The sequence below is a fragment of the Stegostoma tigrinum genome, chromosome 18 (assembly GCF_030684315.1).
Source record: "Stegostoma tigrinum isolate sSteTig4 chromosome 18, sSteTig4.hap1, whole genome shotgun sequence".
Classification (NCBI taxonomy): Eukaryota; Metazoa; Chordata; class Chondrichthyes; order Orectolobiformes; family Stegostomatidae; genus Stegostoma; species Stegostoma tigrinum.
This window is the reverse complement of record NC_081371.1, coordinates 7,682,651-7,754,739: the sequence shown is the minus strand read 5'-3', so window position 1 is coordinate 7,754,739 and position 72,089 is coordinate 7,682,651. Positions and strand designations below refer to the sequence as shown.

At 42.6% G+C, this 72,089-nt stretch overlaps 1 protein-coding gene across 1 annotated transcript; it reads left to right on the top strand.

Moving 5' to 3' along the window:
* The first annotated feature begins 29,963 nt into the window (after positions 1-29,963).
* LOC125460921 (vasopressin V2 receptor-like) lies at positions 29,964-46,993 on the top strand. The gene is made up of 2 exons (XM_048549133.2): positions 29,964-30,951; positions 43,168-46,993. Exons 1-2 carry the CDS (start codon positions 29,964-29,966, stop codon positions 43,248-43,250), a joined length of 1,071 nt encoding a protein of 356 aa, XP_048405090.1. The 3' UTR covers positions 43,251-46,993.
* Positions 46,994-72,089: the final 25,096 nt, after the last annotated feature.

The following is a 72,089-nucleotide window of genomic DNA, read 5'->3' as shown; positions in this document are numbered from 1 at the left end:
ATTTGCACACGTCGCTGCTAGATCTTCAGTGTCCTTAATTGTCGATGTCTCCTCATCTTAATTTCACCGGGAAGAATCTGAACAATCCCAGGAAATCCATGGAGCCAAGGATAAAGTGAAAAACCTACGTTATTATCATCCTAACTGAGCAATTAACATGCTAAAATTGGCAAACCGAGGGACTTGTGTGAACTTGGAATATTGTGTACAGTTCTGGTCACCGCATTATAAGAAGGATGTGGAAGCTTTGGAAAGGGTGCAGAGGAGATTTACTAGGATGTTGCCTGGTATGGAGGGAAGGGCTTACGAGGAAAGGCTGAGGGACTTGAGGCTGTTTTCATTAGAGAGAAGAAGGTTGAGAGGTGACTTAATTGAAACATATAAAATAATCAGAGGGTTAGATAGGGTGGGATAGGGAGAGCCTTTTTCCTAGGATGGTGATGGCAAGCACGGGGTGGGGGGGGGGCGTAGCTTTAAATTGAAGGGTGAAAGATATAGGACAGATGTCAGGGGTAGTTTCTTGACTCAGAGTAGTAAGGGAATGGAACGCTTTGCCTGCAACGGTGGTAGATTCGCCAACTTTAGGTACATTTAAGTCATCATTGGATAAGCATATGGACGTACATGGAATAGTGTAGGTTAGATGGGCTTGAGATCGGTATGACAGGTTGGCACAACATCGAGGGCCGAAGGGCCTGTACTGTGCTGTAATGTTCTATGTTCTATTCTTTAACATAGTGGAGTGGCATGTGCAAGATGACAGATTGTAATACATGACAATAGTCCAGTAACATCAGCCGTAATGGGCTGGAGGCTGAGAAGCGTGCATACCAGAGACAAGATGTGCTGACCTTAAAGCTTGCAATGTAGGGCAGTGCAAATTAAAGAGTTTTACCAGAACCATATCTATCATGATCACAGAACAGATTGCCAAATTTACTTTATGATTTAGTAATTCTTTTTCTAAAATAGACAAAATGTGAGATCGAGTCAAGGCCACAGACTGATGATTCAGTTGCCGCCAGAGAGACAGCAGAATGGTATGTTGCGTCCCTGGTGCCAGGGTCAAGGATATATCGGAGACAGCGCAGAATATTCTCAAAGGGGAGACTGGCCAGCAGGAGGTTGTTGCACACATTGATATCAATGACATAGGCAGAGAAAGGGATGAGGTTCTGCAGAGAGAATATAGGAAATTAGGCAGAAGGCTAAGAAGTAGATCCTTAAGGGTTGTAATATCTGGATTACGCCCAGTGCTATGTGCCTGTGACGGCAGGAATAGGAGGACAAGATAAATGAATACGTGGCTAAGCAGATGCTTTAAGAGGCAAGGATTTAAATTTTTGGATCATTGGGATCCCTTCTGGGGTAGAAAGGATCTGTATAAGGATGGGTCGCACCAATATTGTAAGGGGACAAATATCTTGAAGGGGAGATTTGCTAGCGCTGCTTGGGAGGCTGTCAATTAGTTAGGGAGGATGTAGTTTCGGTGGATTGGGTGGATGCTGGGACACAAAGTCATAGTGAGAAAAGAGATAAGTCAGAGGTTGGTACAGCAGATTTGGGGAGCAAGTTAAATAGCCAAGGCAGGCAAAAGCGTGGCAGAGAACAAGGGAAGACTGATAAATTAAACTCCATTTATTTCAATGAAAGAGTCCTGACAGGGAAGACAGATGAACTGAGGGCATGGTTGAGTACACGTGACTGGGATGTCTGTTACTGAAATGTGGCTCAGGAAGGACAGGAGTCGCAGCTTAATGTTCCGAGGTATAGGTACTATAGGAAGAATAGAAAGCGGGCAAGAGAGGAGGGGGAGTGGTGTTTTCAGTTCGGGATAACATTATAGTTGCACCTTGGGAAGATATTCCTGGCGTATATCCAGTAAATTATTTGGGTGGAAATAGGAAAGGGATGATTGTCTTATTGGGATTGTACTATAGGAACCCCAATAGTCAGTGGGAAATTGAGAAGCAAATATAAAAGGAGATCTCAGATATCTGTAAGAATACTAGCGTGGTACTGATAGAGGATCTTAGCTTTCCAAACATAGACTGCCATTGTGTTAAGGGCTCCGATGGAGATGAATTTATTAAGGCTGGGGCTATTTTCCCTGGAGCATCTGAGGCAGAGGGGTGACCTTATAGAGGTTTATAAAATCACGAGGGTCGTGGGTAGGGTGAATAGTCAAGGTGTTTTCCCTAGGGAAGTGAGTCTAAAACTAGAGGGCATAGGTTTAAGGTGAGAGGGTAAAGATTTGAAGGGGACCTTTCTCTCGCAGAGGGTGGTGCGTGTATGGAATGAGCTGCCAGAGGAAGAGGTAGAGGCTGGTACAGTTACAGCATTGAAAAGGCATCTAGATGGGTATATGAATAGGAAGGGTTTAGTGGGATAAGGGCCAAACACTGGCAGATGGGACTGGATAAATTTAGGTTATTTGGTCGGCATGGACAAGTTGGACCAAAAAATCTGTTTCCGTGCTATATGTCTCTATGGCTCAATGATTCTAAATGTGTTCAAGAAAATTTTCTAAGTCAGTATACGGATGTATCTATTAGAAAAAAAGTGACCTTCTCCCTTGGGTGGAGAAGGGCAAGTGACTGACCTGTCAGTGGGGGAAGTCCTTTTTGTGCCAGTGATCATAATTGTATTTATTTTAAAATAGCTATGGAAAAGGATAGACCTGATCTAAAAGTGAAAGTTCTAAATTGGAGTAAGGCCAATTTTGATGGTATTACGCAGGAGCATTCAAAAGTTGATTGGGGTTGTGGTTTGCAGCTAAGGGGATGGTTAGAATGGTGGAAGCCTTCAAAAATGAGATAACAAGAGTTCGGAGACAGCTCCTGTTATTGTGAATGGGAAGGTAGGTAGGTGCTAGGAAAGCTAGAGAAATTGAGGGTCTGGTCAAGAAAAAGAGGGAAGCACATATCAGGTATTGACATTTGGGATCAGGTAAACCCTACAGGGTGTAAGGGCAGGAGGTACAGACTGAAGAGGGAAATCAGGAGGGCAAAAAGGGGACATGAGATGGCTTTGACAAATAGGGTTAAGGAAAATCCAAAGAGATTCTGCAAATGTTTTAATAGTAAAAGAGTAATGAGGGAGAGAATAGAGTCCCTTAAAGATCAGCAAGGCCACCTGTGTAGACCTACTTAAAATGGGTGCGATACTAAACAAATATTTCATGTCAGTATTTACTTTGGGGAAGGACATGGAAGCTAGAGAATTTAGGAAATAAATAGTGCTGTCTTGAAAAGTGTCCACATTACAGAAGAGGAGGTGCTGGAGGTCTTAAAATGTACTAAGGGACCTGTTCATGTGTACTCTAGAATTGTATGGGAAGCCAGGGAAGAGAGTGCTGGGCCCCTTGCAGAGATAGTTTTATCATTGACCACCAAGGGTAAGGTGCCAGAAGACCGGAGGTTAGTTAATGTGATGCTGTTATTTAAGACAGTTAATGAGGAAAAGCCAGGGAACTGTAGACCATTGAGCCTGACAGCAATGGTGGGTAAGTTGTTGGAAGGGATTCTGAGGGAAAGGATTTACATGCATTTGGAAAGGCAAGCACTGATTAGGGATAGTCAACACGGCTTTGTCCATGGTAAATCATGTCTCACGAACTTGACTGAGTTTTTTGAAGAGGTGACAAAGAAAATTGATGAAGACAGAGCAGTAGACGTTATCCATATGGACTTCAGCAAAGCGTTCGACAAGTTTCCGTATGGTAGCCTGGTTAGCAAGGTTAGATCACAGGGAATCCAGGAGGAGCTAGCTAATCGGATTCAAAATTGCCTTGAGGGGAGGAGACAGAGGATGGTGATAGAGAATGGTTTTTCAGACTGGAGGCCTGTGACCGGTAGTGTGCCTCAGGGATTGGTGCTGGGTCCGCTGCTTTTTGTCATTTATGTAAATAATTTGGATATGAATATCGGAGATATGGTTAGTATGTTTGCAGAAGACACCAAAATTAGTGGTGTAGTGAACAGTGAAGGTTATCTCCAAATACAACAGGACCTTGATCAGATGGACTAATGGGCCGAGGAGTGGCTGATGGAGTTTAATTTAGATAAATGTGAGGTGTTGCATTTTGATAAGTGCCTTGGATCACAAAGTGTGTCCAAGCGGTTCTTTTCAGATTTGGTTAAATGTAGTTAAGAGAAGACATGACAACAGCAATTTGCTTAAATGTGAACATTTATTGAGTAGTAATAAAAGGATGATAAAAGAAAGGAACACTTATTCAGTAAATAAAAAGAATGAAAAAGGGAATAAAAACAAGAAACCTCGCCCTTCTGCCCGTCAGGGAACCCTCGATCGATGGCTGGTCTGGAGGCTGAGGTTGTTCCTGGCACCGTTCACGATCCCAGTCTGAGGTGAAGCCCAGCAACCTGGAACAAAACTATCTCTCTTATACGGAGTGAGAAACAGCAAGGCACAGAAGTGCCAGCTTCAGCATGTATAGGAATGTTCACAGGACTCATTCAAGGCCATGCAGCTGTCGAATATCTTCAACAAGTTTAGCCCTATAGCCCATCCTATACAATAAGGCAGACCAGGGCAGGATTTACACAGTTAATGGTAGGGCCTTGGGAAGTGTTGTGTAAGAAAGATATCTACGGGTGCAGATGCATGGTTCTTTGAAAGTGGAGCCACAGGTAGACAGGGTGGTGAAGAAGGTGTTTGGCACACTTGCCTTCATTTGTCAATGCATTGAGTATAAGAGTTGAGACATCATGTTGTGGCTGTACAGGACAAGGGTTAGAGCACTTTTAGAATATTGCTGCAGGAAGGAGTTGTTAAACTTGAAAGGATTCAGAAAACACTTACATGGATGTTGCCAGGATTGAATGGTTTAAACTGGGAGAGGCTGAACATGCTGGGGCATTTCTTCTCCTGGAGTGTTGGTCTCTGAGGAGTGACCTTATAGAGTTTTATAAAATGACGAGGGGCATGGAAAAAGGCGAATAACCAAAGTCTTTTTCCTAGGACAGGGTTGTCCCAAACTGAAAGGTATAGGTTTAAGGTGAGAGGGGCAAGATTGAAAAGGGGCCTAAGGGGCAACATTTTCAAGCAGAGGGCGGTGCGTGTATGGAATGAGTCGCCAGAGTGAGTGGTGGAGGTTGGTACATTTGCAGCATTCAAAAGGCATCAGGATGGGTGTGAATAGGAAGGGTTTAGAGGGATATGGACCAAATGCTGGCAAATGAGACTAGGTCAGATTAGGATATTTCGTTGGTGCAGATGTGTTCGACCAAAGTGTCCATTTCTGAAATGTATGACTCCTTAAGAGGAAGCTTTGAAAAAAAGTAGCAAATCTTACCATATGAAGTTAGTGAAGTAAAACAACCGATTGTCCATACAAATTATATTCTAACGTTGAAGTCAAAAGAGGTAACAGACACACTGTGGCCACAATCTCCACATAGCACAAAAAAATAACAAATAAGGTTAAGACAGATCTTATAGATTTCTTGGCAACAACTCTGCAACATCCCCTCCCGACCTCTATCCCCAAACAATTATGGCACTGTGGGTTATCATTAAACTTTTCAAAGAATTCCAATTTCTTCTCTCTCTGGTTTTGAAATTCCCTCAAAACCTGTTCCCCTGTGGACTACCTCAGTCATAGCTCAAGTTCTGGTAGTTCACTTTTCCAATCCAGACTGAGCTTCCCTCAATTCTGGATGTTGCACTCTCACATAATCACAAGTCCAATTTCAGATCTTCACAGGTAGCTAGCTTCACCAAGCTAGTACCGCGCCTGCATTTTTCTGAGCTCTAATTTTGTTTAGGCGGTCCAAAACTGCTTGAGAGCCTACCTTTACTCTCAGCTGCGCTGAGAGGTGGCAAATTACTTACCTCAGACTTCCCAGGGATTTTCCTGAGCTCTAATTCCAATATCTGGAAGCACTTTCTGTCTCCTTGGGTTTCACATGAGCACTATGGACCCTACTACAGTAAAACCTTCACAGGTTGCAGGTTCTTTTACGTGTGCCTATGTATCTTATTGACTTGATGTCTCAAAGTAGCAACCTTCTCCTCTGACTGTCTTTATTGAAATTATCAAAATTGACTGCTCATTTACCCCTGAACTGTTCTGATCGAACACCCTTGATCTTAGGCAATATTGCTAGGATAAATATTTTGGAACAGTCAAATATAGCAACCTCACAGAATCATAGAGAGCTATTGTGCAGAATGAGGCCCTTCAGCCCATTAAACCTGTGCTGGTTCTAAAATTAAACATCATGACCTGGTGCCATTCTCTTTCCTGCACATTGTTTATAACTAAAACATTAAAACATGATGTACGAGCAGAAATAAGCCATTCAGCCCATCAGCTCTGCTCCACCATTCAATGAGGTCATAGCTGATCTGCTCATCCTCACATCTGCTTTCCTGCTTTCTCCCCATGAGCCTTGATTACGTTACTGATTAAAAATCTGCCTATGTCAGCCTCAAAAAGAAAGAAAGACAGCAAGAAAGAAAGAAAGCAAGAAAGAAACAAACAATCTCGCAGCAGAGCAAGAGCTCAAGTGTTTTGCTGTAGCAGAGACAATGCTGTATTTATCAGCTTCAACAGGCAACTCCAGACCCCAAGTGAAAGCAAAACTAAACCCTGGGTCTGTTTGAGCTTGACTCCACCCAATCATGCTACTTTTATCTCATTTAAGAAAAACACTCAAGTTGCTCACATTTGTTTACCCACTACTTCTCAAGCAGACTTTGGCGACATGTCTCTGCAAGAGAACCAACACAGAACGAAACTCTCTTAAAGGCACAGTACCTTCATGTCTCATGCAGTAAAGAATTTCAGAAAATTCTTCCTCACCTCTGTCTTAAATAGGTGATCCCATTTTTCATATTTATACACAGCAATCTATGCGTGAAATTTTGCAATTTTATTGACTATCCTTCTTGGATTCAAATGCATGCACAGTAACCATGGTTTTAGATTAGATTAGATTAGATTCCCTACAGTGTGGAAACAGGCCCTTCGGCCCAACAAGTCCACACCGCCCCTTGAAATTTAATTAGGTCTTTCAACAAAAGCATTGCTGAGGACAAAAAAAATTAAATATGCTCAATAGTATAATCATTAGTATTTTGTTACACAAGGAAAAACAGTATCTTCTGTAACTCAATATCTGCCTGTCATTGCACAATTTCTACTCAAGCTTCTGTAGATTCTCTTAATCCTAAAAGCACACCTTCATTAAAAGGCTGAGTTCATTATGCTCTCTGAAGTACTTGTAATTATATTGACTGCAATACTGTTTTGCTCACTACCTCTTCTCAATGTTTGGATTTCCAAGAATCTATTATTCAGAATGTCTTAGGGTGCTGCATTAGAAGCCCTATATCTGGGCCAGAAGATATGCACTCAAGTCTCATGTGTTCTGGAGATGTGTTATAAAAGTATTTTATAATAGTCAGATAATGTCAAAAATTTTAGTGTGCTTATGCTGGTGTAGTTTTTGGTTTCAACACAAGGCATTCAAAAGAATGCTGGATGGATTAAACTTCATTACTTTCTGCCTCACTCCGGCCCTGCCTATCAACTTACTATTCTTGACAATGGGAACTGCAGATGCTGGAGAATCCAAGATAACGAAGTGTGAAGCTGGATGAACACAGCAGGCCAAGCAGCATCCCTGAAGAGTCTAGGCCCGAAACGTCAGCTTTTGTGCTCTTGAGATGCTGCTTGGCCTGCTGTGTTCATCCAGCTTCACACTTTGTTAACTTACTATTCTTTATGTTTTTGCCATATGCTCTCCCAAATAATTTGTGAACCCTGGTATTCTTATCTAATATTCCCTCTTGCTTCCCAAACACCTGCTATGTTAGCTTAAAGTCCTACTAACAGAACCAACAAAATGTACTGAAAGACCTCTATCCCAGCTCTGTTCAGGTGCAACCCATTCAACATGCTTGGCCAGGTACCATTTCTCCAGAGGTGGTCCCAGTGCCCCAGGAATCTAAAGCTAATTTTCTTGCATCAATTTTCCAGCCACCGACTCATCTGCCTCACTTCCTTGCGAAACTGGGAGTAATCCAGGGATTACAGCATTTGAAAACCTGCTTGCCACTTTTTTTCCGAGATAACAAAGTGTAGAGCTGGATGAACACAGCAGCCGAGCAGCATCAGAGGCGCAGGAAAGCTGATGTTTCGGGTCGAGACCCTACTATCTCTGCTACTTTTCTTCCATTGGCTTTCTAAATTCTGACATCACAAAATGATAATAAAATAAGCATATATTAAGCCATCAAATGTGCACATTTCTATAGATGACTCTGAAATAAAGGGCACTAAACTGACAAGGACAGTGGATTAGTTGAATGAAATGAACAACAAACTTGAAAAGGAATTGGAAAATAAGACAGAAAACTGATCTGTGAGAAATCTGTGAAAGGAGTGGAAATGAAGTCTCCACTTTTAAAATGTCAGTGGGAAGAAAATGAATGTGTGTAGAAGGTTGGGGCACATCTCTCAGATCGACTACAACACTGCTCAAGGAAAGAAATAACATCTCCCTGGTGCAGCTTTATTTATCTGATGATAATCAAAACAATGAAACAACAAAATATGTTCTGGAAGCAGAGATACATTGAGATAATTTTGAAGCTGGTTGTTAATCAGATTTACATATTTACCATGGGAAACTGAAAGGAACTACAGAAAGCATTTGTCTACCAATAAAAATGTACCAAAAAATGTGTGGTTCGTGAATTGTGCAGAAAGCTGAAATGTTTAATGTGGAAGTCTAATATGAGGAAGTTATTGATGTTGCTTGGAATGAATTTCATAGGATATATTAGCAATAGGGTCAGGAGAGTGTGAATGATCTCAAAGTCTGTAGAGATCTAAGTCAACTGGAATACAGCATACTTCCATTGTAACATTAAAAGAAAAGCTCAATAACATTCTCGAAAGAGTAAAGAGCAGTTTCAGTTGGAGAAGAGATCATAGAATCATAGAAACCCTACAGTGTGGAAGCAAGCCATTCAGCCCATTGAATCCAAAATGAGCATCCCACCCAGACTCACCCCCCCCCCCACCCTATCCCTGTAACCCTGCATTTCCCAGGTGAATTGTTAGCATGCAAAGGAGCCATTTTGACCAAAAATAATAACCTGTCACATTTAGAACATGAATATCAAGATGAAATTGCATCTGGAGCTGTTGAGAAGAGCAATAATTTGCCTGCGGACCAAATTGAAATGCTTGTTGCAACAATACAGAAGGATGTGAAGGGCAGGGGTGAGAAGAAAATCAAAGAGAAGGTGTGTGGCAGCATACAGAAGGCAGGAGAGATTAAATAACAATAAGGCTTATGGTGCAAAGTCAAAGGGATTAGGAATAGGAGAAATAAAGACTCCGTCCCTCACCCACCACTTGCTCAGAGCCTTTTCAGAAAATAAAGGTCGCTGACCTGAAACGTTAGCTCTCTTGTTCTCCTCTCAAATACTATCAGGACATCTGAGAATTTTCAGCATTTTTGCTTTTTTAATTTCGGAGTTCCAGCATCTGCAGTGTTTTGCTTTGGCACAGTTTCTGAAACATTTACCGGTTGAATCAGGAAAAAATACGGGACAAGTGACCAATGGGAGGTGGGATCTCTAATCAATGCAATGAATCATCAATTTAGCTCATAAAAATGATGAACCAGAGTGACTTAACTTTGCTTCCTCGTCACTAGGACAAATATGGATGCTAAAAAACTGCAATGCCAAGACAAATAGTTCAATAAATAGCTGTTCAAAGGAGGACACCAAGAATGAGTGAAAAATGTTTGAATCTGACAAAACTAATCTTGCCAGAAAGAAAGGGTACCACAACAGATCTGTCTTTTGGAAAGAGAATCCGTAACATTTTAATAGGCATGCTTAAATTCTGAAATTGAGGTGCTTTTGGCACAACAGTAGTGTCCCTACCTCTGAACCAGTAGTCATGGGGTTCAAGTCCCATCTGGCCCGGATGTGTGTCATAACATGTCTGAACAGATTAATTAAAGTAACTTAAAAAAACTGGTATCCAGAGAGCTGCAATCAATTACATGAAGACTGAATTACAGACCATTCAATAATTTCTTTTTAAAAACTCATGATCGAAGGGGCATTGATAGGCTGGTGGTATTATCATTAGAATATAAATTCAGAAACTCAGTTAATGCTCTGGAGGCCTGGTTTCGAATCCTGCTACAGCAGATGGTTAAAATTTGAACTCAATAATAATCTGGAATTAAAAATCAACTGATGACCATGAAATCATTGAATAAAAACTGAAAAAATGCTGTAAATCAGGAACGAAAACAAATTGCTGGAAAAGCTCAGCAGGTCTGCCAGCATCTGTGAAGGAAAAAACAGAGTTAACATTTCAGGTCCAGTGACTAGTTCTGAGGAAGGGTCACCAGACTCAAAACATTAACTCTGTTTTTTACCTTCACAGATGCTGGCAGATTTGCTGAGCTTTTCCAGCAATTTGTTTTTGACCATGAAATCATTGTTGATGGTTGGAGAAATCCATCTCATTCACTAATATCCTTCAGGGAAGGAAATCTACCATCCCAACCTGGTCTGGCCTACATGTGACTCTAGACCCACAGCAATATGTTTGACTCTGAACTGCCTTCTGAAATGGCCTGGCAAGCCACTCAGTTCAAAAATAACTTAGCCTGGGGAATTAATGCTGGCCATCCAGCAACGAGTGAATATAAACTAAATCTAATTAGAATTTCAACTGGTGGAATTTCAACTAAATGATAATAGAATGGAGTACTCTGTGAATGAAGGATTCTTGAAGCGAAATGCTAACAGCACCACACACAGGATGGTGCAGTAGAAAACAATAAGATGTGGAGACATATATATAGTTGAGCAATTGAGGAGCAGTTGCTCTTTGACAGATGCAACTAAGGCATCTCACTGTCGTATCAATGGGAAATGAGGAGATTCTGCTAGCAAGTGTGGAAGAATAAAGCCAGACCCTTTAAAGACATGAGCTTGCATTCACAGTACACATTTTTAAAAAAAGAGGCAATGGAGTGTATATCATGAATTGATGAGTCACAGCCTGGAAAGCAACTATATCACAGGGGTGCGTAGACTGAGTTTTATCTCATGCTTCCTGTTTTCAGTATATCATGACAGGCCTCCATCAAATTGGTGAATGACTTGCTGATCAAGAAAGAGCCTGATCCTGGAAGGACACACACATTGTATTGAAAGCTGGCGAGGATGGAAAGATGTGTCACCTGTCACATTGTTTACCCAATCTCACAGTCTCAAATTCGGTCAAAACAAACCAATATTTCCCCAGCATTGGGTTTAATACTGCAAGATTTTAAGATAGGCTTTGTGGTACCTTTACAACATTTCATTTGCTGGCAGCTGTGGCTTGCTCCGAAGGAGGAAGGTATCTTGGATCATAGAGTATAGCCAAGTGGTTCTTTTTGTATTCAGTCAAATGTAGTTAAGAGCAGACTCGACAACAGCAATTTTCTTAAATATGAGCATTTATTAGGTAATAATTAAAAACTGGGAATAAAAGGGTAAGGGCTGAAATATGAACATCTAGTAAACAATATAAGATGTGAAAAAGGAAGAAAAGAAGGCGATGAACCTCATGCTCTTTTGCTCGTCAGCAACCCCTCGATCGATGGCTGGTCTGGAGGTTTAGGTTCATTCCTAGCACTGCTCACAATCTGATTGAGGTGAAGTTCAATAACTTGGAACAAAACTCTCCCTCTTACACATTTTAACAAACGGCAAGTACAGAAAAACAAGTACAGATTGTGCCAGCTTTGGCACGTACAGGAGTATTCACAGAACTCATTCAAATGTCAAATATCATCCACATGCTTAGCCCTTCAGCCCATCCTGTATAGAAGGTTATGAGTTCAAGTCCCACTCCAGGACAGGAACATAACAGTCTATGCTGCCAAACCAATGCGGTAGTGACGGTATGCAACAATGTCGAAACTGTGATCTGGCAGGTGTGAAGGCAAAACCCTATCTGTTCTCTCAGGTTGAATAAAAAAAAGTAAGACTCCAAGGTACCATTTCAATGACAAGCAGAGACCTTTTCCTGGTGCCCAAAACAATATTCATCCCTCAATTAGCATATCAAAACAAGCTACCTAATAAATATCAATTGCTGTCTGTGGAATCTTACTGTGTGCAAATAGGCTGTCGTGTTTCCCATATTGTAACAGTACACTTCAAAGCTCTCTAATTGGCCATCATGTGCTTTGGGATGGCCTGATGTCATGAAAGGCACTATATAAATGCAATCTTTTCTCTACTCTTTGGCTCTGTTGTAACATTGTGAGTCAAAGTTCACCCTTACTAAGTATCATTCTAGTGCCTCACTTAAATAAAGTGGCTATTGACATTTTCAGGCAATAGGTATGACATTTGCTGAAGATCACTTCACCCAAGGGACGTAAATCAAATCCAGAGACATCCTGGCAGTTTCAGTGTTCAAGTGCAGCAAGGCAACTCAAACTGGTAAATTCTATCATTTCATCAGAAACAAGAGGAAAGACAAAATATTAAACATACGGACTGATGACAGACAAACATCGCAGCGATAGCCAAGTAAAGACGAGCTGATCCAACAAATGTGTGCCACACAATTGTGGCTAAATCATTCTCCCACCCTCTCTCACAGATACAGAATTTGCAAGCAGATGGAAAAATAAGCACCAGGGCCAATAAAGGGTGTAAATAAAAACTGGTGCAGCAGATTTCATGAATCAAGCATTTTCTACAGACACTTAATTCAATACAATCGAGAAAACAAGGCGGTTGTCTGCATTCTGCTAACTCAAAATAATCTAACAGTGGCATTGCACAGTTAGAACATAGAACATAGAACAGTACGGCACAGAACAGGCCCTTCAGCCCACAATGTTGTGCCGACCATTGATCCTCATGTATGCACCCTCAAATTTCTGTGACCATATGCATGTCCAGTAGTCTCTTAAATGACCCCAATGACCTTGCTTCCACAACTGCTGCTGGCAACGCATTCCATGCTCTCACAACTCTCTGTGTAAAGAACCTGCCTCTGACATCCCCTCAGTACTTTCCTCCAACCAGCTTAAAACTATGACCCCTCGTGCTAGCCATTTCTGCCCTGGGAAATAGTCTCTGGCTATCAACTCTATCTATGCCTCTCGTATCTGAGGTCAGGTATAATGAGACGCGCGGTGACCTCCGCACCTTTACATCGTGGGTTCGATTCTCCGATGGGTCCTACCTTCTGCTGTTGTCTTCATGGACGTGAGATCGAGAAATTGCCTGAAATCCATTGGCCTTCAACATCAAGTGGGGAATCAGCAAAGCAGATGGGAGGATGGGGCATCATCTGTTGCCCCAATTCCACCTCCAGTTACCCCATTCCCCCTCAGTTACCCCCACTCTCCCTCAGTTACCCCATTCCCCCTCAGTTACCCCCACTCTCCCTCAGTTACCCCATTCCCCCTCAGTTACCCCCACTCCCCCTCAGTTATCCCCACAACCCCTCAGTTACCCCCACAACCCCTCAGTTACCCCATTTCTGCCTGTTACCCCCACAACCCCTCAGTTACCCCATTTCCCCCTCAGTTACCCCCACTCTCCCTCAGTTACCCCATTCCCCCTCAGTTACCCCACAACCCGTTACCCCATTCCCCCTACTACCCCCACAACCCCTGTTACCCCATTCCTCCTCAGTTACCCCCACAACCCCTCAGTTACCCCATTTCCCCCTCAGTTACCCCATTCCTCCTCAGTTACCCCATTCCTCCTCAGTTACCCCCATAACCCCTGTTACCTCATTCCCCCTCAGTTAGCCCCTACAACCCCTCAGTTACCCCATTTCCCCCTCAGTTACCCCACTGCCCCTCAGTTACCCCCATAACCCCTCAGTTACCCCCATTCTCCCTCAGTTACCCCACTCCCCCTCAGTTACCCCCACAACCCCTCAGTTACCCCATTCCTCCTCAGTGACACCCACAACCCCTCAGTTACCCCATTCCCCCTCAGTTACCCCCACTCCCCCTCAGTTACCCCATTCCCCCTCAGTTACCCCACTCCCCCTCAGTTACCCCCACTCTCCCTCAGTTACCCCCACTCTCCCTCAGTTACCCCATTCCCCCTCAGTTACCCCACAACCCGTTACCCCATTCCCCCTACTACCCCCACAACCCCTGTTACCCCATTCCTCCTCAGTTACCCCCACAACCCCTCAGTTACCCCACTCCCCCTCAGTTACCCCCATAACCGCTCAGTTACCCCCACAACCCCTGTTACCCCCATTCCCCCTCAGTTACCCCACTCCCCCTCAGTTACCCCCATAACCGCTCAGTTACCCCCACAACCCCTGTTACCCCCATTCCCCCTCAGTTACCCCCCACAACCCCTCAGTTACCCCATTCCCCCTCAGTTACCCCACTCCCCCTCAGTTACCCCCATAACCGCTCAGTTACCCCCACAACCCCTGTTACCCCCATTCTCCCTCAGTTACCCCACTCCCCCTCAATTACAACCCCTCAGTTACCCCCACAACCCGTCAGTTACCCCCATTCTCCCTCAGTTACACCCACAACCCCTCAGTTACCCCATTCCTCCTCAGTTACACCCACAATCCCTCAGTTACCCCATTTCCCCCTCAGTTACCCCCACTACTCCGCAATTGTCCCATTCCCCCTCTGCTACCCCTGTTCCCCTCGGTTACCCCCAAATCAACAATGGATTCATGGACATCATTAGACTCTTAATTCCAGATTTTGTTGAATTCAAATTCCACCATCTGCCATGACAGGATTCAAACGTGGGTTCCCAGGACATTAACTGGATCTCTGGATTAATAGTCCAGTGGTACACCATTAGGCCACTGCCCCCCGATATTCTGGCAACATCCGTCTGGCTCTGCTGCCACCCTGTATATCCTTGATTCAAGATAGATTGGATCTTCCAAGGACAACTCCAATGGAGAACTACAGGAATGATTCTGAGATTAAAGATCCTTAGATAGACCAAGGGCCTTTGGCCTATTCACTTCAGAGCAAAATAGACCTGGAGTTGTTAAGGTATTGCTGAGAAACTAGACAGCTGCATCTCATGCATCAGAACAGGGTGCACTCACTGCTGAGAGCACTGACTCACTGCGAACTTACTTTCACACTTATAGAGCCTCTGAGTTGCCTTGGTCTTGAGTGCAGACAGAACATGGGACAGCATGGCATGTTGCAAGAAATAGACACTAGAGGAGAGATGTTGTGATGCAACACTATACTACATCAATACCAGCACATAGCGTCATACACTCATGGAGCATGGAAACAGACCCTTCGGTTCAACCAGCCCATGCCAACCATAATCCCAAGATAAACTAGGCCCACCAGACTGCAATTGGCTCATATCCCTCCAAACATTTCGCATTCATGTACTTACCTGTACTGTTGTAACTACACCTGCATCCACCACTTCCTCTGGAAGTTCATTCCACACACAAATGATTCAATATGTAAAAAAAGAAGTTGACCCTCATGTCTTTTTTAAATCCTTCTCTTCTCGCCATGAAAATATGTCCTCCATTCCAGGGAATAGACCCTTGCTATTCACCTTATCTATACCCCCGTGATTTTAGAAACCTCTATAAGGTTACCCTTAACTGACTATGCTCCAGCGAAATAAAGTCCCAGGTTATCCACCTTCTCCTTATTACTCAAACCCTCTCATTCCCAGCAATGTGCTGGCACCTTAACTGGAAAATGCATTGTGTATGCTTCAATCAATTGGCTGTGTCTGAAAGTCTAAGGGGAGTAGTCACTAGTCAGTAGAGGGACTATGGTCAGTCAATGGTAAGAGCAACAGGAAATGTTTCAACAGGAATTGAAAGGTGCAAACCAAACCAGAGCAAGAAAAGATGGTTTGCACCATTGGGTCAAATTCAAGAAGATCTGTGTGCTAATTGTAATGAGGTCAGCCAGCTGGACTTCATAGAATGTGAGTTCTCTTTTTGGGACTGTTACCCTGATCAGTCAGGGAGCCCTGGCTGACAAGATAAAAAGGATATGTCTCAGAGATACTGACAATCTGGTGCCTGACTCTGTCTGAGGCAGTACTAAACCAAGAATTGCTCTTGTGTAAATAAAGGGTGACTTGGTGACGGGATACTAACCTCTGTGGAGTTACTTAACCTGTATTTAGATCATTTTCACAACTCCAGCATGTTCTAAGTTCTCTTACATCCAATGAAGTAGATATGATGCAAGAACTGGAAAAGGCTGGAGAAAATCAGCCAGATCAAGCAGCATCTATGAAGAGAAACTGAGTTAACATTTCAGTCTGTCAACCTTTCATCAAAATTGATGTCATAATGAAATGTAAGCATTTTCAAACTAGTTGAAATGGACAAAAGAAAAGGTCTCTGAAAGGCAGAAGGCTGGGGGAGATTAAATAACAAAAGATTTCATGAGGTAATGCCAAAAAAGAGTGGTAATGGATACAGTAAAGAAACGGGGGCATAATCATTACTGAAATAGATTATGCGTTTAAAGGCATTGCACATTGTTCTGCATATGAATAATTTTTTATTTACTTAGCACCAAAATAATTTGGATTTAGTGACGGAAGGCATAACATGAACTTGGTTACTGAAGAGATGATGTTGAAGTTCGCTGATAAGTCAAAGCAGCAATTTATGACCAGATCAATGAGGAATTGTGAGGACAAGTGAAGTTAGCATCAAGGCATGATAAATGGCAGATGCAGCTCAATGTGGAAATAATTCATTGTGAAAGTGAAAAAGAAAGGAAATTGTTAAATTCTCACTTTATCTCTTAAATGTCTTTGGATTTTTGAAAAGTATTTTAAGGTGTACGACATTAGGTTGCTTCTAATGGACAGTTGGACATTTCAGGAGCTGGCACAAATTAAGGGAAGGCCAAGAAAGAATTCTTGGCACAGAAAAGGCGGTTAAAATGCAGAGCTTAGTTCCAGCTTGCTATTAGACCAGATACTGTAAATACTTTAAGAAAGAAATCAGGTAGTGCTCGATGAGAATGATTGAAGGGCACAGGTAATGAATGGGATTAACCTAGGGTGAGGGCAACAGAAAGGAAGATTGACTGGAGTCTGTAACAGGTTTTCAAATTGGAACCATCAGTTTAGAATCCATGCTCAAAATGAAAAATAAACCTTAATAAGTTTCACGTGAGTTCTGCGACAATGGTTAATGAGCATTAAGTAAAAGTAATGCTGTGAACAGTTAGAAAATCTGGAAGCTGACAAAAAAGAATGAAAGCAAACTAAACAATTGTGAGTTCCAAGCCAAATATATTTATAATTATGTTACCAATTCTGCAGATAGATCAACGTCACTTAAAACTCACTCACATACCAACCAGTTTGGACCTGGTAAGAATCAATAAGAATTTAATAATGTTGCATCAAAGTCTAACGGGAAATTAAAGCTCTCATGAGGGAAGAAGTCACTAATGAAATGGCAATAACAGACCCTGAATATCGACTAAAGGTTGTTTTGCATTAAAATTACTGTTTGTAACAAGGAGAATTGGAATCATTTGCTGCAGTTCAATTCCCTTGCTTCAGTTCAGTTTTTAAAAATGTGACCAATTATATTTGGAATTAATATCTTTCAAAGGAATTAATTAAAAGCACTTTTAGTTATTTGCTGTCAAAATAGATTAAAAGGAGTGAAGACAGTGAAGAGGACCAACAGTCAGTGTGTGTATTAAAATAACACTGCTTTAATGAAGATTACATTTCATCAATGTACAATTTTGAATGAAAATGTGTCTTAAATCCTGCGAAGACCATGATTAACCATAATCTTCTTGTAATGTTTTCTAATTCACATAAAATAGAAGTCCGTAACACATATGCACTAACTGTATTTTTATTCAATCAATCCACCTTAAACAAGCGTAAATGGCTAGTTTTGTTACATTGCAACATCTGGGAAAATGTGAGGAACTGTAAGTACTTCTCACAATTTATTTTGATTTGCACTGTCAAGAAATGGTTAATGCTGTAAAATGGAAGAAACAGTCAATCAGAGCACGATACTTCACGCAAAATTCTACTCCTCAGGAAATGCTCATCACAACAAGGTGAATCTAGAGGGGATTTAGCTTGCTGGATTATGTGGTTTAATAACTTGACTTAATTTTGCAAATATTAGGTTTATACAGAAAAAAAGCACTTCTCTGAATAATGCTGTGAGTATAAAGTGTCATTTGTATGAATCATAAAAAGGCACCTTGGTTCAAGGATTGACACATTATGTGAGATTATGCTACATTCCCTAAAAGGGCATTCTGATTTTACTCATTTTATCTCATTCTCTCGAGAAGAGCATTGAAATTTCCAAAGATACAATTCAATTGTCATAACCATGGTTGTACTGATAATTAGCAAGTAACATTAAGGCACACAAGTGGCAGGCAATAGCTATCTTGCACAAGAAAGAATATAATCATCTCCCCTTGGCATTCAATGACATCGCTGAAATATCTCCATGACAGCCGGTATCCTGTCACCAAGTTACCCTTTACTTACACACGTGTGGTACGTGACACTGACCCAGCTATCTCATAGCGACTCTGAGAGTGAACAGGATGTCTGACACAGCCAGGGCTCCCTGATCGGACCAGGTTAACAGTCCCAGTTGGGGAACTCATATTCTATGAAGTCCACTGGGCTGACCTCGTTCACATCACGACATCCTTCCCCTCTAAATCCAGAGGCATAGACCTGTTACTTTTTCTTGTTGCCTCCCCTGGGAGATTCTCGCACCGAGTCCAATTCCTCCAACTTGCCTCGGATACTGACAGCATGTACCAGTATGCCTCTTGCACCTGTAGTGTCTTGGAAGAAATTTGTCTTCTTTAGACAGTAACAGCATTGATGCTGCAACATCTGCTGTGCAGAGATGGTGAATGCACAGGTTCTGACAGCCTCGCTGGACACTCTGAGGGACCGGGTATGTTTTGGTCCTGTTAGTGAGGGTTGCTGCTTTCATGCGGTCAAGAAGCTCGTTCAGGGCTGCCACTCCTACCTGAACTTTGTATGCCATGGGACCCAACATCACGTTGACAATGCCGCTTACCAACGTAGGGCCATTCCTGTGGTTCCTACATCAAACTTCATTCCCTGAAGTAAACTGCCTCCCTTGCCGAGGGGAGTCTTGTGTCCAGCACTGGCATTCCTGATGCCTTTTCACCCTCTCCCTCCAGGTGCGGGAAGATTAGGTTTAACCTGGTGTAGAGTCTTCTGTTCTGCTGGAGCTATCCCTGTCACTGCATGAAGGGTGTTTGTATAAGTAAACAGGAAACAGGATATCAGTTTGGTGTCAAGTGAAGCTGCAAACAGTTTCTTTAAGCCTGCCTTCAAAGTTTGGACTGTTCTTTCCATCAGACTGTTAGATGATAGATGGTGTGGATCTGTCCTTTTATGCCGAATGCCACTCCACTTTAGGAAATGTTTGAATTCCCTGCCAGTAAATGATGGCCCATTGTCTGTGACCAGCACCTCCGGGAGTTCTTGTATTGCAAAAGATGCAGGCAGCTTTTCAATCATTGTCCACATGTTCAATGAATGAACTCTATGCACGTCCAACCACTTTGAATGGGCGTCCACAATGATGAAGAACACAGAGCCCAGGAAGCAGCCAGCATTGTCAACATGACAACATAACTGAGTCCAAGATTTACACAGCCGTTCCCACAAATTTCGGGGAGCTGCTGGCTTTTTTTCCTTGTTGGCACTCTGGGCACTTCCCCATCAACACATCTATTTCTGCATCTAATCCTGCCTATGAGACATAATGTCTTGCAAACATCTTGATTTTGGAAACCCCTGGATGACCCTGGTAGTGTTCAGCCAATATTTGGGGTCAACCTTTGCTCAGGACAATCATTCATGTTCCTCATAATAATATGCCATCCTCTGTGGTGATCTGGTCATGCCAGATCCAGGAAAGTTTCAATTCTGGCTGCAATGGCTCTTTTGTTTCCCCCATCACTCCAGCTGTTTTAGTTTGACCTGGACAGGATCTTTGTGTGTCCACAGTCTGATATTGTCAGCAGTGACCCGAAGGTTTAAAACCAGAATGGACTCTTCCGTGGCAGTGCCACTGGTGGTGTATCCACCAGTGAGAGGCAGCTCAAGGCATCCACATTTTACAGCTTGGCCTCCCAGACAGGGTTTCAACTTGGAATTGTATGCACTCAGAACAAGAGCCCACCGCCGAATTCAACCTGAAGCCATAGGTGGCGTGGCTCTGTCCTCTTTAAGTAACCTTAGCAGGGGTTTTGAGGTCTGTTACCATCCCAAATTTATGAGGTAAAGACATTGGTGGAATTTTCCCACACCAAAGATAACTGCCAAACCTTTCTTCTCTACCTGGGCTTCGTTCAGTTAGCATCAGCTAAGTCTGGGAAGCATACACTATTGGACATTACTCTCCGCTGGGCCACCAGTGAGCCAACACTACTCCGATAACATACAGGGAGCCATCGCATGTCAGCACCTCCTCTCGCTTTGGGTTGTAGTGGGCCAGCGACTCAGACAACGATACCTGCTTCTTCACTTCTCCAAAGCCTACACTTTGGTTAAGTGGCCATTTCCAAGGCTGAACCCTTTTCAATACTAGGCGTAAGAATACCAGGCTTGGGGCAAGGTTACCTGTGAATTTCCTGCAATAATTCACCAACCCAAGGGGAAGGCCGAAGCTCTGACACTGACGTGGGAGCTGGGGCACCTTTGATCACCCTCACTTTATCTTCCAGTGGGTGTCACCCAGTCTTTTCAACTCTGTAGCCAAAGTAGGTCACTTGGGGTGTGTGGCACACACATTTTTCCCTTCTATGGCATACCCCACCTTGGAGAGCATTTAAACACTGTGTCAAAGTTCTCTGACTGCTCTTCATTGGTCTTCCCCATTATTAGCACACCATCTAGATAGATAGTGACCTGGGGTAGATCTTGTAAAATGTTCCCCATTGTCCATTAGAAAATGGCACAGGCTGATGATACTCTAAAAGGCAGTCTCATGCTTTATGGGTATTAATTGTAGTAAACTTCTGGAAATCCTCATCTAACCGCAATTTTAGGTACACATGGTTCATGTCCAGCTTCATGAAGGGCAGTTCCCCTGCCAGCTTTGTGTACAAGTTCTTGATGTGAAGGATCGGTTATTTATCCAGCTGCAGAAAGCATTTTACCATTTGTTTGAAATCCCGACAAAGGCGAGCTGACACAACAGGCTACACAGCCAGCACGACCAGTGCTGCCCATTCCACAAACTGTACTGATTTGATGGCTCCTTCGCTTTCCAGCTTCCTGATTTCGGTCTCTCCTTTTTCCCGATAGGCAAATGGCAAATTAGGGGGAGGCAATGTCTTTGTGGTATTATCGCTGGATTGCTAATCCAGAGGCCCAGATAGCATTCTGGGGACACAGGTTCAAATCCCACCATGACAGATGGTGGAATTTGAATTCAATAAAATATGTGGAATTAAGAATTTAATGATGAACATGAATCCATTGTCGATTGTCGGAAAAACCCATCTGGTTCACCAATGCCCTTTAGGGAAGGAAACTGCTATCCCTACCTGGTCTGGCCTATGTATGACTCCAGACCCACAACAATGTAGTTGACTTTGAACTGCCCTCTGAGCAATTCGGGATGGGCAATAATGCTGCTGAGTCAGTGACACCTTCATTCCATTAATGAATATAAAAAAACCTTTCAGCATTTCACTTAGGGTTAAACCAAAAATTAACTTAATCAAAAATCCTGAAACAGATTTCCCTGGTTCTTGAATTGTCGAGTAAAACCAATCACATCTAAGAACTAGAGGTGGCTTGGGATGTAATATTCTTTAGCTAAATACATCAAAGGATTGAAAGATTCTAGTATCTCGTGCCACCAGGAATGTTTGGCTCCTAACAACTGAAAAGCATTGGGTCCACATGCTTTCAGAAGAATTATTCATTGCTTTTTATCTGCCCCAATGTCATTTGCCCAGAAAAAAAAATTACATTCTTGCTATATACTGGGCCCAGTCTTTGACAGCAGGCTTGGATGAGCCAGGTTTCCCAAATAGTGGCAAGATGTCAGAAATGCTTACCCCAACTCAAAGATGACTGTTGCTAGAAAATCTCTTCAGGAGTTTGTTGTTCCCTCATTGCCACTGAAATAACTCTATGAAAGCCAGTATCCCATTAACCATGTTACTCTATACTTACACATGAACAGTAAATGACACTGACCCAGCTAAGTCAGAGCCAGCTCCTAGAGAGAACAGACTCCTGTCACTCCTGCTTATATCTGTCAGCCAGGACTCCCTGACAGGGCAAGATTAGCAGCCCAACTCAGGGAACTCATGTTCTAGGTGGCCCACTTGGCTGACCATATTTCAATTACAACAACTACCACTGTTGAATATCCCACAATCAACATCCCAGTCTTTAACAGTTTCCAGACAACTGGACCAGCCATATTTGTGCTGGTTACAAGATCATGTCAGAGCCTAGGAATTTGGTAGCAAGTAATTCACCTTCTAACTTTCCAAAGTGTACCTAACTTCTACTAATCATAAGTCAGGAGTTTGAGAGAATATTCTCCACTTATCTGGATGGGTTCAGTTCAAACAATACCCAAGAAGCTTGACACTATCTAGGACAAAGCCACTCACCTAATTCACACCCTAAATGGCAGCTTTCTCATCTACCGCCCTCCCCGTTGATGCGTAGTAGCAGCAGTGCGTACCACTGACAAGAGGCAGTGCAGGAGCTCACCCAGGCTTCTTAGCACCTTCCAAACCCATGACCTCTACCATCTATGAGAACAAGGGAGACAGTCCTCTCCAACCGCAAACCAACAAGAAGCAAATGTTTGAAAACAGGTACCAACAGATTCAGAGTAATAAAGTGTGAAGCTGGATAAACACAGCAGGCCAAGCAGCATCTCAGGAGCACAAAAGCTGACGTTTCGGGCCTAGACCCTTCATCAGAGAGCCTGACGTTTCAGGCCTACACCCTTCATCAGAGAGCTCCTGTTTGTGCTCCTGAAATGCTGCTTGGCCTGCTGTGTTCATCTAGCTTCACACTTTATTATCTTGGATTCTCCAGCATCTGCAGTTCCCATTATCTCTCACCAACAGATTCAGAAACAGCTTCTTTCCTGCTGTTATCATACTTTTGAATGGACGTCTCATATATTACAGTTTCCCTGCAGCTTCTCTGTAGCTATAACACTATATCTGCATTTTGTTGTACTTGCTGTACCCTGATGTGCTTATGTAAGACATGATTTGTATGGATAGTACACAACACAATACTTTTATTATATCTCAGTACAAATGACAATAATAAATCAAATCAGTTCAAATCAAAATCAAATCAAATCTTGATTTGGAAATATATCACAATTCCTTCAGAATTACTGGTTCAAAATCCTTCTTCTCAAGGGCAATTAGGGATGGGCAATAAATGTTGGCCTAGCCAGTGTTTCCCTATCCCTTGGATGAGTATTAAAAATAAAGTCTGTTCGATTGGTACCCCATCCACTATGTTCCACATTCAGTCCCCAAACCATTGATGCACTGTGGCAGTAGCATGTACCATCTATGACAAGTTTGTCCAATATGTACATGTGAGGAAAGGGAAGGGGCAGGTGCACACTTCAATTTTTCTGTCAGTCGGAGGTACCAGTGAGTAAATTTCAAAGACAAGATTGGAATGACATCAAATCAGAATTTCACAAAAGAAACCTCCAAAGCAATGAATGAATAATTTAAATTCATGATTTATTAAATTACCTTAAAAATGCGAGGCACTGGACCTCAGTAATTTCTTGGCCAGCACAGTTAAAGCAAATAGCTAGAGAGAGGCAGACTCGGCTCCAAGCCTTGTTTACAAGGAACATAAGTGTAGACCAGACTGAGCTAACAATTTAAGTGTCATTAACATTAACATTGTTTCACATCTGGTGAGACAGCCTCAGAGGAATTCAGAAGAAAATGGCTCAGAAGAGCGTGCATCTCAGCCTGAGTATTTCTCTTACCCTGACTATTTTGTGGAAATCATTTTTTCAAATCAAGGAGGGGAAGGGTGGGTGTGTGTCTGACGCACTCAGTTGCAGGATTTACAAATCTCTCTCACACTCTTGAACACACACACACACACACACACACACACACACACACACAAACACACACACACACACACAAAACACACGTGTGTGTAAAACACACACACATACACACGCATGTGTGCACAAGTGGGGAAATAAACAGTGCAGGTGGAATATAATGTCAAAAAATGTGAGGTTATGCACTTTGGTAGGAAATGTAGAGGAGCTGTACATTATTTAAACGGGAAAAGTCTGAAGTCCATGTTCAAATGCGTCAAGATCTGAGCAATATTCAGGCTTGCGCAAACAAGTGGCAAGTATGCCTCATAAATACCAGGCAATAACTATCTCATATAAGCGACAATCTAAACACTGCCCTTTGACATTCAGTGGCTTTATCAACCAATATCAACATCCTGAGGGCTGCCATTGATCAGAAACTCATCTGGTCTTGCCATATAAATATACCGGCAAAAAGAGCAGGATCAGATGCTAGGAATACCGCAGCAAGTAACTCTCCTGTTGACTCCAGAAAGCCTGTGAACCCCACTTGCCTGGATGAGTGCAGCTCCAACAACACTCAAGAAGCTTGACACCATCCAGAACAAAGCAGTTTACTTTATTGGCTCTACTCACTCCACCACACGCTCAGCAGTAGTAGAAAGAGAGAGAGAGAGAGAGAGAGAGAGAAAGAAGAAAGAGAGGGAAAGAAGAAACAGAGAGAAAGAAGAAAGGGAAAGAAAGAGATTGTAAAAAGAGAGAGAAGGAAGAGAAAGAGAGAGTGAAAGAAGAAAGAGAAAAAAAAGAAATTGAAAGAAAGGGAGAGAGATAGAAGAAAGAGAGATCTACAAGATGCACAGTGGAAATTCACCAAACATCTTTACACAGCTCCTTCCAAACTCACCACTTCCATCTAGGAGGATCAGGGTAGCAAATACATGGGATAACCACCATCCGCAAGTTCCCCTCCGACCCATTCTTCCACTGTCACTGGGTCAAAATCCTGGAATTCCTTCTATAATGGCATTATGGGACAACCTATAGCATATGGACTGCATCGGTTCAAGAAGGCAGTTCCCCCAGTGCCTGTTTAAGGGCATCTAGGACAGGCAATAAATGATGCCCAGTGACATCCATATCTCATGACAAAATAGGTAAAAAAGAAATCTGCAGCAGGAATGAATTGGGAGTGTGGAAGCAGGCCATTCAGCCCATCAAATCCACACTGACCCTCTGAAGAACATCCCAACCAGGCCCACCACCCTCCCTATCCTTGTATCCCTGCATTTCCCATGGCTAATCCCTAGTCTCTCCATCCCTGGACACAATGGGCAATTTAGCATGGCCAATCCACCTAACCTGCACATTTTTGGACTATAGGAGGAAACCAGAGCACCTGGAGGAAACACTGCCAGACACAGGTCGAATGTGCAAACTGCGCACAGAAAGTCTCCCAAAAGTGGAATTGAACCCAGGTCCCTGGCACTGTGAGGCAACAGTGATATCCCATCGTGATGGTTACACATAATATCTCTCCCTACAAAATGGAAAAGTTTGATAAAGAGGATGTGATCTCATGCAATATCTGCACAGAGACAATGCCACGTGACCTCACCCAGTTAATGAAATATTTTCCTTTAGTTTGATATCTTAGTTGCTTACTAAACAAAACTCAGTTAAGTTTGACTTTAATTTGTTTGTTATGTTAGAAGTTTTAAAATGTGAAATCTTGCAGTGTGATCTCTTGCATCAATTACTGGGAAATTACATTTTTTGAAACAGCGATCGGTCTTGACGGGGACTTTAACAGGAGCTATGGCATAGAATCAATTGGCCAAAAGACCTCTGAGCCATAATGAATTGATAACTCCCGAGGCCAATCTCTCATACTTTTCAATTCCAAGGCATTCCCATCTTTATTCCACATCCTTCAATCAAATTAAGTGTTCATTTGTCTCAACTTCTCTGTCCTCTGATAACCTGCCTAATGCATGTGAGACGGCATGAATAATTTTGCGTCTCATTTGTTTTCTTTTCTGGTAGTATAAGGACATTTTATGACTTAAGTCAGTTGCATCTTCACTTACAAATCTTTTACTACAATTCTGATGTTATTATGTGCTAGGAAAGGATGTCAAAACTGTTTTTAATGCATTAAGCTTTGCATGAGCTCATTCCAATTAGTCACCTTTTTTGGAGCCGAAGGTTACTAATTGTCGCAATTTCATTCCCCCTTTCCAATTCTGAAGAGAGTTATGTTGGATTTTTGAGGCATGAGCAATTATTTCTACATTGTAATCAACAATTACTTTCAGAGATTTAACGTTTGCACTCCTTATGGCAAAGCACTCATTCACATTGCTTGGAAGGTTCACCACCATGTGGGAGAATGCGACATTCAAGAATATAGCCATTAGCAGTTCAACTTACATCTGCATGCACTGTGCCCACACACACTTAACTGCACTACAGTGTAAGTGGTATGGAGAGTAATGGCTGATGCCTTGTTGCCATTGTATTTACTTAGAGTGTTGACGCGGGCTCGAATAATATATATATATTCCCTATAAATAATGTGTAGAGTCAAAATACCCACAGTTCCTATACTTAGTGCATATTGGTCAAAATACTTCATCAATCCACTCTCCTGAACTGTCTCACAATAAAAATTGTTGAGATTTTAAATACTTAAAATATAAAATTCTAAATTATGCTTAGAAAGATGTCATCGCCTGTCCAGTTTTGTTTCATGGTCAATCTCATTTTTCAACACATGAATCAGTAAATGCTCATTTTTCAACACATGAATCAGTAAATGAGAGAGCAAAATATGATTCTAGAAATTTGGCAACACTTGGAACATGCCACAGAATATAGTATTGTGTTAGAATTTTTTTTTGCCTTAAGAAATCTAGGTAATGTGACTTTGCAATGCATACTTGCCAGCTCACATTCTTAGACATAACAGTACATACCTGAATATATAGAATTCCACATCTCCTCCAAATAAGCTAGCAAAGTTCTGGAGTAAATATTAGTCAGGGACGCAAATGGTATGGTAGTGAAGACCAGACCTAGAATGCGTTCATCTGTGGCTTTGGACTCCTTACCTAAGGAAAGGTACATCTGACTTCGAGGCAGGGAGGGAGCGGTATGAGGCAGACTGCGGTATGCTGCTGTGATTACTGTTAAATGAAATCTCTTGTTACACAATAACAAGTAGGGAAATTATTTTTTAAAGCGATCCCAATATTCAACACACATGCTGAGACATATTGCCTATAGACCTGTGGTAACAGTGACACTTCTTCCAGCAATACTGTGATTGGGACCTTGTTTTGTATTCAATGCAGATATTTGCAAAATGAAAACAGAAAATGCTGGAGAAATCCAGATGCTGTGCCGCATCTGTGGAGTAGGAGAAGTTTCGAGCCCAATATGGCTCTTCTTTGAAACAGCATTGTGTAACACCAGTTGGAGCGACATTTGAAGGCTGCTGCGATCATGCTTGTTACTTATCTGAACCAACAAAACCAAAGGTTCTAATGCAGATCACTTCCTCTCTAGTTCTGACCACAGGCTGTCGGCGAAAGAAACCCACATTTGTCTAAAAACAATCTGGTTAATGTTAGAGCCTGTGAGAGGATTTAAAGGCTGCTGATCATTTTACATGTGACAGCTGACTGACTGGTTAGAGCCCTGCAGATCAGACTCCACTTGCAAGGTAACAAAATGTGGGGCTGGATGAACTCAGGAGGCCAAGCAGCATCTCAGGAGCACAAAAGCTGACGTTTCGGGCCTAGGCCCTTCATCAGAAAAGCTAGGCCCGAAACGTCAGTTTCTGCGCTCCTAAAATGCTGCTGGGCCTGCTGTGTTCATCCAGCTCCACACTTAGTTATCTTGGATTCTCCAGCATCTGCAGTTCCCATTATCCCTCTCCACTTGCACCCTTTACAGCTCGTGTGGAGCTGTCCAAGGAGGTAGTGCTGAACTCACGTTCCAAGAGATCCGCCTCACTTGTAATTGAACCACTTGACGCATTCAACTCCTGGCCAAACAAATATCGTTATCACTTTCCAGAACCGGAACTGCAAGTCAGTGCGTTATCTGGAGGTCCGCTCTGATTTGAAAACCCAGTATTAAATGATCGCGGGTAGTGCCGGATCGGGGAAGATATAACATTAATTCCCAGGGAGAAAAATGCAGTTTACAGTTTTAATTGCCAGAATGCGTTGTTGTCTCTGGCAGGGCTCGGCCAGCTCCTGGTTGGGTGGGGGGAACAGTGATTGTGAGGGGAAGTCTCAGTTTCAAACCTCGGGCGGAGAGATGGCCTCCAACGCAGAGGCGATTCCAGCAAGTTCTTTTCTATTCTGTGTAACCACACAGCGTTCATAACCAGAGCCATCCTGAGATGCTGCTTGGCCTGCTGTGTTCATCCAGCCTCACATTTTATTATCTTGCCATCTCCATTAGACACAGGAGTGGAAGTAAGGCCATTCGGCCCATCAAGTCCACTCCGCCATTTAAATCATAGCTGATGGGCATTTCAACTCCACTTCCCTGCGCTCTTCCCGTAGCCCTTGATTCCTTTTGAGATCAAGAATTTGTTGATCTCTGCCTTGAAGGCATCCAACGTCCCGGCCTCCACTGCACTCCGTGGCAATGAATTCCACAAGCCCACCACTCTCTGGCTGAAGAAATGTCATCTCATTTCAGTTTTAAATTTACCCCCTCTAATTCTAAGGCTGTGCCCACGGATCCTAGTCTCCCCGCCTAACGGAAACAACTTCCTAGCGCCCACCCCTTCTAAACCATACATTATCTTGTAAGTTTCTATTAGATCTCCCCTCGACCTTCTAAACTCTAATGAGTACAATCCCATGGGACATCCTCACACACTGCTCTGCTTCTTGCAAGTTCTTCCAGGTTATAATGCCATTTTCGAGTCTCTGGCGGCTGGACAATTCATTAACAAGCATTGTTCAATAATATAAGGAATACCTAGTGGATGAATGGTTGTGGGGGGGGGGGCGGAACCACCTCACACAAGTCGCTTTGGCATCAGAAGGTGTGTTGCTGTTGGACCTAAAATCGACCCACATTTATTTAAAATAAGGCACATTGTCCAGAACGGGTTATTATCTCGTGGTTATCAAACTATTCAAAGTTTGGAACAGGACAGGAAAACAGCAAATGCTTTCGAGTCTTGTGCCACAGTGAGAGTGTTTCTTTGTCCCGCGCGTTCAGGTCCCACCTTGGTGGCGTACATTGATGTTAGAATGACTGTTCCAGCATTGTCCAAAGCAGCATTCTCCTCCTCCGCCTCGAGTTCACCCCCGCCAGTGGTGCTGAAATTGACAGTTCCGTTGTTAGCACAACTTTTGCGGTCCGAATTTGAGAAGATCGTATGCCTGTCCCAAATCACAATGTTTCGAAACTGGAAAATCCGTGGAATAAACGACAACAGAGCGGCGCCACGTCAATGAATATCTCTCGGCGCATAGTCGCATCGCCGAGCGCCTCGGCACTTTTGGCAGTCTCTTTGATTTGTAATCACAGATCTTGGTTTTGCTTTCCCCGGCACTGAGAATGTTTCGCGTTTTGCGCCGTGCCCTGCTGAGCATACAAACATATGTGAACATTGAGAATGCCTAATAGCGCGGGCAGTGGGTGAAATTGAGTTAATATTAGAGCAACAAGCTCGCATCGAAAGCAGTGCGGTATTCCAGTTGGCCACGTCAGTTGTAATTGATTTAATTGTCTGCTTTTCACTGGGAATGATGTGGCTGCACCGTTCACAAGATGCTGCTTCATGAGACTGCGAGCAGCAACAGGCGTTTCAAAATTCTCGGTTCTGCTGCTCGCTGCACAGAACCTGAGAAGAAACGTGGCGCACATTTTCTGCCGGCTGTGCTTTGATGCAGAAAGACACACCGCTGGACTGAAAATGAGGGGCGAATTCAATCGGGGCTGCACCCAGCGCGGGAGCAGTTCGGCGAATGGAACTCTCCCCGCTGGGAACAGGCCAGTGGCGGCCAAAATAGCTGTGCTCAGCTTCGTCTTCGTCCTGGCAACTCTGGGCAATTACATCTTCCTCTACACCCTGTGGCGTCAGCGCCGGAATAGCAGCCGCACCCGCCTCTTCCTCTTGCACTTGTGCACCGCTGACCTGGCGGTCGCTTTCTTCCAGGTGCTGCCCCAGCTCTTGTGGGAGGTGACCGACGCGGTTTGCAAAGCCGTCAAGTACCTGCAGGTCGTCGGGATGTTTGCTTCCACCTCCCTGCTGGTGGCGATGACCCTGGATCGCCACCAAGCCATTTGCCAGCCCATGACTGCCATCACCAAGGCCTCCTGGCAGATATACCTAACTGTGGTCATGGCCTGGAGATTCTCGCTGCTCTTCAGCCTCCCTCAGGTTTTCATCTTCTCCATTGAAGAGGTGCAGCCGCGGGTGTTCGAGTGCTGGGCCACCTTTGTCAAACCTTGGGGCCGGAAGACCTACATCACCCGGACAGCTTTGGTCATCTTCATGATCCCTGCGGTCATCCTGATTGTCTGCCAAGTCAAAATATGCAGAACCATTTACTTGACTGGGCAAACCAACAGGCTCAAAAGGATCGCATTGACAGAAGCCAATGTGCAGGGGGCACAAGCGAGCGCTGCCAAGCGGATACCCAGCTCCTTACTAAAGACACTGAAGATGATGTTTTTAGTCGTGATGCTGTACATTCTGTGTTGGGCACCATTCTTCATTGTGCAGCTCTGGTCTGTTTGGGACCCAGCCGGAGGACCTATTGAGGGTAAGTAAGATCCCATTTTCTCTGCCAAATGAAAGAAGGCAGGTGTAGCTGAAACCTACAGTGCAGGGCGCCTCCACTTTCAACTATGGTTCACACTCAGCTGGGTGCTCTCTACTATGGGAGAAAGAAGGGAATACACATTCGGATTTTTCATTCCTGATTGCTATAAAGAAGAAGGTGAAATGTGAAAATGCAGGGCAAAAGGTCACAACTGAACTTAGGTTGACACCCGACCACTAACAAGAGTACTTAGTCTGACAGTAAACATTGAGGGCATCTGTACAAAGTAGCAAAATATAAAAAAAAACTTTTCAGCAGCAGACATGAAGAGTATTTACATGCCCATTTGCAGCAACTTGGGTTGAAACTTAACACAACTTTGATCTGATGAAAACAGGGTGAGATTTAAACAGAAGTGGCAAGGACAAATCCCACAACTGACAATTGCTGCAGGAAACTGCACACAGGAGGGTTTCTGCATGTACGCTCCACTTTGTAAGGTTGACACCAGAACTGAAAGGATTCACTTGCCAGAAATGACTGAAGAGACTGGGCTGTTTTAGCTAGCTATCACAACATTGAATGGTGACATAAGAATTTTCGTGAACATTACGAATGAGTTTCACAGGCTAGGAGATACTTCATTTGTGGGTCAAAACCTAGGAACTAGAAATATGATGGTCAATACTAAATTCTGGAAAGTGGTCAGACATAGCATGGGGAGTCTTGTGCCCTCCCATGCATCAGGTTCAGTAGCTGACTGGCACTGAATGAAGTTAGAGTGTAGAGAAACCATCCTTTATCCATCTCGACTAAGTTTGCCTGTGGACAGCCTTCCTACCTCACCACCAATTGACAGTTTATAGTTGGACTGTATTTATGGCCAATGATACCCCTATATCAATCACCATGCAAGTATGTATGCAATTAGTGTGTTTTATGAGAATGTAATAACAAGGGTTCTTATGGAGTGATAGCAGCCCTACCTCAAAGCCAGGAGTGGAATATTTGGAGTGTAACACAGATACAGTGCAGGACAGGGGAAGGGGACGAGGACAGGGAATCAGTTCAGTCACACAGAGTATTTTGTTGGCCAGCAATACTTAAACCACTGGCTTCAAAGTTCAGAATCCACTCCGAGTTAGAAACCAAGAATGTGAAAATAATATTTCTGAAGAAGGATCCCGACCCAAAATGCCAGCTTTCCTGCTCCTCTGGTGTTGCCTGGCCTGCTGTCTTCCTCCGGATCCACACTGTTTTATACCAGACATCTGTACTGTTTCATAACAAAGGTTATGAACTGTTTCAGCTGCATATATTAAAATATCCCACAAAGAACAGATGAGATGCAATTAGCCAAATCTGACCAATAATGGTAATCAGTATGAATTTAATTTCTCAACAATTATGTAATGACATTTTTAGTCAAAATTGGTACTAATCAGAAAAGGTTCATCTTTTGAATTAAGACAAATGCATCAAATATTCAACTGATAACCAAATAAACAAGTCAACCAAAACAGGAATGAGGAAAAATGCATGCACACAGCCTGTCCTGTAAGTAACCTGTAAATCTAGGACATCAGTACAAATACAGCTTAATCCAATTCTAAATATATAAGTCAGATGTTATCAAGTCTTCACTATGAGCAAATTTTTGCCAAGGCCCAGTATCTTCATTTCCTAATGTAAATATGTATGGATGCCAACTCGCACATTAATAAAATATTCCTTTAAACTTTAGACAAAGCTCCAGAGATGCTGTGTAATTTGGCTATCTGGGTAAACATCTGCAGGAAGTGCATTTTACGTAGTTCTAGGGAAGCTCGGGGCCAGAAGAAATTAGGGAAGACAAATTTGTGAAAATAATTCTCACAAACTGGGAGGGTGGGAGGTGCAGGGAGCAGGAGGAAGTTATTCTTTCACATGGTAGGGATGTGCCAAAGTACTTCTCAGTCAATGAATTGCTTGAATGAATGATTCAATTAGCAACTTATTTCCTGTTGTTTCTCAGGTAATATGGCAGTCAATTTAACCATCATACTGTCGCATGATGAAGAAAATGCCCAAATAATCTATCTTTGTTGGGTCAGTTAGGGATCACCAGGAGAACTTGAATAGTGTGCTGAATTTTTTTATCAGTAAATTGTATGTAGAGGAAAAACATTTTAAAAAAGCATTTGATGGTCCAAGTTGCTCTCTTTTTGTTTTCCTTCTAGCTTCTGGAGTACCATAATCATTCTAAATAAAGTTTTGTTAAACTTTACACCCAAAAAACTTAATATTTTGGCTTTTCAATAATCAGTTGACATCCAACACTTCAAATTCATTTTTTTCAGAACACAGATGTTAAAATATTAATCCTTTGCAGGGGTGCAGATATCATATCAATTAATGAGCACTTTATGGTTCAATTAAAGAAATACCACTTTTGAATCCATAGTGTTTAGGCTTCTTTATTTCAAAGGAAACACAATTTGTCCCTATTGTAGCTTCCAATAAAATTTAAGCTACCAAGGACAACAGTTCTCTAATTCAAGGTTCTAGGTCTATGCTAAGTGCTGCTTGTATGCACAGAATGTGAAACCACGGGATCAGCAAGTAATGGAGTTCAGAGAAGAGGGAACTATGAATTAATTAAGAAAAATAAATAAATTTAATTAACACAAAGGTGACCAGATAGGTGATGCATCACAGCTGCAGTATGTGGGAGCTTCTGGATCCCATGCCATACTTCCACACCTGTCTGCAGTTTGAGATGCTTCACTCAGTTATTTTTTGTTATGGAGGCCAAACAATGGACATTATAATCAGGTGGGAGTAAAGTTCGCTGCATGTTTTACCCCAGGCACCTGTCATCAAGGTAGTGTCACCTGATTTTGCCAGGGACAACAGGTGTTACTGCAAGTCCAGCTGGAAATGGATCTAAGAGAGTGAGAGTGGAGGGGCCTCATCACTTCCAATTGAGTAATAGATTCTTGCGGTTTGTATGGACAAGAATGTAAGTGGAATTGTGGATTACCAGACCGATCAAGGCTTTCTAACACAGGAAAGCATTCAGTTGTGGGGAACTAACTGGAATATAGGGGTAACATAGGAAAGTATAGCCAGGAGACAGAGACTTCGTTGCAGGCCAGAGTCAGAATACAGTGGCTGTGTTACCTGCATATCTGGGCTCAGGGCTCAAACTCTGCTCAGAGCTGAAAAGGAACTTTCAGTGGAAAGGTAGAATCCAGTTCCTATGGTCCATGAATGCTAAGATTACAAAGAGGTTTTGCATGGGGAGTACAAGAAGCTCGGCACTAAATTAGAAAGCAGAGCCTCAAATGTGGTAATCTGTGGAACATTATCTGAGCCGTGTGCAGTTTGGTATCTGATAAATTAGACTTGAAAGATAAATGCAGGGTTCCAGGTATAGTAAATTCTGATTCGTGGTGCACTGGTATCATGATTAAGGAAAGTGACGACTGTACTATTGGGTTGGATATCATCTGAACCATGCTGGAGTCCATGTTCTAGCAAATCAAATAAGCAGGGAAATAAAGAGGGATTTAAAGAAAATAGAGGGGGAAAGTACATTTAGGGGAGATTTGAGCAAGTTAAAGTGAAATGATAAGGCAATAGATCAAGGCGACAATAAAGGTAATGATAATCAGAGTATTGCAGGATGTGACAATGGTTGCAAATCTCAGTGCGTCAGGAGATAAATCAATAGGGCTTTTGCGCATTTGCTCATGAGTCACTGAATGTTGAGGAAAGCCAGCATTTTAAGAAGGCAAATTGCAATTAGGTCTTTCATTCCAAGAGGATTTGTGTAGAAGTAAAGAAGCAAATCATATAGGCCTTGCTGTGACCACATATATGGAATATGGTTTCCTTACCTATATGTATATATTTGTCATAGGAGGGCAATGAATGTTCAAAAACTAATTCCTGGGATGGGGGGATATTTTTGAATGGAATAAAGTTGAAAAGACTGCATGTACTTTCTCTGGAATTTTAAGAAAACGAGAGAAATCTCATTCAGACAGAAAATTTCTCCAGGGTAGATAGAGGAAGATTCATGGTCATCATTAGATCCTTAATTCCAGATATTTTATGGAACCTGGGTCCCCAGAATACTATCCAGATCTCTGGATTAACAGTTCAGCAATAATACCATGGGGCCATTGTCTCCCTTAGGAGGATGTAATACAAAGAGTCACATTCAGACTCAGTGGCAGGCCATTTAGGACTGAGATAAGGAGGAATTTTTTCAAATAGTGCTGAATCTTTGGCATTTTGAGCATTGAGAGGGCAGTGTGTAGATTCCAGGTTGAGATTGATAGATTTCTGCACATTAAGAACATAAAGAGATTTGGGAATAGTGGGGATAGGAAAATGGTGTTGGCATTGTAGTAGTAGATTATCCATGATCTTATTGAATGGTGGAGTGAGGCTGATGGGCTGGATAGGCTATGCCTGTTCTTGTTTCTATTGCTCTTAAGTTCTTATGTTTGTATGTTACAGCATTACTTTGTCATTGTACAGCAATAGGAAAACCAGGGGGGTAAGTTAGCAAATACAGATGGTACAAAATCAATGCAAATCTGATTACTGTGAGAATACCCTTTGGATGCCCTCATTTTAACTAAATAAATGCAAGTCATTCACTTCTAAGTGCTGTTGGCAATCTCTCAAGAAAGACCACACTACAACTTGTAGCTGACATTTCACATATATTTATATCAAAATTAGAAATGACGACCTTTCTAAATCCAGCCTTCGTCAGTTAAATTGCAACTTACTCCTAAAATATACTCGTTCATCATCCCTCACACATAAGTGAATGTAAATTTAGTCATTTCCTTGGGTTGATTTCACACTCAGAATATATCTTGCATTAGAAGCAATGTTATTTTCATAAGTAGTAGGTTTTAGAGTTGCAGAAAAAGAAATACACAGGAAAAAAATAACTTGCTGATATAAAAAGGTATGAGCAAATGGAGCTCATCTATACTCCTTGTATTCATGTTCCTACAATTTGTATCAAAAGCTAGTGTTATACCTAAGCCCTGTCCTGCTCGTCATTCCACATCCGACCAAACACTGAACAACTGCATACGCACAGAATTTGTGAATTAATGTCCATTCAGTTTAGGAAAGGATCACACATGCCAGCAAAGGAAGAACTAACCAATATGTTAGGGTACAAATGTAAACAGAATATTAATTTTAACACAAGTGTCATGAATATAATTCCTTGCACACCCAGTGAAATTATCTCACAAGGAAAGTTTCAGTGTAAGTAATAACGATTTGAAAGTAATGTGTGTTCTGCACCGATGTGCATTGAAATCTGTTTTAAATTGATGCAAGACTTGGAGCCAAGTCGGTAAACTATCTAGAGGCATAATTTGGAAAAAGATGGATGTCAACAAATTTTTTTCTTCATTCATTCATGTGATTGTGGGAATTGCTGCCTCGGTCAGCCTTTATGGCCCATTCTAATTGCCCAGAGGCCAGCTGAGATTAACATTGCTGTGGATCTGGAGTCAGGTAAGGATGATGATTTCCTTCCTAATAGGACACTCACGAACAAGATAGGTTCTTCACAGCAACTGACAATGGTTTCATGAAGTTCTGAATTCTAGCTTTATTACATGGATTTCAATTTCCAATACCTTCCAAGGTGGGATTATGAACCTGCCTTCCCAGAACATTACCTGGGTATACTGGATTAGCAGTTTAGTGATGATATCACCAGGCCAGCACCTCTTCGGAAGTATTTGCTTTGCCCGATTACCCCAATAAAATTACAAAGAGTCAGACAGATGTCTCAGCAGAAGATTGTTCGACTGATTTACAAAATGGAAATTATGCTTCACAACTCTACTGGAATATTTTCATGAAATAGCTATACAGTTGACAATGGGAGTCAGCGGATGTGGTTTACTTGGATTTCCAGAAGACTTTCATTAACGTCCTACATATTAGCATGCAAGCTGAAAGCACACAGGATTTGAGGTCGTACTGATGTGGATAAGTGGCAGACAGGAAACAAAATGCTGGAAAAAAACAGGCATTTTTCCAAGTGGCTGGTGGTGACTGGTGGAGTATTGTAAGGATCAATGCTTGTAGCCCAGCTATTTGCAATATATATGAATGATTTAGGTAGGGAAATGAAATGTAATATCTCCAAATTTGCAGATGGCACAATGCTGGATGGGAAGGTGAGCTGTGAGGAGGATATGCTTCAGTATGATTTGAATATGTTGAGTGATTTGGCATATAAACATAGCAGATGAAGAATGTGGATAAATGTGAGGTTATTGACTTTGGTAGCAGAAACAAGAATGCAGATTATTATCTGAATGGCAATAAATTGGGAAAGGAGGAGGAGCAATAAAACCTGGGTGTCCTTGCATATCATTCGCTGAAAGTAAGCAGGCAGGTACAGCAAACAATGTAGAAGGCAAACAGTGTGTCGGCTTTCAAAGCTAGAGGATTCGAGTACAAGAGAAGGGACGTCTTGCTCCTATTATACAGAACCTTGTTAAGACCGTACCTTGTGTGCTGGGTGCAGTTTTGGTTTTCTTGTCCAAGAAAGGATGTTATGCTATGGAGGCAATACAACCAAAGATTGCCAGACTGATTTCCGGAAAGATCTAACTGATGTGTGAAGAGAGACTGGATTGGTTAGGATTGTATTCATTGGAGTTTAGAAGAATGGGGGATGGGAAGGATCTCATAAGAAACTGATTAAATTCTAGCAGGACTAGTCAAGATAAAAACTAATGGCCTTACCCCCTACCCTACCTATCATAAACACAAACAGCACAAAGCATCTTTCTAGTGAAACTGCAGGCATCTGCAGTCACCTGTTTTGTGGCAAGTTCTGATCTAGTCACTGTTCTGGAAGGATTGTCTGACACTCGTTCACAGAAGATAACCCTTCACAGAGATAACCAATGCCCTCTGTCTCTATTCCAAAACCAAATTCAAAAAATAAAATTGTACACCTTTCATCACAAGTAATGGACCAGATGATTTAAAAAGAGATATTTTCAGAATATCTGGATGCATTTGTTGAAAGCATAGCCACAAAACAGAGGTGTGCAAGAGCCTTGAATTTGAAATGAAGAGTGCGGGTGAAAGTAGTCAATATTGCCAGAAAAGTTGAGAGATAGAAAGTGTCAGGTCATAGAGGAAGTCAAATCAAGAAGAAAGTCATGGATACTGATAGAAACATTGATCTGCTGGCTCCACATTGCAACAAAGAAATGCAATGGACAAAGATAAGAAGAAGAATGAGAGCCAGCTTTACCTCTGGAAAAAAGTCATTATCCTAACCCATCCCAAAATTCCACTTTGCATGCTTCCCAAAACTTGGCTGCCTTCAAAGCCTCCCCAGTCCATAAGCACTGCTAAAGATTTCAGCTAATTATTTCAGTGCTCTATCCTCACATGTACAAGGCTAATACCAAGAAAATTGTTTTTTTGTGTGTTTTTGCTCCAGATTTCAGAACATTGAAGAGTTTACCTCAGCCAGAAAGTAGTGTCATTTAAATGCGATCAAGAGGAAAGCTAAGCGTCATCACAGAAACGTGGGAAGCCCCACAATAAGTAGTTACTTACAACTTCAGCTTCATTTTTTTAAGTCAGCCAGTGAAGAGATTATTTTCTCTGATTACATAGACTATTGCCAAAATCATTGCTTAAAATATCAAATTTCAATCCTAAACTGCAGCAAAGATAGAAAGACAAATGTCAAATTATGCATTCAGCAGACTTTAAATAGCTCCTTTGTGAATCCTATAATCAAAGTGAGCTTAGGCTGATTACAAATTATGATAAAATTATATAGTTCTACCTTAACTAAATGATTCCATTGAAAATATGGCTGTGATTCCAACATTGTCTGAAACTGTTCAGAGGTACTGGTTATTACTATGTAGGGTTGATTGACCAGGCATTCAGTATAGCACTCAGCAATGTTATACATTTAAAGAAAAGCTCCACTTTGTAAATTTCCTCCTCATATGGAGTGGAGCATTCTTCTGTTTCAGCTGGAACACATTGCAGCTACAATTCCTGTCACTGTGGGCTGAGATGTTATGGCTGAGAACAGCCATAGCTCTTTGGGCAATTCGGGATCAGCAATAAAGTAGTGGCCAAGCCAGCGAAGCCCACAGCTCATGAATGAACAAAAAAAAGGTTAACTTTGCAGAAACACATCAAGTTTTAAACACATCCACCCATTTCTTAGATTTATATATCCCAAACTGAAAGCAATTTCTCTTGTTCTGACACAGATCAATAAAAGGGCAACCACTCATTGAAATATTTTTAACAAAATGCATGGCAGTTTTAAAGCTTTTCACATTTTGTCTCACCACTGATGATTATGTTGTCACTTAGGACCTGTTCAATCTATTTCAGACAGTATGTGTACAATTGCCTTGGGTAACTAGCCAGATATATAGCATAAGATAATAAAGTGTGGAGCTAGATGAACACAGCAGGCCAAGCAGCATCTCAGGAGCACAAAAGCTGACGTTTCGGGCCTAGACCCTTCACCAGAGATATATAGCATGCTCAGAATGCTTGTGGCACAGTGGTAATGTCTCTCTCTCTCTGAGCTAGGAGACCTGGGTTGAAGTCCCATCTGCTCCAGAGGTTTAGGGTAGCAACTCTGAACAGGTTGATTCAAAAATATTCATGGCATGCTCAGAGATTGATCAGTTTGATCAGCACCCTTCAGTTTTCTTGTGCCATCCTTCAGGTCTTATGGTGGTAGCACATACCATTATGGTGCTGAAAGGGCGCTGTATTGTCAGAGATACTGTCTTTTGGATGAGCCTTTAAACCAAGCTATTGCCTCTACTCTGAAATGAATGTAAAGGATTCTGAGGCATTACTCAAAGAAGCCCAAGGAAATTCTCCCCTGCATCCTGATTTGCATTTAACCCTCAACTAATGTCCCAAGAACTGACTTTCTGTTTGTTTTTTTTTGCCCATATTGCTGCTATGGGTTTGGCTGCGTACAGTATAATAACTAGGTTTCCTGATATAACAACAGTGGTCATCCTTCAAAAGTATTTACAACCATAGAATCTCTACAGCGTGGAAGCAGGCCGTTCTGCCCATTGAGCCTGCGCCAACCCACCAAACAGCATCTCACCAAGAAACAACAACCCCCACCATCTTACTACTGTTTCGCTAAATTTTTTAAGCTTTTACTGTTTCATAACTTTGCATGACAATAGAAAAACATACTATCAGTACTTTATACTTTAAGTGGCTCTTAACCATAGTTAGGCTTGTCTGTGGTAGAAAATAATGTGTCACACCTTATCGCAATGATAAAATTATTATTCTAACACGATGGTTTTATGTTTTAGAATTTAACCTTGGGCTATCTAACATGGTTTGATACCAATAACTCTCTGACGAGTTGTGCCGACAAATTCAGTTGGCCAATGTGTGCTTTTATCTACCTAGCGTCTGTATAAATATAGCAGATTCTGCACTTTTAATCCTTGTTACTGTTCTTCACCAAAAAACCCTTTATTAGTTAATGAAATTGCACTTTTCCCAACTGAAACATAGGTTATACAACCTGACAAACAAATATATTTCTCTCTTAATAAGTAATTGAACATTATACTGTACAAATAGAATTGCCAAGAATTTACAGCATATGCTAATCCCCTCAAAATGATAAATTTGCACTTACAACATTGTATTGTTATTTAAATCATGGGCACTCATGCCTTAACAAATCAAATCACCATCAACAACAAGATCCAGCATGCTTTTTCTACTGATGTAAAACTCTGACTGAAACATTTATTCCAAGAGTCAGATATAAAGTTTACTTTTCAGCTCCTGAAGAACTGTCAGAGATGATTATTGTCCTGCTCTTCTTAGAGATCCAATTCATGTCTTCATCCAGACACAACAATCCATCATTGATCCAGCATGCCAGCTCTCCCACGATACTTGTCTCAGCTATTTTATGATTATTGCAAAAATGAACACATTGACATGTCACCCACTGAGAATGCTGCTGAACATCATAGCTGCAGTGACATGACAACAGATGGTCAACGGACGTTAACATATTGAAGACTATTTAGATGAACAGGCACCAGATCTCTGAAGTTAACAAATTTTGCTCACAGGCAGTGTGCAGAAATAGCTTGATGAAGCTATTAAAACACGTTACCTGTATTGAGATCAGCAGTAAGGAAGCTCAGAGATCTTGTAACACAAATCAGAGATGCTTTCCCTTTTACCAAAGAAGCTCTGACCCAATTCTGACCCAGCTCTGACTCTTACCTAATTAACATTGCTTAAAGGCATCAAATCAATTCATTAATTGGAAAAAGACATGAACAGTCACAAGCACATCTAACAAATGGTTTATCTCAATCAGACGTTGTCAAACATGTTGGAACAAACTCAGCAGGTTTGGCAGTATCTGTGGAGAGAAAATGGAGTTTCTCCAGCAATTTCTGTGTTTCTTTCAGATTTTTCTGGAATCCGTGGTTCTTTGTTCAATCACATGGGAACAAATTCCACTCAAATGCATTTCAGTTACTTGGCCTGGCCTCACTTTCAAGTGCCTTGAAACAATAGTATCAAAATGAGCACCGATAGAATTTCTACTTCAATGCCTTCAATAAAAATCAATGCATTGCCAAAAAATCAGACAGAAATGCTTTGTTTCTCTCAGACATTTTATTTTGAAGATAAGTAGCCCCATATGGAACAAAAACGGAAGATGCCAGAAAAGCTCAGCAGGTCTGGCAGCATCTGTCAAAAAAAAATCAGAGTGAACGTTTCTGGTCTGGTGACCTTTCCTCAGAACTCCCGAGGAACCTTCATGGTGTACCATAGCTTAATAAGGTTTTTTTTTTGAAATTCAGTCATGTAATGAAGGTTAGGCCTGCATTTATTGCCCATCCCTAACTGCGTAGAGGGCACTTAAGAGTCAACCACATTGCTGTGGCTCAGGAGTCGCATGTAAGCCAGACCAAGTAAGGATGGCAGTTTCCTTCCCTCAGGAACATTTTGAACCAGATGTGTTTTTCCAACAATTGGCAATGGACTAACGGTCATCATTAGACTCTTGATTCTGGAATTTTTTACTGAATTCAAATTCTACCACCGGCCATGGCAGGATTTGAACTGGGGTCCCCAGAACTTTACCTGGACCTCTGGATTAACAGTAAAGCGATAATAGCAGTAGATCATCACCTCCCCATTGTTTATTGTCCCTTCTCAGGGTAAGTAGAGATGAGCATTAAAAACAAAATAAATCCAGGAAGCTCCCACATCTGAAGAATTAATAAATTTGTGTTGTTACTCCAAATAAAATGGAACTTAAAATAACTAAATTTCATAACCCTGATAAGTTAGAATATTGCCTTTCTGGTTTTTCAAATTAATCAAACATCCAAGAACAAGTGAACAATCTTTTTGAACTCAAATTAATCTCACAATCGTATCAAGATAACTTCAGCATCAAAGATACCACTCCCATATGTAAAGTCATAGTCACTATTATCCCACAGTGCTGCTCACTTATTAAAGAGAGATGATCCTGGTGGTGGTTTAACCTGAGGGTCACCACTCATCAGGTGAGGGATGAAGTTGAGAAGGAGAATCCTTCATAGTAACCTCAGCTAGTACTGGAATTGAACCCATGCTGGCATCAGTCTGCTTCATAAACCAGCCATCCAAGCAATTGAGCTAACCAAACCCTGTGTGTAACAGCAATATATATACAATATATATAATCACAATATATATAAACATAAAATCTTGGAGTACAACAAAAAAGTAATTATTTCAGAGCGAGATCGAAATTATTTTGATATTTTATTGCAAACCCAATTAATAAGTCTTTTGAATTTTCAACCTTCAGTGTTTAAACCAGGTAGTATCAGTTGAAATGTATAAATTAATGCAAAATAATGTACAGAGAGCAAAACAGAGATGAAAGAGAGATGACAAAACAGAGAAAGGAATAAAAGCAAAAAAAAATCTTTCTTTAAAAAGAATTCTTCAACAACAACACAAAGCTGAAAAAAATTCTATGCTTTCAGAGAAACTCATTTGCCAACAATTTCAACTTACCACAGTATTAAACATTTATTTTGATCAACATGTTTATTATTTACACTCACATTGTTAGTATGATAGTAACATCTCTTTCTCTATTTCAAGGTACACCATTTATCATCATAATGCTCCTCGCAAGCCTCAACAGTTGCACAAACCCGTGGATCTACATGGCCTTCTATCAGTAGGTTTGGTGACACTGTACTGCATCCCACTCTGAAAACCGGTGTTCATGAGAAACACCAGAGACGAAAGCCTGGACTGTGTGATCAGCAGTGAATGAATGGCACTTGCAATTCAGTCCAAGTACATTTGCCTGTGCTACTGTCTCTCAACACCTGCAATAAGATTTGAGGCTGAAACAGCATGGTACCTTTGGCTGGAGATTTGGAACTAAGTGAAGAAGACATGCAAATTTGAGCCAGCTTAATCATCGGACTGAGGAATCCTTACTGAGGAACACACAGCCACCAAGTTCAGTTCTGTATTACCACTAATGTTATGGTAACCCAGAGTTCCAACATGGGTAGCCAATATGCTTCTGTCCTAGCAGAAGCTTACAGGAAGGATAGCTCAGAACATTGCTCAGGGCTTAATACTGAGTTGACACTACAGCTGCTACTTTGGACCATTCAGGTCCTGTTAACACCATCATTTGAATATTCACAGCCAAAATGCATATTCATCTGGGGTTAGAGTTTAACATTGACCAGAAATATATTTTTTTTAAAATCATTGGACCAGCCACATAAATGCTGTGGCTACACAGTGGGTTAGGTGCTGGGAATTCTGCAGCAAGTAACTCAGCTCCTGACTGCTGGAAGCCTGCTCACCTTCTTTCAGGCTGGGACCTTTCTTCACTGGAGTGGAGGAGGTTGAGGGGTGACCTTATAGAAGTTTATAAAATCATGTGGGGTATAGATATGGTGAATGGCAGGTGTCTTTTCCCTAGGTTGGGGGATTTCAAGACAAGTGGCCATATTTTTAAAGGAGAGAGGAGAAAGATTTCAAAAACACATGAAGGGCGATTTGTTTTACACACAGAGTGATTTGTGTGTAGAATGAACTTTCGGAGCAAGTGGTGAATGTGGGTATAGTTACAACATTTAAGACATTTGGGTAAGTACATCAACAGTGTAAGTTTGGAGTGATATGAGCCAAGCACCGGCTTTGGGATTATGGTCAGCATGGACTGGTTGGACCGAAGGGTCTGTTTCTGAGCTGTACGACTCTGTAACTCTAACTTCTCTCCACAGATGCTGCCAGAGCTGTTGAGTTTTTCCAGAAATTTCTTCGAACAGAGGGTGATTGGTAAGTGGAATGAACTACCCGAGGGAGTAGTAGCTGCAAGCACATTTACAATATTTAAAAGACATTTGGACAGGTGCATGAATAAGAAAGATTTAGAGGCATATGTGCCTAACACAGTCAAGTGGGACTTGAGAAACTTGGTCAGCACGGACGAGTTGGACTGAAGGGTGTGTTCCCATGCTGTATAACTCCACGCCTCTAAGTTTTCACTATCCAAGGCAAAGCATCCTGCTTTATTGGCCCCCTATCCAACAACTTCAACATTCACTCTCTTCATCAGGAATCTATATTAGCAGAAGGGATAAAAGGACAGGAACGATAAACACATGAGAATATCACCACTCCTTAGTTTGCTTCCAAGCCACACACCATCCTGGCTTAGAAATATATCACAGTTGCTTCATGTTGTTGGATCAAATTCTTCAAACTCCTTCCGCATAACATCACTGTGGAGATACTGAGATGGGTGGCAAGGGTTCAAAAAGTGGCTCACTACCACTTTCTCAGGGGCAATTGGGGATGGGCAACAGGTATCTCCTTAGTGTTGCTTATATCCCCGGAACAAGTAAAAACTGAGCAGACAGTACTGAGTTTGCTAACTGTCTTTATCACTTCAATTGGGCATAGGGTAATCATGTATTGCAAACCCGATTAATAAGTCCTGTGAATTTTCAACCTCCAGCGTTTAAACCAGGTAGTATTAGTTGAAATGTTTAAATTAATGCAAAATAATGTACAGAGAGCAAAACAGAGATGAAAGAGAGATGACAAAACAGAGAAAGGAATAAAAGCAAAAAAAAATTACTTCTTTTAAAACAATTCTCCAACAACAACAAAAACCTGAGAAAAAAACTTCCACGCTTTCAAAGAAACTCATCTGCCAACAATTTCAACTTCCCACAGTATTAAAAATTTATTTCCACTGGAATGATTGGAACCCTCTTCTTTCTGGCACAGTTAGAGAGTAATTAAGTAGATCATCAGACAACAGATAAAGACACAAGTCAGGGCATTACTATCTGAGTTGCTCTGCACCTCCTCAGTTTTGCTTTACTTCCATCATGCTAAGTAACTCGACATTCTGATGTGTCGGATTGGATTTTTTTCTTTTTGGGGTTAGGAAAACAGAAACCACCCCACCTCCCTCTCCCACCCCCACCATCCACTGGAGAGTGAGGCACAGAGAGAATGTAATCACTGGCTTGGGATTTCCATAGAAGTGCATCCTTAATTGGTATGGTGTTATGGTGCTTGGTATAATGCTGAAGACTGATCACCTCACTATTATTCCTCCAGTAAGATCAGAAGATAAACAAAAAATAACAGTGTTTGGTTCAGAATTGTTGCCCTACAAATATATTGTTAGAAATTTGAGTTTCCACACAAACTATCCACACACTGTGTCGTTTTTGCTTGACAAACTCTGCAACCCGAAGTCAGCTTCATTGATAGATTTAGGTTTGAGTTGGAATGGAAGATCCTGGGGCAGACTGTAGAACCTACTATGTCTAAACTGTCACTCAGAGGTGGAATTCCGATCGTCAGCATAATGAGGAGACTAGGGAGCTGTGGCTCTTTGGAATCTCAGCACACAAGGGTAGCTCTGATAGAGTAGAGATAGGTGTTGATGGGTCTTGCTTTGTAACTTCCTACTCCTCCTGGCCCACAAGCAGAACTGTAAAGGCACTTTCAACTTGTTTTCATGTTACTTCAACTTCTGGGTTTCCAAAAGCCCGGCTGACCACTCAGAAACAAGCAGGACAGGTAACATCGAAGGCTGGGCAGCCTTATTTAAACAAACTAAACTGGCAACCTGCCTCTTGTGAGCAGATTGACTGCCTGTCCTTGTATTGCCACTCTTAAACCCAAAGGTGGAAGCCCTGAAAGCAGGTTTTAGACTTAAAAGTTTTTTTTAAATAATTTTTAGGTGTTAAAAGTCACTAGATTATGTTCAATTTAAAGTCAGTTGAACAACATGGGTCACTTAGAGGCAACTGCTATAGTATCACCAAAATGGAAACCATCTGGCTGTTTAATGGTGCGTGTCATTTATTGCAGTAGATTCATTGCAATGTGGATCACAATCTAATGCTGGGAGGAAAGAATGTGTGTTTATCTTAAATATCTGTGTGCATTCCAAAGCATAGTTTGATGGTGACCCTGAGATAATAGTCATCTCAGAGGATTGTTTTTTATTTCATGTTTTGGGTGGGGAGGGTTTTGTTCAGGGAAAATTTGTAACCAACCGTGAGCCAAGTTCCACTGAAAGCTGGGATCCTGCCCAATAAGGTCACAGTTGACAATGAGTGCTGCCTGTGAGCGAACGGATCTTGTGGAGTGACAGCGTTGGCTGAAATGTATGGATCATAGAATATCTGTTTAAACAAGGGTGACTCAATGACCTCTCAGCTCAAAGATTTGGCGAGATGGCATTGTTTCCCAAGGCCCTGGCAGAGTCCAAAATTATAATGTTGGGCCCACACAATGAGAGGAATTTTAACAAAGCTTGTTTTTGAACGGAAGGTTAGAATAAAGAAGGATCAAGTGGTAACTTAATGAAATGTGAGGCTGGATGAACACAGCAGGCCCAGCAGCATCTCAGGAGCACAAAAGCTGACGTTTCGGGCCTAGACCCTTCATCAGAGAGGGGGTGGGGTGAGGGTTCTGGAATAAATAGGGAGAGAGGGGGAGGCGGACCGAAGATGGAGAGAAAAGAAGATAGGTGGAGAGGAGAGTATAGGTGGGGAGGTAGGGAGGGGAGAGGTCAGTCCAGGGAAGACGGACAGGTCAAGGAGGTGGGATGAGGTTAGTAGGTAGGAGATGGAGGTGCGGCTTGGGGTGGGAGGAAGGGATGGGTGGGAGGAAGAACAGGTTAGGGAGGCAGAGACAGGTTGGACTGGTTTTGGGATGCAGTGGGTGGAGGGGAAGAGCTGGGCTGGTTGTGTGATGCAGTGGGGGGAGGGGACGAACTGGGCTGGTTTTGGGATGCGGTGGGGGAAGGGGAGATTTTGAGTTCCCATTACCACTGATACAATTTTAACCTCAAGTGGTAACTTTCTTGCTTCAGTTAAAAATCACTGCTTAGAAGAGTGAATGGGCCCTTTGAGACTGAATAAAAGGCAGTGCATATCTGTAAAGCTGGGTACCTTGTATTAAAGAAATCATTCGTAATATCTTCTTGAAATGTACCTTTCAGTACTTCAGACAACAGATGCGTAAGTAAGGTTAGAGTATATAAGGAACAGTGGAGCAACTGAGTAATGTGAAACAGAGAGTAATGGTCAATCATCCCACCCCCTTGACCAGTCGTCCTCCCTGGATTGACCTATCTCCTCCCTACCTCCCCAACTACAATCACCTTTACTGGCTCCATCCCCACCTTTTTTACCTATCTGTCTCCTCTCCACCTATCTTCTCCTCTATCCATCTTCTATCCGCCTCCCCCTCTCTCCCTATTTATTTCAGATCCCCCTTCCCCTCCCCCATTTCTGAAAAAGTGTCTTGGCCCAAAATGTCAGCCTTCCTGCTCTTCTGATGCTGCTTGGCCTGCTGTGTTCATCCAGCTCATCACCTTGTTATCTCAGTAAATGGTCAATGGATGTTTTTCAGGCTTGTGGAAGGTTTGTAGCGGTGCTTCCCAGAACACAGTGGTCGAACCTTGTTTTTCCTGACAATAAGATCTTGATGCACAGGGGACAATGTCAGAATCTCCAGTTATACAAGACTTTAAAGCATTGAAAATTGTGAGGAGGCCCCCAGACGACTTGGTGGAGTGAGCAAATAGCTGAGACATGAAATTCAATGTAGAGAAGTGTGAAGTGATACTTCTTTGTAGTAAGTAATAGGTGAGAAAATATAAAATAAGCATCGTACTTCTAAAGGGTAATTGGTAGCAGACAGACCTTGGTGTGTTCACATCATTAAAAGTCCAAGACAGATGACAAAAACACTATGTGATGACTAGGCATGTTTCCCCCAGCTTATTATGGTTTCTGATGGGATATCCCAAATTGTCAAGCTCCTGGATGAGGCCAGACAAACTGTCTCCCCTTCTTTATTCAGTGCATCTTTAGTTGGTCACAAAAATGAGTTTCATTTTAATAGGATTCCCCTAGGGCAATCTTCCTCTCAGACGAAATGAATTTATGCTTTAAAAGGGATCAGTCTATCCTGGTTTTCTTAAGTTAATGATTGAGTAAATGCATTTATTCCTAAACACAGAAAGAAATAATAATACACAGACTAGAAATGAGAGGTCCGTCCAGAAAAAAAAGTTTGAAAATATACATAGATACATCTGAGTTGCATGAGGACACAGGATGGTACGATGAGGACGTTACGTTGGGTGATACTGGTGGAACGATTTTGGGAGAAGAGCATGGGAACTTGAGATGCTTGACTTTTCAGTTTTGCTGAAAGGCTTTTGTCCTGTTTCTCTTCTACTCTGGCTTCACTTTTTTGTTGCTGGAATTCACAAAGCAAAAGAGAAAGACAGAGAGAAAAGAGAGAAGGAAAAAGAGACTTCCTTTCTTTTATCCTGCAGTGCAGGGATGGCGAGGGATTTTTTTCAGCATTAACTCTCACAGCACAAAACATCACCCATGGGTGCAGACAAAGCTTTTAAGCTTTTAACAGAATACAAACTTGTCTCATCCGGAATGTGGTTTTTGTTTTTCGCTTTGAAGTCCCTCACTTGCACTCCTCTTTGACACCTATCAGGTTTGAGATTCCAGGGTCTTCCTTGAGGTAAGCGATAAATCATAGAGGTCTGAAAAACATTGATCAGAATTTACAATCTCAGTCATGTGCATTTTTTAAAATGAGGACAATGCATGCTGCGTTTAAAAGTTTACTGTGTCCAAAGATGTTACAGTGTTCCAATAAGCAGAAATGACACTTGCCCCACAGAATGAGTAAGTTGAAATTCATTCTTATTTAATCACAGAAAGGAGAAAGAACAAACAAAAAGACAAAATAAAACAACAAGTATGATTACACCTACATTCTTTTCCTACAGCCTTTGTCAGATCTAACTACATCTTTCCAGGTTCTGGATAGGACATCTGTAACCATACTGGATTTCCTGATGATGTGAGGGACATATGGTTGATGGTGGTACAGTTGAAGAAAGATACTTCAACTTGATGATTTGGCATAGTGAATCTTAAACATTTTGACAAAATTGAAACTGGGGCTTGGGGTCAATGCAGTCTGTGGACTCTCTCTATCCACGTCAGACATATATCCCGAAGTGTTTGAGAGCCAGCAACATGTTTTCTCTACTATGGAGTGCCATGTCTGAAGCTTGTTTAGATTTGTTTGGAGGACTGTCCAATTGGTCTCTGTCCTGGAGAGTCTCTGTTCCTACGTCACTTCCATCGATGGCTACTTTAAATGCTGGGTTAAAGTTTAGAGCTGCACGTTTATTGGTTATTAAAGTGGCCTTCAGTCTTTCACAACCTGACTGGCATTTCTCAGTGTGTACTATCTTTTGCTTTATCATGTAATACATTTCTCTCTTAATCAGTAGTTGAACATTATACTGCATAAATAGAATCGTTAAGAATTTACATGCCAAAGCTTGGGACAAACCATTTGTAGAACACTCCCAAGAACCTTAAGATTTGAGGTTGTTGACTTGCTCGCCGAGCTGGCTGGTTATCGTTCATCATTTTGTCACCATGCTAGGTAAAATCATCAGTGTGGCCACTGGAGGCTCCACTGATGATATTACTTAGCATGGTGTCGAAACGTCTGAATGATAACCAGCCAGCTCGGCGAGCAAGTCAACAACAGCATCCCCAACCCAAGCTACAAATCTTCACAAGAACCTTAAACCTTAAAATTTCTCACTTTAGGAATGGAGAATTGTGCTACTAATATGCATCATTGGGCATAACTCATCCCTGACCCACTACACATCCTAGATTTGTCACTTGGACCTCAGCAAACCTGCTTTTTGTGACATTGACCACTAGGTCAGTGGAGGGTATTTTCTAGAGAAGGATGTCTAGTTGCTCGAAGTGCATTTCTGAGGTGTTGCTGTGCAATGGAACTTATCTAGGTACATTACCCAATTAGATGACTCTGCCACTATTGAGTTCAGCTTTGATTGGTGCCAGGGGACTTTTGGAGCCTGACTCGTATGATTTGACACTGATATAACCTGTCCCGAGTTACAAAAAGTGAAGATTTCCTTCATGCAGACAGTCAATGGAACCTGCCAGCACTCTGAGTACACCAGCTTCATAGAATCCCCACACAGTGTGGAAACAGGCCATTCAACCCAACAAATCCACACCGACTCTCCGAACAGCATCCCACCCAGACCCGTAACCCCACATTACCCGGGGCTAATGCATCTAACCTACACAACCCTGAACACTGTGTGAAAATCCACTTAACCTGCACATCTTTGAACTGTGGGAGGAAACTGGAGCACCTGGTGAAAACCCACATTTACACGGGGAGAATGTGCAAACTCCACACAGACATTAGCCCAAGGGTAGAATCGAACTTCGGTGCCTGGTGCTGTGAGGCAGCAATACCGACAACTGAGCTACCGTGCCTTCCCCTTGCCAATGTAAACTTCTATCCCCAGTGTCTCTCTATGATCTTCCAGCCAGGGTACTGGGCAGCTCTGGTCACTGCATTAACTCCATGGAAGTCAACACAGTGTCTTGTGGAACCCCTCTGGCGTGGGCACAACTGGGAAGCACAAGCTACTGCTTATAATTTGGTGCTCTAGTAGAGAGTTAACCTCTGCTTCAGGGCCAGCCTTTCCAAGCCTGGCAGATACAGATATTGCCTTATATCATGGCTTCTCCCACTGCCTCACCATGTAGAGTGAGGGTGGTGTACCTAGTGTGCCTCTTCTTTAAATGCAGAGAGGAGCCTAGTAATGTCTACTCACTGTTCTGCACTGAGGTAGGTGAATAAGAATTTGCTTGTATTACTGTACTGGATAGTCAGGTACCAAAGAGTTCAATATGGAATTTACCCACAGCTTCCTCTAACTCATTCCTGCTACTACCCATGTCCTGTAGGTCAGTGGTAATGGGACAGACCATTACTTGCCTGGGAACAATCATTTTGCTTATTGTGCTGGCATGGCTCAGCCTTTGCTTTCTGCCTCAAACAGAGAAAGAGGCCGCTGAACTTGGCTTTCAAGGGTTTATCTGATGTTGGTCAATGCCTGGTTGAAAGGTTCAGACCCTGATATATTTGCCTGACTTTCTGGCCTCACTATCTGGGAGATGTTCAAGTGTTCTCCAACCATGTTGCGAGAATTGCTTTTGGAACTCTGTCATGTAGTCTTCCTCATTGTGGTCGAAAATCCTCTCCTTGAGTAGAATCGCAGAATCCCTGTGATGTTTAAGCGGGGCATCTGCCCATTGAGTCCACACTGACACTCCAAAGAGCATCTCACCAAGACCACTCCATATCCTTCATTTCCCATAGGTAATCCACCTCACCTGCACATTCCTGGACACGATAAACAATTTAGCATGGCCAATCCACCTAACCTGCACATCTTTGGACTGAGGGAGAAAATCCATGCAGACACTGGGTACAGACTCCATATAGACAGTCACCTGAGGCTGGAATCGAACCCAGGTCCCTGGCACTGTGAGCCACCTAGTAGTTTCAGTCATCTTCTCATTTAATGCTCATAAATTAATTCACACCTAGTAATACCAGTAGAGTCATCAGGTGAGTTGCTGGTAACGTACAGAAGAAAATCTAGTCCTCATACACATGGAGGTATTCATTGCTATATATCTAGATTATTGTGTTTTGGGGCTGGTGGCACTGGTATTGTCTCTGACGGTGAATGATCCACTAAACACTTCCACTGGGTCATGCCTAGGTTACCCATGACTTCCTGGCATATTTTGAACATGGAATTGGAGCTCTGATCAGACTGGATCTCAATGGGCAGACGAATGGGCATGAAGAATTGGGTCAGTTCCCTCACCACTGTTTTGGCGGCTACAGCTGTCAAGGGAACAGTGTCTGGGAAATGGACAGCCTTAATATTATGGTAACCCCCTTTAGTTTTGGGCAGGGTCCTCACACAGTGCATTAACCGAATGATTTTGAAAAAGCTGGAATGGGAATCAAAGGTGCACATCACATTGCAAGTCAGGGATTTCCCACAACCTGGACAAAGCCTAAGTACAACCCAATGACATTGGGGGAGTAAAATTGCTGAGTGTGTAGACTTGTGCGCAGAGCCAGTGTGTTTGATTTCAGGCATTCCGTCACCCTGCTAGGTAACATCGTCAGTGTGCCCCTGGTGAAGCGTCAGTGTTCTGTCGCGCTTGTTATTTCTATGCCTTGGTTTGCTGGGACCGATGAGCTCTTGCATTTTGCCAACTTGTCCAAATCATTGGAATGGCAGCATTTTACTTAATGAGAAACAATGTGTCTTGGCAGCAGCCACATAGAAAATGGATATCGCTGCAGACAGACTCATCAGACTGATGTTGGTTACACACTACAGGGACCATTCTCAAGAGCCCTACGGATGTTTCAGAACTCATGTATTAGTGCAGATTGGATCTGCTATTTGTGATAATTCATTTGGTATTCATGAAACTTGGCAAATTACCATAGAAATTTATAATATGGAAGAGGTCATATGGCCCACCGTGCTCCTGTGCTCTCCAAAATATAACTTCTCAGCCTCATCTCACACTGCAACAATTGTATTGTGACCATTTAGTATATCAAGCGCATATCCAATTTGTGGCGTGATTTTGCTTTGAAAGGAAAACAATTTGGTGAAAGATATATGCCTGTATCAAGTATCCTCAAATTTGTGTTAAAAATCTGTGACGTAACAGACATTGAAATATTTGGATATGACAGCATTTCTTTTTAAATAATCAAGGGACAGTCCAGTTTGTGACATAATTGGCTGTATTTGGGAAACTCTAGTTTTGTTTTTACTTTGGCCTCATTTTGTCAAGTCGAATGGCTGTGATACACACACAGAGCTAACAGCAGCAGGCACACTATTAATCACAGCTATAAACAACGGGTGCATAATGTTGTATATTTCATTCTCAGAAGCATGGGGCAAGTACACACTGCAGTGTTACAAGTACAGTTCTTCCCTGAAGGTGAAATGCCATAATACAAGCACAGCTCCCAAATTATAACTCTTGGATCCTGCCTAATTTGCACTGTTTTTTTGAACTTCTTGTGAACAAACTTTCAGTAAACTGAATACAATGAAAAATCTGTTCTCAAGCTTTTCGTTGGGATATCTTTGTATAAATTTGATGAACTGTAGTGATGGAATATTTGCTTGTAATTCCTGACCCACATTATATGTTACATAAAAATGCAAAGAATCTACAAGGCATTGGCTATATACTTGAAGATTCAAATTGCTGTACTATGGCAATGGAATAAAGGCAATGGTCCAATTGGATAGTGCTGGTGTTCATTGGTTTGTTATATCTTGTATATCTGACCCTTTCAGAGTAATATTGAGATAACTCTAATAGTAACTCAAACAGATTTATTTACAATACTTTAAAATATTAATCACTTCTTAACTTTGCCATAACCCAGTTCCTCTCAGGAAGTTTCCCCATTTTAATGAGCTATCTCCGTCCACTGACAGATTTAAGTGCTGTTATGTAGATCAAGAGCTGACTAATGCAATCAAACAGGGATCTATTAGACAGCAGGGATAGCTCTGTCAAGTACAGCTCGCAGATGCGTCCAACAGTAGCCTCATTACTCACAAATACCAAGTCATGTGCCATCTTTAATTAGGATGTGTTGTTTGGTTTGCCCTTACTACGGAACATATTCTACAAAATTCACTGAGCTGAATCCACAGTGCCAGGTGGAAACTGATGGTGATGTCACTGATTCTAGAGGCACAGGCAAATGCTCTGGGACTGCCCTTAAAACCCCACTATGAGAACTTCTATGAGTTCTTCATTGAATCCAGTATTGAAACCTGTGCCAATAATGGTGACTGTGACACTATCAATAGAAAAAATCTGGGGGTTTGTGCCAAAACTAGGAGGGTTATCTTTAGACTAGTAAACCTGACAAACCCGTTCATGATCACATCTGCCATACTCACAGAATCATAGCAGATTATCACTGTCACCATCCCTGGGTGTGCCCTGACACAGCAGCAGTAGAGAGGTCCCAGAGGTATCTCTAGACTGGTATGCCAATAAAGTACCCACAGTCCCAGAGGGCATTACAGAGAGACAACTGGTGCTGAGTTTAATCTGAGGGTCACCACATCTCAAGCGGGGTGAGAAGTTGAGAAGGAAGGTCCTTTATGGTAACCTCAGCTGGTGCAGGAATTGAAGCCGCACTGTTGGCATCACTCTGCATCGCAAACCAGCTGTCCAGCCAAATCAGCTAACTGACCCCATTTTGGTATACTATCAGGACGGAGAAGGCCTGGGATTATTTAACATTGCCTTCAGACCGAATAAAGGTTTCACAGCACCAGATCTAACATGGGCAAGGAAATCACCTATAGATTTTCCAGGTGCCAGCCTCCCTGAGCTGAATGAAATACCACGGGTGAGAAGCATTGAGGAGGGTAGAGCCCAGAAGGCATTCTAGATGGAGGACTTCAGTATCCATCACCGAGAGGGGCTCAGAGTCGCCAACACCGAGAGAGTCCCAAAGGACATATTTGCCACTCTGGGTCTGCAGTACACAATGAGGGAACTAACAAGAAGGAAGATGGTTGTTGAAGATCAGTCATCTCTGAGAAGCCTCTCAGGATAATGTCATAGGCCCAACCATTTTCAGTTCTTTCATCAATGACCTTCCCTCCATCGCAATATCAGAAGTGGGGATGCTCACCGATGATTACACAATTTTGAGGTACCATTTGCTAACTCTTGGACATGAAGAGACTTCACATGTATACGCAGTAAGACTTGGACAACATCCAGCGTTGGACTGAAAAATATGAAGTAACATTCGTGCTATACAAGAACCAGGCAATGAACAATTTAGGACCTAATTGTTTCCCCTTAACATCAAATTGCATTGTCCTCATTAAGGCCACAAGACCATAAGACATAGGACTGGAAGCAAGATCATTCGGCCCATCAAGTCCACTCCGCCATTTAAATCATGGCTGATGGGCATTTCAACACCACTTCCCCGCCCTCTCCCCGTAGCCCTTGATTCCTTTTGAGATCAAGAATTTGTCGATCTCTGCCTTGAAGGCATCCAACGTCCCGGCCTCCACTGCACTCTGTGGCAAAGAATTCCACAAGCCCACCACTCTCTGGCTGAAGAAATGTCATCTCATTTCAGTTTTAAATTTACCCTCTCTAATTTTAAGGCTGTGCCCACGTGTCCTAGTCTCCCCGCCTAACGGAAACAACTTCCTAGTGTCCACCCCTTCTAAACCATACATTATCTTGTAAGTTTCAATTAGATCTCCCCTCAACCTTCTAAACTCTAATGAGTACAATCCCAGGATCCTTAGCCATTCATCATACGGTAAACCTACCATTCCAGGGATCATCCGTGTGAATCTCCACTGGACTCGCTCCAGGGCTAGTATGTTCTTCCTGAGGTGTGGGGCCCAAAATTGGACACAGTATTCTAAACACTATCAACAACCTGGGACCTATCCTTGGCCAGAAACTGAAGTGGACCAACCATATAAGTATCATAGTTGCAAAGGCAGATCAGAGACTGGGAAGTTTATAATGAAGAACCTACATCCAGTCTCCGTAATGCCTGTCTATCATCAGCAAAGCACAAAATCAGGAGTGTGACGGAAGATTCTCCATTTTCCTGAATTAGTGCATCTGTAACAGCATTCTAGAATCTCAGCACCATCCTAGACAAAGCAGCCTGTTTGATCCACAACTCTTCCGCCACATTCATCATTCACTCCCTCCAAAGCAGACACATATTGGCAGCAAGATATATCATTTACTCTATGCCCTGCAGCAACTCAGCCAGGTTCCTCAGATGGCACTTTCCAAACATATGACATCAATGATCTAGAAGGGCAAAGGGCAGCAGAAGCATTGGGGCAGCACAACCTGCAGGTTTGCCTCCAAATCATGCACAATTCTGACTTGGACTATATCCCTGTTCCTTCATGTTGCTGGGGTAAAATTCTGGAACTCTCCTAACAGTACTGTGTATGTGCCCCACATGGACTGCAGCAGTTTAATAAGGCATAATAATCAACATTATCTCCAAGGTAATTCGGAATGGGCAATGTTAGCCCAGTCAGTAATGCCCACATTCAATGAATGAATTTTTTTAAAAACGGTCCAATTGTATCTTTCACGAGAAACAATTAAATCCCATCAATGCACTTCAGCAGGGCTAAAATGAGTATGTAATTAACACTTATAGCAAGCCAAGAAATATTTTAAGGCAAACTTGGCCTCCAAAAGGCAGCATTTGACCACAAGTTCTCACTTTACAATGGCCCAGAAATCAAGATTATTTAATTTGTCATTTACAGGATGTTTGAGTGAACAATTGGAGTTGAATTGCTGTCAAGACACCACAATAGTTTTCTCCTCAAATAAGAGCTGGTCAACTGTTTTTGACTAGAAACAAAATCTTCAATAATACCAGATAGAAAAAGAATCATGTGTGTGTGTGTGTGTGTCCACTGGCGTTACAAGTCCAGGGTCTAATTGTTGACCATCACAGTGCACTTCTATGCAAATGCCAGTTCAGATTTCAAAATTCTGTGATAATCTATGAACAAGATTGATGACAAAGCAAATCAGGACCTGCAGTACTGGACAATTGCTTAGTAAGTTGCATACATTGAAGATAACACATTGTTCTCAGGAACAAGGAACGAAAGTGGAAGTTGGGAGGTAACAGTTCAGCTGTATGTCATCATTATTTCTCCTACTCTTGTCTTCTTAGCCACTGATGAGGCTTGAGAGACTTTTCCTTGCTCTTCAACTTGCTTATCCAAAAAAATACTCAGGTTTGTGATTCATTTTAAATTAGTGCACATCTGTTCACGGGCAATGTCATTGCATGTCAAGCTTGGCTACATTACAACACAAGATGTACTTCAAAAGTACTTCTAAAGCACTCCAGGGCATCTCGAAGCTACATAAGACACTTTATGAACATCTTCCTTTTTCTCGAATTTAGCCAGAACTGTCCAATTCATCACTGATCTGCACATTGATACTTCAGTGGCATTAGAAGTGCAAGATGGTCAGCACCCCATCAAAATTCAAAATCTTACAAAAATGCCATTTTGATTAAATTTCTAATGCATTCTCCTGGCACTATTAACTCACAGAGCCATGGTGTTCAATGATCTAGTAGCACCTCAATATTTTCTGGAGCCTGCAACACAGCAATTAGATTTGAAAACTAAAGTGTCCATTCTCTCCAATACACCCACATCCTTCCTGCACTGTGGCACCCACACTGTACGCTTACTGCAGCTGAGGTCTAACAGTGTCTTGTTGCATGTTATTTACGATGGCACAGGATTAGTTAACGATCTCATTGTAATGGTGGCCATAGATGGGAATGACTATAAAATGCTTGAATTTACATTCCGTTTGAGCAAGGGAGATGTGGACCTTGGACTATTTTTTGAACATACTTAAGTGCAATTATGCGGGCATGAGAGAATGGAAAACTTGTTAAAGGAGTCAGAACACACAAAACTGATGCATTCTAAAATATGAGAGAAAGGGACATTTCTAATGAGTAAGAGAAACCATCATTTGTGGTTAACTAGAAGTATTAATGCTAAATTTAAATTAAAACGCAATTTTCACATCAGGAGATTGGATAGATTACAAAAAAAAACCAAAGGCTGACTGCAAAATTAATTAGATAAAAAATATTAAAGTATGAGAGGAAGCTAGCAAGAAATGTAATATCAGATGGTAAGAGTTTCTCTAAATATTTTAAAAAGAAAAAATGAATGGCGGCACGGTGGCTCAGTGGCTAACACTGCAGCCTCACAGCGCCAGGGACCCGGGTTTGATTCCAGCCTCGGGTAACTGTCTGTGTGGAGTTTGCACATTTTCTCCGTCTCTGTGCGGGTTTCCTCCGGGTGCTCCAGTTTCCTCCCACAGTCCAAAGATGTGCGTGTTAGGTGGATTGGCCGTGCTAAATAGCCAATAGTGTTCAGGGATGTGTAGATTAGATGGGTTACAGGGGGATGGGGCTGTGTGGGATGCTTTGAGAGTCAGTGTGGACTTGTTGGGCCAAAGGGCCTGTTTCTATACGGTGGGGATTCTATGATAAAATGCCCTTTGGTCCTTTAGAAAGTGAGTCTGGAGAATTGGTCATGGAAATTAAAGAAATTGTGAATGAATTGAATATATATTTCACATCAGTCACCTTTATACAGAATATAAGTAACATCCCAGAAGTCAGTTATAAATAAAGAAATAGAAGGGGAAGGGAGAAAATCAGGACAATTCCAAGTGGCTGGAGAAGTGAAATGCAATAAATTGTTCGAGCTACAGTCTGGCAAGTGCTTCAGTCTGGATGGTCTTCATCCTAGAGTCTTAAAAGAAGAGGCTAGTGAGATAACAAGGTGTAGAGCTGGATGAACACAGCAGGCCAATTGGTTTCAATTTTCCAAAACTCCTTAGATTTAATGAAGGTCCCACTGGATTGTAATGTGCATATAACCCCTCTATACAAATAGCCTATTCTGGCTGAAAGACCTACTCCTGCTTATTGTTCATATTTAGCCCTTTAAAGTACAAATGTTTCATTACAGTTATGAAAGAAGCTACAATCCACAAAACACAGATGTGAAGTATAGCAACTACAATTAAACAAGTTAAACCACTTGGAAACCGATATGCATTTCAAGTCCACCGACTCCCACAGCTACATCGAATATACCTCCCCCAACCTGCCATCCTGCAAAAATGCCATCCCCTATTCCCAATTCCTTCGCCTCCACTGCATCTGCTCCCAGGATGAAGCATTCCACTCCCGTACGTTTCAGATGTCCTCGTTTTTGAAGGACTGCACCTTCCCCCAGTCAGTGGTCGAAAACATGCTCGACTGTGTCTCCCGCATTTCCCGCAACTCCTCCCTCACACCCCGTCCCCGTAATAACAACCAAAACAGAATCACCCTCGTCCTCACATACCACCCTACCAACCTCCGGATCCAACGCATCATCCTCCGACACTTCCGCCATCTGCAATCCAACCCCACCACCAAAGGCAGTTTTCCCTCCCCATCCTTGTCTGCTTTCCAGAGAGACCACTCTCTCCATTACTTCCTTGTCTGCTCCACATTCCCCTCCAACCCCACCACACCTGGCACTTTTCCCTGCAACTGCAGGAAGTGCTACACCTGCCCCCTCCCCAAATCCCAGGCCCCAGCAAGACTTTCCACATAAAGCAGATTAGATTCCCTACAGTATGAAAACAGGCCCTTCGGCCCAGCAAGTCCACACCACCCCTTGGAGAATCCCACCCAGACCCATCCCCCTATAGCCCACACACCCCTGAACACTATGGGCAATTTAGCATGGCCGATCCACCTAGCCTGCACATCTTTGGACTGTGGGAGGAAACCAGAGCATCTGGAGGAGACCCACACAGGCACGGGGAGAATGTGCAAACTCCACACAGACAGTTGCCTGAGGCTGGAATCGAACCCGGGCCCCTGGTGCTATGAGGCTGCAGTGCTAATCACTGAGGCATCGTGCCACCAGATGTTCACCTGCACATCTGCCAATGTGGTATACTGCATCCGCTGTTCCCATTGTGGCCTCCTCCACATTGGGGAAACCAAGTGGAGGCTTGGGGACCGCTTTGCAGAACGCCTATGTTTGGTTTGCACTAAACAACTGCACCTCCCAGTCGCGAACCATTTCAACTCCCCCTCCAATTCCTTAGATGACATATCCATCCTGGGCCTCCTGCAATGCCACAACAATGCAACCCAAAGGTTGCAGGAACAGCAACTCACTATTCCACTTGGGAACCCTGCAGCCCAGTGGTATCAATGTGGACTTCACAAGCTTCAAAATCTCCCCTCCCCCTACTGCATCCCAAAACCAGCCCAGCTCCTCCCCCCCTCCCTTATATGTTCTTCCTCCCACCTATGCCCTCCTCTCACCTCAAACCCCACCCCCATCTCTTACCTACTCACCTTATCCCACCCCCATGACCTGTCCATCCTCCCTAGACTGACCTATCTCCTCCCTACCTCCCCACCTACACTCACCCTTACTGGCTCCATCCCCACCTCTTTGACCTGTCTGTTTCCTCTCCACCTATCTTCTCCTCTATCCATCTTCTATCCACCTCCCCCTCTCTCCCTATTTATTTCAGAATTCCCTTCCCCTCCCCCATTTCTGAAGAAGGGTCTAGGCCCGAAATGTCAGCCTGCCTGGTTCTCTGATGCTGCTTGGCCTGCTGTGTTCATCCAGTCTACACCTTGTTATCTTTTAAACAGAGATACAACCCACCTTTCAAATCTACATGTTTCCCAGTGATTAAATTCTCACGCCTTGAAATCACTTGAGGACCAAGCCCAATGCCTTCTAACTTTCCATGTTCATGAGCATCTCCAAGACATTAATTACTCATGGGTCTGTGAAACCACAACACTGGGCACATGAGTCAATCAATTTTAATGCTCCTAACAGCCACTCAATAACTCCGCACCGTCACTAATTATCAAAAACAGTCAGTCAATAGTTTTACATGTTACATCCCATAAATGGACCCAAAGATGAGCATTTTCCATTTAGGTTTATCATGCGCTCTTGAAAAACAGCTGATAACAACAATCTCAAAGCTGTATACCACAGGAATAAACTGCACAATATTTTTTGATCTTGGATGAGAGGTTGAGTACTCATTAGAGTTCAGAAGAATGAAAGGTGATCTTATTGAAACACATAAGATTCTTAGGTAACTTGTCAGGGTTGATGCAGGAAGATTGTTTCTCCTTGTGGGAGAGTCCAAGGCATTATATCGGAACAAGGGATTACTTATTTGAAACAGAGATGAAGAGGAATTTCTTCTCTCCGAGAGTAATAAATCTGTGGAATTCTTTACCACAGAGTGCTGCTGAAGCTAGGTCATCAAGTGTGTTCCAGGCGGAGACAGATGGATTCTTAATCATTAAGGGAACCCAGAGTAAAAGGGAAAAGACAGGAAAGTAGAGTCGAGCAGCCATGATCTGAATGAATGGCACAGGAGACATGATGGCCTGAATGCTCACAATGCCTACTGAATCTCATAGGAGTAGAGAAGAATAAGGAAACTCTCTCTCTCTCCAAAATCTGCTAATCTGCCGGTCCACCAGTAATAGAGCACGCTGACTATCCAACCTCGAAACAACTGGATCTACTTCCCAAGTATTAACCACTTTGTATAGCATGGCAGCTTATTTGGACTTCCATCTTATAAGTACAACTTTGTCTCATCTGTACTTTTTAAAATCTTTGTATTTGTAATTTCTTTAACCCCTTGGAACTGTCAGGAATAACTTACAGTAAACTAAGATTTAACTTTTTAACCCTTACAGATTATAGGGAGCGATTTTTATCGACAATTCACTGATCATGTGGTGAACATACATGGGATTCTGATACTACTCAAACATATTAGGATTGGTTCGAGAACATATATTAGAGTGGATCTAAATGGGCCCGTTTTAGGTTGGCAAGATATAACCAGTGGTCTAAACAATTTACAATCTCTTTCAACTTGGATAAAGGGACGAAATATCTGCAAAGCTGGGCTGAGAAATGGCAGATGGAGTTCAACCTGGATAAATGCGAAGTGATGCATTTTGGAAGGTCGAACTTACATGCTGAATATAGGTTTAAAGGCAGGATTCTCCGCAGTGTGGAGGAACAGCGGGATCTTGGTGTTCAAGTGCATAGCTCCCTCAATGTTGTCACCCAAATGGATAAGGTTGTTAAAAAAGCATATGGTGTTTTGGCTTTCATTAACAGGGGGATCGAATTTAAGAGCCGCGAGGTTATGCTGCAGCTCTACAAAACCCTGGTGAGACCACACTTGGAATATTGTGTCCAGTTCTGGTCGCCCTATTATAGGAAAGATGTGGAGGCTTTGGAGAAGGTGCAAAGGAGATTTACCAGGATGCTGCCTGGACTGGAGGGCTTCTCTTACGAGAAGAGGTTGACTGAGCTCGGACTTTTCTCTCTGGAGAGAAGGAGGAAGAGAGGTGACCTGATCAAGGTGTACAAAGTAATGAGAGGCATAGATAGAGTCAATAGCCAGAGACTTTCCCCCAGGGCAGGATTGACTGCCACGAGGGGGTCATAGTTTTAAGGTGTTAGGAGGAAGGTATAGAGGAGACGTCAGAGGGAGGTTCTTCACCCAGAGAGTTGTGAGCGCATGGAATGCTTTGCCAGTAGAAGTCGTGGAAGCAGAGTCATTAGTGACAGTTAAGCGACTGCTGGACATGCACATGGACAGCAGTGAATTGAGGGGAATGTAGGTTAGGTTATTTTATTTTTGGATGAGGATTATTCCACGGCACAACATCATGGGCCAAAGGGCCTGTACTGTGCTGTACTTTTCTATGTTCTATGTAACGTTACTAAATTTGCTGATGACACATAGATAGGTTGGGGAATAAGTTGTGAAGTGTATATAAGGGGCAGAATCTTGATGAGGCATCAGAGGATCTTGGCTGCTGGCTAGAGTACAAGCAAGAAACCTGCATTGACTCTTTTCAAAAGGGCCCACCAAGCCACAAGCCAACTGGACAGTGGCAACACTGGTGGCTCTTATGCTCAGCAATGCCACTGGGGAGGTTGTGACTGCTGCTAGAATGGCAGGTTCCAGGGTACCAGGATCGCAGAGCCACGAGGCGAGTGGAAAGTAATGTAAGGAGGTGCGGGGTGTTCCGGGAGTGAGGGGGTGCGGGGCATCAGTAGCAAGAAAGGGGATTGGATTGCAACAAGCTACAGCCCCCATCCCGCCCCAAGCCAGCAGACATGGAGTGTCTTTTTTGGTGAGTGCTCCCCCAACTAACGTCCAGACATAGTCTTCCCTTGTCATGCACACAATGTGACAGGCCTGCAGCTAATATTAGCATTGTCATTAATTGGCCTCTTATGGGCCTCAGTTGGCAATAAGCTTCAAAGATGATAAGACTATAAGAGATAGCAACAGGAGCAGGCCATTCAGTCCCTTGAGCCCACACTGCCATTCAACACATCATGGCTGATCTGGCATTCCTGGTGTCCACTTGCCTGCCCTTTCCCCTTGATTTCTCTACTAATCAGGAATCTATCTATCTTAGCCTTCAACGGACACAAGGACTCTGTGGTAAGGAATTCCAAAGAATCTCAAACCTCTGAGCGATAACAATTCTCCTCAATTCAGTCTTAAATTGGCATCCTTTTATTCTGAAACTATTCCCTCTGGTCCTGGACTCTCCCGTAATGGGAACATCCTCTCAGCATTTAGCCCGTCTTTCAGAATCCTACATGTTTCAATGAGATCACCTCTCACTTTTCTAAACTCTAGTTTGTGGAGTCCCAACCTATTTCACCTTTGTTCATAAGAGAATCCCTCCATATCAGGGTTCACCCTAGTGAACCTTCTCAGAAGTAATTCCAATGAAATGATATCTTTCCCTGTTAAAGGTGACTAAAATTGCACACAGTGTTCTAGATGTGTTCTCACCAGCACCTTGTATGGTTACAGTAAGACTTCCCTACTCTTACACTCCCTAGAAATAACAGCCAACATTCCATTCACCCTCCTGATTATTTGGTGCACCTGTACGCTGGCTTTCGGTGTTTTGTGCACAAGTTCCCACAAGTCCCTAAGTGGTTCAGCTTTCTACAGTTTTTCTACACACTTCTGGAAAGATTGACCAATGGCCTTTGTGCCCAGAAACCAATGCCAGCAAAGGCAAGTAGCCGTCATTGTTTGGCTAAATCATCAGTCCACCTGACTAAATACATTTCCCACCTCCAAGATCACCACCGCACAGCATAATATTTTGTCCATAGAGCCTCTTAACTCATTATATGTAGGTAAAGTATGAGGGTACAAATATGGAGGATGGATTGGTGAAAAAATGAACTTTTCTGCTTTAATCAAGAGGAATTTAAAAAGTAGCATGTTATTTAAGTGGAGAAAGGTTCCTGAGCCACTCAGGGATCTGGATGTCTTGGTATGTGAATCACAAAAGCTCAGTTTGCAGGGAAAGCCAGCGATTAGGAAGACAAATATAAAAGTAGGGATGTTTTACTGCAGTAATGCATGGCAATATTATAAGTAATGATCCATTTAGAAATGAACTAGGATATACTCAGAAATAATAGTGAGCTGCTAATGTTTATTGGATTTTCACAAGTAAGGACAGCTGGTCAGGAACAGGAGTGAGTAGACTGAAGGTTACATTGAACTGAGAAATGCAAATAAACTGTTGTAAAAGACAGGCAGACAGTCTGTTGCTTCCTGCTTCAGTGAATACAATGCTGTTGAGACCATATGGAGAGTGCTTTGTACAGGTTGTGGTCTCTTTGTTCAAGAAATCATGTGAGAAGGAGGTGAGAACATGTTTACTTGACTGATTCTTGGGATGAAGGGTTTCTCTTAAGAGAAAAAAAGGTTAGATAGATTTGGAGTTCGGAAGAATAACAAGTGACCGTATTGAGGCAGATCGAGTCAAAGATGAAAGCATGTTTCCCCTTGTGAGTGAAACTGGATCTGGGGGAGCTGAGTTTAAAAATAAGAATCTCTCAAAATGATTGAGATGTGGAGGCTTTCTTTCTCACAGATGGTTGTGAGTCTCTGGAATTCACTTCCCCTGAGAAAAATGCGGCTGAGCCATTGAATTTTTTTAAGGCTGCGTTAGATAGTTTCTTGGCAGAGAAGGTACTTTCACACTAACTAACTCAACACCTTTTGCTGTACACGATATTTCAGGCAGATTTGTAGCATTAAAAATATATCTAATGTTACTCCATGCTCTGCACTTCTCTCTTCCACAATAGGTTTTCTAACATCCTTCAAAAGTCATTTGACAAACCAGAATTTCGCAGGTCTGACACTCAAAGCAAGACCTCTACAACAACTTATTTTCCCACAATTCTCTAAAGATGCCTTTAGTTCTCTTCCCTTCCTTTTCAACAGAAAGCAAGCTGATACAAGCAAATGAAAAGCAAGATACTGCAGATGCTGGAAATCTGTTGGGGAAAAAAAACTGAGCAGGCGTGGCAGCATGTGTGGAGAAGCAGAGTGAACATTTACAACTCTGATATGACTCTTCTTCAGAACTCCACAGATACTGTCAGACCTGCTGAGTTTCTCATACAAGCATTCTGCCTCTTCCTAGCAGGATTTGCATTGTCTCTGGCCATCTGTCTTTGTCTCACAAAGCAGCTGTCCCTTCACTGCAAGCTATTGTCGAAAAGTGTGGCATCTGTCTTTGATTTCAATAGGTTTCTGTTGTCGCATAGTCATTAGATCACATCGGCCTGCTTCCAAGGAGAGATGTTCAGTGCAGGCTTATGTTTCCAGAATATTGCACCTTACTTTAAAAGTGACATAACATTGCTTTCCAGCAGAGGGTACAAGGGAATGAACAATAACAGGAAACTCAGCCAATCTTACGCCTTATACAAACTACTTCTCCTGAAGATGGTCACTAAATTCAACTGTTACGTCCCAACTGGCAACTTGACAGGGACAATAATTCGTTATCGAGGCACCATCTTTCTGTGATGCAGTCCCACAAGTAGATAGCCATATCGCCCACTAGATGGAGCTAATTAAGCTCCACATCTTTCTTCAAACAAACACATCTGAAAATCTGACAGGGATAATGGGAACTGCAGATGCTGGAGATTCCAAGATAATAAAATGTGAGGCTGGATGAACACAGCAGGCCAAGCAGCATCTCAGGAGCACAAAAGCTGACGTTTCGGGCCTAGACCCTTCATCAGAGAGGGGGATGGGGGGACGGAACTGGAATAAATAGGGAGAGAGGGGGAGGCGGACCGAAGATGGAGAGTAAAGAAGATAGGTGGAGAGAGTGTAGGTGGGGAGGTAGGGAGGGGATAGGTCAGTCCAGGGAAGACGGACAGGTCATGTAGGTGGGATGAGGTTAGTAGGTAGCTGGGGGTGCGGCTTGGGGTGGGAGGAAGGGATGGGTGAGAGGAAGAACCGGTTAGGGAGGCAGAGACAGGTTGGACTGGTTTTGGGATGCAGTGGGTGGGGGGGAAGAGCTGGGCTGGTTGTGTGGTGCAGTGGGGGGAGGGGACGAACTGGGCTGGTTTTGGGATGCGGTGGGGGAAGGGGAGATTTTGAAACTGGTGAAGTCCACATTGATACCATATGGCTGCAGGGTTCCCAGGCGGAATATGAGTTGCTGTTCCTGCAACCTTCGGGTGGCATCATTGTGGCAGTGCAGGAGGCCCATGATGGACATGTCATCAAGAGAATGGGAGGGGGAGTGGAAATGGTTTGCGACTGGGAGGTGCAGTTGTTTGTTGCGAATGCGACTGGGAGGTGCAGTTGTTTGTTGCGAATGCGACTGGGAGGTGCAGTTGTTTGTTGCGAATGCGACTGGGAGGTGCAGTTGTTTCTTCGACCTCCCAGTCGCATTCGCAACAAACAACTGCACCTCCCAGTCGCAAACCATTTCCACTCCCCCTCCCATTCTCTTGATGACATGTCCATCATGGGCTTCCTGCACTGCCACAATGATGCCACCCGAAGGTTGCAGGAACAGCAACTCATATTCCGCCTGGGAACCCTGCAGCCATATGGTATCAATGTGGACTTCACCAGTTTCAAAATCTCCCCTTCCCCTACTGCATCCCTAAACCAGTCCAGTTCGTCCCCTCCCCCCACTGCACCACACAACCAGCCCAGCTCTTCCCCCCCACCCACTGCATCCCAAAACCAGTCCAACCTGTCTCTGCCTCCCTAACCGGTTCTTCCTCTCACCCATCCCTTCCTCCCACCCCAAGCCGCACCCCCAGCTACCTACTAACCTCATCCCACCTCCTTGACCTGTCCGTCTTCCCTGGACTGACCTATCCCCTCCCTACCTCCCCACCTACACTCTCTCCACCTATCTTCTTTACTCTCCATCTTCGGTCCGCCTCCCCCTCTCTCCCTATTTATTCCAGTTCCGTCTCCCCATCCCCCTCTCTGATGAAGGGTCTAGGCCCGAAACGTCAGCTTTTGTGCTCCTGAGATGCTGCTTGGCCTGCTGTGTTCATCCAGCCTCACATTTTATTATCCTGAAAATCTGACAGGGTCTGCTTTGATCAGACTTTTTGGCGGAGGATTACATGACATTAACTGTCAGATTACTCCAGTTGTATTGTGAAGACTGCTTCGTAAAATCACTCAGTTTGTGTGTGCTGTGTTCCAGCTGGTAGCACTGTTAACTCTGAAGAAAGAAACATCGGTTCACCTCTCTCCAGACAGACAAAACAGAAAGCCCCCACTGATTCTTCAATGGAGCAAGGAAGGGCTGCTGCACTGACCTAACATTGACCTTCAGATGAGGCAAATCTGCCTGCCATCTGGGGAAGACCTGAACGATCCTGTTGCTCTGCTCAAGCGAGGCCGTAGGAGCTTTTAACCGGCATCTTCATTGATGTATATACCCAAGCAACAGTGCCAAAACAGATTGTTCACGTCATTGCTGCTCATGGATCTTGCTCTGTGCACAACGTCTGCTGATTTTCCTATGTCAGTGACTGCGCCTCAGAATTATTTCCTTGAATGTAAAGTGCTTTGAGATGTCCTGAGGTTGAGAAAGAATGTGAAAGATTTGCTGTAAAATTCTAAATTAGCTTGTCCTTGAAACCTGATACAGGTTTGGTGGTGTGGCATTAATCCTATGTGTTGAGTGGATTGCTGGTAGCATACTCACACTTTGCTAATTGCAGCCAGCACTCCCGCACGTTGTTCATGGGCTGAATGGCCATTGACATGTTGTGCATATTGTTAACCTCTCAGGCTACTTCAGACCTAGCATGCACTTCTTAAAGGAGAATAGCATTGCAACTGGAGCAGATTTGATAGACCTTTCCAAAAATACATGCCATCTGGGAAAGAATGCAAAATGGCTGATCAGAGTGGGCATCCAGGGCTATTGCGAGTGCAGAGGCAAAGTAGGATTTTGTTCTTAGAGCAATTAGTAGTAACGATACTGTGCAGCCGTCTTAATGAATTCTTTGCATGAACAACCTGTCAGCCTGCAAGCATCAACTTTCAGTCTCATCGATCAGCTAAAGTGTTGTGCAGTGTTTCATTACACACTGCATGACTTCTCTCACAGAGTCCATTTTCAGCTGCAGTATTCACGACCAGGGTGTTTATATTTTCATACATTGCTGAACTCATCATTGGCAAATCCTCCTTCATTATCACTCAGAAGCTTAGCTCATGCCTCAAGTTTTCTTCAAATTCGTTTCTCCATGAATTTGTCTACAGCTCTTTATTGCAGAGATACTAAATCCTTTTGCTATGTCTATAAACATCAGTCTTTTTTTAATGCAATGCAATAATGTCCTGATTCGGCAAGTTGCAGGTCTTCACACTTCCTAAAGATAATCATTTCGGGGTTCTTGTGGTACAGTGATAGCGTCCCTACCTCTGGGACAGGAGGTCTTCAAGTCCAACCTACTCCAGAGGCGTGTAATATCATGTCTGAGCAGATTGTTTAGAAAATATCTATTGACTCTCGCAAAACCAACAATATCCTTTCACGACAATTGTGAAGGGGCCCTTGAGGTAGGGACAGTACCACTGGTTCAGGAGGCTTGAGTACAAGTCCTACAAACTTCAGGTACATGCAATAACAAAGCTGAATAGGTTGATAGAAACATCTCTAAAGACAGTTGCCACATCATGCTCCATGTCAACTTTTATTTGTGTCTATTTTGTTCCATGGAATGTTCATTTAACAACACAGTTATCCCATTGAATCAGGACTTAGAACATTTTACATACAAACTATTTTACGAGAATCTATCATTGTCTTCAGACCTCAGCAGGTTGTTATCACTAACACTTTATACTCCTTAACCTTGTGACAATGCTAACTACTTCATGTATCACAGTAACATTTCAACCAAAGCAGTTCCACAGACTATAGAAACAGAAGTACTATTTAGGACAGCAGAGGTAAATTACCCTGTGACCAAACACTCATGTCCCAACACTTCTCTTCCTCAAGATCGGTACAATCCATTATTATTATCACCTTACACCTTCGAATTCCCTGTTCATTTGCCATTTTGAGGTCTCTGCCTCCCTTCATTGTACAGTTCCCTGCATAGTCACCTTTCTGAACCTCAGCTGAAGTATCTATTAAATATTGTTGGGTATTCCTGGGATTCATTTACCTACTACTGGCTTTAATATTCTGGGGGAACAGAAGTTCAAAACCTACCATGAGAACATAAGAAATAGGAGTAGAAGCAGGCCACCTGGTGATTTTGACTGAACCATGATGACTGGTAGGATTTTAAATGAATCTACGAATCTGGATTTGAAAGCTAGTCTCGGTTTTGGTGACTGTGAAACTATCGCTGATCGTTGTAAAAATCCATCACCAACATCCTTTAGAGGAGGCAATTTGCTGTCCGTACACGGTCCGTGATGTTAAATCCTGCTCACGCTAACCCTTTAAATATGGCATCCACCCTGTGTTAGAAGTACACGTGGGTGTCAAACAACATTTGGAACTTCACAGGCCTCTTAGTTTCCAAAAATGGGTACTGCTAGGCCAAATTTCACCATCTTTCCTTTCTTTGCGAATAGAGGGCTGAGTACCAACTCCGGCGAGTAACCAGGCTGAAGTGTGATTTTGTATTCAATAATAGGACATGGGCGTCACTAACTTGCCCAAAATCTTTTGCCTGTCATCAACCGTACTTCAAGCATCGCTCCCCTGTGGATACATACTCCACAATTGGGGGGGCCCAGAATTGTGACTTAGGGTGTGACAGGTGAATGACAAAATGTTATATTGGCCGTTCACACTATGTAACAACATAACTGTAAGTCATGGCACTTCATCTTACAAGAGCACATTGAAGGTTGCAGTGAGCGCAAGGTCAGTGCTCTGCATGACAAATACAGGCATGAGTGACATCTCCTAGCAGCCAATTGAACAGGAACTGAGGCATGGAGCCAGGCGGTTGAACTGGCTTGTTTGTAAGTTTCTTTGATGCTGTTTAATGGGGTCATCATTTGCTACGGTTCTGTTTGGTGACGATTGATCAGTTGTACATCATGCAACGGGAATCTTAAGCAAAGCCAAACATTTCTAGCTTCCTGCTGCAGAATACTGAATATCAAAAGTATTTTAAACATGAGGTGCAGACAAGACAATGTGCAAGTATTCGATTGATGTTTTGTGCCTTGGGGAAGCATGCAACACTTAAAAAGCCATGCACTTGCTCTGCATACTTCTCTTCGGCAAGAGGGAATGAGATACATTTAGTTGTCTTATGCATGGAGAGACACTGGATTCCTTTACACAGCAGGGTATTGCAGACCATGAGGTGTTGCAGATAATGCCAGTTGCCAAGTGGAAGCAGCCATAAAGTGATAACCAGAAACAGCTTCACTGACATTGACAATACCCTGCTTTTAGGATGTGCCTGCGGAAGCTCAGGACAGTCAGCAGCTCAACTTGGAGTTCACAAACTTAACCTTGCAAAGTTCTCACAAACATTCCTAAACTATTACATTTTTCTTGTAAAATTTATTTTGCTTCGTTTTTCATTTTATGCTACCTAATGATTCTGTGTGTGGCTCACTGACGTGTGTTTATGCATTTGCATGTCAGCACAGAAGAGACAGTCTCATCACTTCCCAGACAAAGACCTAAATAAACTTCTGAATGAGGTGGAAGTGAGATGTCACCTCATCCCTGGAAGAGGGGAAAAGCAAAAGCTCCCGGGAAAGTGAGCACCATAGCCTAGAAGGAGGAAAACACAGCACGTGTGCGTGGATAAAAGTGTGCCTTTTACAGAGAACCAATGCTTAGGTAAACATAATGACTTGGGGAATTCAGCCAGAATATAGTAACTTTGTAAAAAATCTTTAAATGCAGGTTTGAATGTTGAAAATACGAGATGTTTTTATTGTTTACTCAGGTAAAAGATGGCATCAAACTGCCTTGGAGATGTTGCTGTCACTCGCATTGGATATTAGCTCTGTCATGAAATCTTTGTGAGTACAGTTTGCAATCTGCCTGCAGTACTAACAAACAGTATCATCTGTCAGCACAGTACAGAGCCGGGATCATTGTTTTTCCTTTCATTTCCTCCTTTGGGAAAAGTTGTTCCACAAAGACTGGGAACAATTAAGAAGGAGTTGATTGAGAACAAAGGGTTGGCTTCGAGAATGTTTATTTGTTTCCAACGCTGCAGGAATCACTGTGTAGCCTGTTGTGGGGATGAACACCGAAGATGTCATCAACTGAATACTTAATCCATGTTGTCAGTGAAATCATACAGTCGTGTGAAAAAAAGTTATCAATATTTTTCACTGACATTACACAGGTGTCTGCAGACACATGAAATGCTGACAGGTGTTGAAAGGGCAGCTGCACAAGCAATGGAACCCAGTGATTCAGAGGAAATTGTTCATACCTGTGAAAGAGAAGAAGGTGGGTGTGGTAACTGTGTTAGAGGGGGAAGGTGGGTACGGTAACTGGGTCACAGGGGGAAGGTGGGTATG

What these genes read in the sequence shown, in the direction of transcription:
- LOC125460921 (XM_048549133.2), top strand. Translation starts at nt 29,964, where the DNA reads ATGAGACTGCGAGCAGCAACAGGCGTTTCAAAATTCTCGGTTCTGCTG. An exon ending in AGCCGGAGGACCTATTGAGG is followed by an intron (nt 30,952 to 43,167) that starts GTAAGTAAGATC and finishes CTCTATTTCAAG; the next exon opens with GTACACCATTTATCATCATA.